At 32.0% G+C, this 72,089-nt stretch overlaps 4 protein-coding genes across 6 annotated transcripts; 2 read left to right on the forward strand and 2 right to left on the reverse strand.

Moving 5' to 3' along the window:
• The first annotated feature begins 11,408 nt into the window (after window positions 1-11,408).
• On the forward strand, window positions 11,409-24,611 carry LOC139485681 (mitochondrial ornithine transporter 1-like). 3 transcript variants are annotated; one of them, XM_071270318.1, is made up of 7 exons: window positions 11,409-11,462; window positions 18,456-18,602; window positions 19,270-19,678; window positions 20,134-20,306; window positions 21,001-21,162; window positions 21,895-22,037; window positions 23,221-24,611. In XM_071270318.1, exons 2-6 carry the CDS (start codon window positions 18,461-18,463, stop codon window positions 22,020-22,022), a joined length of 1,014 nt encoding a protein of 337 aa, XP_071126419.1. In that variant the 5' UTR covers window positions 11,409-11,462; window positions 18,456-18,460; the 3' UTR covers window positions 22,023-22,037; window positions 23,221-24,611. The 3 variants fall into 3 exon arrangements, with proteins under 3 accessions (XP_071126419.1, XP_071126417.1, XP_071126418.1); XM_071270316.1 differs by having other exon boundaries at window positions 11,440-11,556; XM_071270317.1 differs by lacking the exon at window positions 11,409-11,462 and adding an exon at window positions 12,044-12,186.
• Window positions 24,612-31,308: 6,697 nt separating this feature from the next.
• Window positions 31,309-38,430, reverse strand: LOC139485684 (zinc finger protein 615-like). Its single transcript, XM_071270322.1, has 3 exons — window positions 38,268-38,430; window positions 33,533-36,023; window positions 31,309-33,052 (listed from the first exon to the last, which is right to left on the reverse strand). Exon 2 carries the CDS (start codon window positions 36,009-36,011, stop codon window positions 34,449-34,451), a length of 1,563 nt encoding a protein of 520 aa, XP_071126423.1. The 5' UTR covers window positions 36,012-36,023; window positions 38,268-38,430; the 3' UTR covers window positions 31,309-33,052; window positions 33,533-34,448.
• Window positions 38,431-42,425: 3,995 nt separating this feature from the next.
• On the forward strand, window positions 42,426-56,542 carry LOC139485685 (malignant T-cell-amplified sequence 1 homolog). The gene is made up of 5 exons (XM_071270323.1): window positions 42,426-42,519; window positions 46,788-46,940; window positions 47,901-48,001; window positions 52,036-52,237; window positions 53,833-56,542. Exons 1-5 carry the CDS (start codon window positions 42,509-42,511, stop codon window positions 53,912-53,914), a joined length of 549 nt encoding a protein of 182 aa, XP_071126424.1. The 5' UTR covers window positions 42,426-42,508; the 3' UTR covers window positions 53,915-56,542.
• A 5,756-nt stretch (window positions 56,543-62,298) lies between these two features.
• Window positions 62,299-69,201, reverse strand: LOC139485682 (uncharacterized). Its single transcript, XM_071270320.1, has 3 exons — window positions 68,954-69,201; window positions 66,690-66,974; window positions 62,299-66,215 (listed from the first exon to the last, which is right to left on the reverse strand). The coding sequence occupies exons 2-3, from the start codon at window positions 66,969-66,971 to the stop codon at window positions 63,945-63,947; spliced, it is 2,553 nt and encodes an 850-aa protein (XP_071126421.1). The 5' UTR covers window positions 66,972-66,974; window positions 68,954-69,201; the 3' UTR covers window positions 62,299-63,944.
• Between the last annotated feature and the right edge of the window lie 2,888 nt (window positions 69,202-72,089).

The following is a 72,089-nucleotide window of genomic DNA, read 5'->3' on the forward strand; positions in this document are numbered from 1 at the left end:
TGACAAAAATCTATATATCCTGTATATGTATTTTTTTTCAAATTCAGGCCGGTATAACATATTTGGATAATTGGTGTAGCTTGCCATTCACACAGTCTATCACTAATGTGAACATCTCCCCTCAACGTCGTCATTGAAAATTACAAATACAAAATTCGTTCTAATTTTTTAGCAGACAATTTATGATTTACGCATGTAAACATGACGTACCTTTATTTTACCGACTTTACTTTTTATTAAAATCAATATTTGAACTGGGACGGCAAAGTAAACTGCAACATAAACAATGATTTCAATGTATCCGTTAGCTTCAAATAGAAACAGGATAAAGGATATTTAATATGCGTATACTTTTGTATCTGTATAGTAAGATGGTCGACTGCAGGACAAAATTGAGTAAGTCATGGACATTTGCTAATCAAATATTCTACATTTATCTTTCGGCATGCATGTTAATTTTTTGTTTGTATAAAAGACAGTTCACCGTCATAATCCATAGTACGTTTATTACGTCTATACTTTCGCGGACCATCGCACTTTAGCGTGTGTAGGCATCGTACTTTAGCGTAGACCATCGCACTTTAGCGTGACCATCGTACTTTAGCGTTCCCATCGCACTTTAGAGTCCTACATATGTATATATATATACATGTATACTAGAATTATATGATTGAATATATTTCTGTTAATTAATTCATTTTGCCATTTAAAATGAGAATATTTAATATATATGTTTTGCTATTGATGCATTTCTTTAACATAGCATATGAGATCCTTAACGTCTCCGGTATTCTTGAAAAGAACTTCTCCATTAACTTCATACTCTTCGTTTTTACACCTGTGAATTATTTCAAACTCTAAATTCTCAAATATTTTTTGAGATGCATGTGCAGACCCTTCTCCGTGAAAATAAACAGGCGTTGATCCCAATTCTTTAGCGAAATCTAGAGCCGCCTTAAATACAGTAGTTGCTAATCCTTTTCCTCTATGCTGTATATGAGTACAGAGGAAACCAATATTTACACATTTGTTACATTTAAAGCGTTTATATACGTCCATGTCATCCTGTCTATTCCTCATATATTCCATTATCAGAGCATATTTCTTGTTTCCTAGTTTTACTTCTGGCATTCCATCATATTCTTAGGCAAGTCCAACCGATGCTATGATTTCATTTGTTCGGTTATGAACCACGATAACTGATAGATTATAATTCAGAAATTCTAAAAGGTAATTCCTCAAATCCTCATCAAGTTTTAGACCAATAGATTTAGATAACGTTTCGTTAGGGAAAAAATGTTCTCCAAGAAATCCGACTAACTCGTTTGCACGTGCTACAGTTGACAATTCAATGTGCGCGTCTTTTATTTCAATCGATTTGTTGACTCTGTCAAGAACCTGAAAGCAATGAGTTTATGTATAAATATTAAATGACATTTAACATTAATATCACTGTCATCTATTACGCGTTGCAATGCTTGTAAACACATAATCGGTATGAGTGGAAGTTAACGCATAAAGTTCTAGAACATTCTGTGTTTATACGGGACATTAGCTGACAAATTTTTGTTCACTAATTTGATTTAAGTCAAGTTCTCACATTCTTTTTATAACATGCTGAAATGTTTATCCAAACTATTGAAAGTCGGAAAAAAAACTAATTTACAATGCATTGGATCAATAACATGAATCAGCTTTTGTTTGCGTTTGCAGAAACAATCTAATAAACAATCAATGTGACCTCCAAAGACTTCTGATGTCATATAACCCGATATAAACATGAATATAAATATACATAGATACCGAACTCAGTGTGCAATTGGATTTTTTAGGTCTGTTTAATTTCATATTATTAGTTTAAAAAATATATGTTAATCATTGTTTTACCTCAATAAGAATGAGTTTTTGTGGATCTAATCGGTCAATTAAATTGGTTATGAAAAGAAGATGTTTCACTAATTTCACTTTCAATTTTTTCTTATATATCGTTGCTTATGCCCCATTAACGTTTCAAAGTTTCTATGTTTTTGTTCAAAAGCATACAGGCATGTTGACAGTGGCATTGCCTGTCGATTTGGCTCAAATGCTTATATTTCATTTATTACATATTAAACCCATATCCAAATTATAAAAGTATAAGATAAACAATATACACGGCATGGGTTCTAGACGCCATCTTATTTAATTTACCTTTGAGTTGACTTAAGAAGAATGTCGACGGTCATTTAAGCGATATAAACATAAATGTAGATATAAAAAGATAGCGAACTCGCGGTAATCATTGTTTTTATCTATCTCGTAGCTAGTGCCTCTTTAATTCATATTATCCTGCAATTGGGTGTCCTACTATACAGATACAGCCCTACAGATATCGCTATGCTGTATCTGTATACTGTACAGATATCGCTTTAAAGCTCCGCCCACTGCCGGACTGAGTATTGTTTGAACCTGTGTGACCTCAGAATGTGTATTCCAGTTGCATTCCAATGACGATGACAATTGTCGATTTCAAAACTTGAATGTGTATGATTGTGTTACAAAATCAACCATGTCAATTTCAGCATGCATGTTTAGTGAATGTCAAGTCTGAAGCGTAGGACAACTCGTATACTTCTGTTTCAAATTTGACAATGTTTTGTTATTTGTTTTTACTGTTGAAATTAGTTGTTATGTTAAAATAGATAATTATTCACCTTGAGCGATGTATTATTGTTGACCATTTGAGATTCTTTTTTGCGAACCCAGCGTAATGTGTGATTTTGATATTACTACGCGGGCCTCAAGGGATTACAAATCGAAAATAAATGCTTAATATGTTAGTTTTTGTGTCTTTCAAAACACAAACAATATACAGAATTAATTGCAGGATAAAGACAATAACTGTTTAGTGTCTTTAAATATCAGCTGTATTTGTACTCGGCTCGAAACAGGTGTAGTAGCTCGCTAAAAGCTCGCATACACCTTGTTTCCTAGCCTCGTACAAATACAGCTGATATTTAAAGACACTAAACAGTTATTGTCTATATAGTTCACTCACCTATGTGGCAAGCTATCTATATTCTATACTAGTAGTAATCGTGGAATTAATAGAAAATAGCAAAAACAAGTTATTTCTATTTTACTTATGTTCATCTTGACAAATAAAAAATTGAAATTGATAACAAAAACGGGTTTTGGAAAAAATGTCCCAAGTTACTATGCCTGTGACACAGCAGTGTACCTGTTAAATTTGACTCTGATATTTGCACAGGGAAAGTGTTGTACAAACTGATTTATTCAATTTTATCAAAACAAAAACAAAATATCTCTGCAATCTAGATGAATTTACATACTTTTTTTAATGCACCAACTTGGTTATGAATTTCCATATAATAATATACTAATATAGTTGTTCCATGGTCACAGACACCGTTTTATTAATAAAGCATTGGTGTCTTCTTCCAACTTGGATTTTGAAATAGCAGATAGCAATCGGTCTAGATCTTTAATAAATGTTCAAATTTTGAGAGTAGTATGTAATTCATATGTAAGACTATTTATGTTAATATAGAAAACTATTTTTTAATCATATTTACGGGTATATTTAAAAAAAAAAACCAAAAAAGTACATTTTTGTTGAATTCATATTTTTTCAACTTTGCCAAATAAGGGGAAATAACTCAGATATAAATGGAGATAACTCAAATCAAGTGATTTTTTATAATAGAATGTGTTGTGAATTTACCTTTTTTAATACGTAGCTAGAAAACGAGTTAAATTTTACTATTTCTTATCTGAAAGCATATTATAAATAAACTCATCATAGATACCAGGACTAAATTTTGTATATACGCCAGACGTGCGTTTCGTCTACAAAAGACTCATCAGTGACGCTCGAATCCAAAAAAGTAAAAAAGCCAAATAAAGTACGAAGTTGAAGAGCATTGAGGATCAAAATTCCTAAAAGTTTTGCCAAATACACACTAAGGTAATCTATGCCTGAGGTAGAAAAGCCTTAGTATTTCAAAAATTCAAAAATTTGTAAACAGTTCATTTATAAATATAACCATATCAATGATAATTCATGTCAGCACAAAAGTGCTGACTACTGGGCTGGTGATACCCTCGGGGAAATAAATCTCCACCAGCAGTGGCATCGACCCTGTGGTTGTAAATAAACTCATCATAGATAACAGGACTAAATTTTGTATATACCCCAGACGCGCGTTTCGTCTACAAAAGACTCATCAGTGACGCTCGAATCCAAAAAAGTAAAAAGAGCTATCTTGTAATATTTTATCTTAAAATTCTATGGTGTAATTTTCTTTTTATCACACAAAATTGAGTTTTTCATGCATGCATATGAACATATCAATGAACATCATTCCCTAGTAAATCTGTATCTAATGTATATAGTAACACTTTGTTACTTGAAATGGTTTAATTCGAATTATAATGGTCTGTGATGATTTATGCATAAGATATTCGGCGTTTAAATTGAAATATTATTCAGTATGGGGAGGAGGTTGTGTTTTGTTTTTTTGCGTGAACGTCCTGAAACCCCTGAGAAGATCACGTACGCCTGTATATTATTCCAATGGGGATGTGTCAAAGAGAACTAAACAACCCGACCATGAAACAAAACAAAAAATCCGAAGGCTATCAATGGGGTTTCAACAAAGCTATAAAATCCTGCAACCGGAGTCGAAAGCTTCAGCTGCCCCCTAAAAAAATATGTAACTACTTCAGTAAAAATGGAAGTCACATTAAAATTCATTAAATGCTCTGTCAGAAAAGAAATTGATCCGTTAGAAACGTGCATAGTGCAGGGGCGGATCCAGCCATTTTGAAAAGGGTGTTCCCAACCCAGGACAAGGGGGAGGGGGGTTCCAACTATATGTCCCATTTCAAATGCATTGATCGTCCCAAAAAGGGGGTTCCAACCATCAGAACCCTCCCACCCCATCCCCTTGATCCGCCACTGTATTGTCTGTTAAAATCGATTCCCTTATCCAGTAGTAACATTAAGTTTTTTTGCATTGATCGTTGCCAGTTTTTTCAGGGGGAGATTGAAATGACCGTGAATTATAATATTAGTTGAAATGACAGTTATAATATTATTGTCACGCCTATTGTTGTTTTACTTTTGCACGGCCGACACTCGGCTAACCGAGAGATAGTCGGTTAATCTATATTGAGTATGCGGCTATATCGGCGGTTGGTCTGTTAATCGGGTTGGTTATACGTCTGTTAAGAGTAAAACGCACAATTTTAATATTAAATTCTATTTAATATACAGATTTTAGGTACATTATAAGAATCAAATCAAAAAAAGAAAAGTGTCTGACAAAATGATATATATCATAGAACATTTTCCAACTGTAAAAACATTTCATAGTCTGCGCAGTTTTCAGTAAAACTAAAAGGCGTCGCGCAAGTATGTAGTATTTATGCTTATACGCATAGCAATTTTTGTAATGAAAGGCGAAACAAACAATTTTAGATATCATTTAAAGGACACAAAATCGAACTTTGGTTCTAAAATATAAATTGAAATTAGTAAATATTTCATGATTGTAATATAAGTCAGTAATACCACGTTTTAGTGAACATTATGGGAATAAAGTCTGTTAATGGGTTGGACAATTGAAATTGTGTCAGTTAAGAGTTATTTAGCCATGACAATAGTTGTGCTACCTTTATATTTTCCCGTTGAAAAAGTTAAGAATGAGATGCTCTTGAGTAAAAAAAAATGACAATACGCTGCAACAGTATCCTTCTAGTAAGAACATTTTTATTTTGACTTCCTTTGCATTTTATTAAGGAGTGTGTCACTTCAATATATGGATATGGATTGCCTGCTGGAATATGCATGAATCTATTATTAACGTTTTCTTCAGCCTTAATTTTTGTGTCTGTTCAAAGTAGCACGTTCTCAAATCCGCCCGAAAGTGTCTTTCTAATACAACACAGGGTACATATAACGTGTTGTCGTTCTCATATGCACATGATATTTGTCACTGGACTTTAAACTCTAAATCGTCAACATCATTCGATTGGTTCTTTTCTTCTATTACTGAATCATCTGTTGTTTACAAATCAGTCTAAAGAAGTAAATGGAAAGGAGCAAATGCAGCTACATTTGGTTATCTTAAGTTTTAATTCATTTTATTCCGTTTAGTTCCTTTCTACATAAGTGCAGAGGAGAACTGCAGTTGTCCGCTGTAAACTTTTAGCATTTATTACCAATATGAGTACATAGCAATCCGTTACTGTTTCAACACCCAGGGAAGTTTCATGTCTTTATTCTCAAACAGTTATTATTTTTTTCTATCTTTTTTTATTAATGCATCACTTCCTACTGTCCTTATCTATTATTCTATATATTCTGTGTTTCCATCCAGATTCTCGTGTATACAATGAGGGTCCACATTGGGGGTGTTGTTTCTTTCTATATTCTTTAAATTGTCTGTTACTTTTCTCTACATTTTATTTGATCTTACTCATTATTATTTCTTTATTCTTTATATATTCTAGCATCCCAATATATTTTACTTACTGATGTTTAGTTACATTACGACGTTTATCTCTGATTTATATACTGGTTAATACCAATTTAGATACAAATAAGTGTCATTTATGACAACCTAAACTGAATCCACATGATATATGCGACCATTCTTGGATGAAATCAATATGTATAGATTATAACATGCCCTTTTCTATATTAGCCCTGGTATCATCCCGAGACTCCCATATCGGCCTCGAGGCTTTAGCCGAGGGCCGATATGGATCGAGGGATGATACCAGGGCAAATATGGAAAAACATGTTATAATCTTTAAGCTATTTATCACATATTTGTTGCAGAAAAGCGGGAAAAAAAGTTCAATTATAACAATTTAATGAAACAAAACAGGTAAATCTTAAAAATGTATCCGTATCCATAACAAATATGTGATAAGATATAAATAACACATAGCTGAGAGGGTGATAGAGCAGATTGGGTCCCGAGAAAACATTGTCAACCGCGGCGAAGCGAAGCCAAGGTTGACAATGTTTTTTCGAGGGATACCGATCTGCTCTATAACCCTCTCAGCTATGTGATATTTGATTTATTATAATGAATGTCCTATCATCATTTTCTTTAACAGATGAGTTTTATTATAAAGTATTTTCTATGTAGTCACGTACTTGACAGCGTAACGGGTATTTGAAAAATCATCAGAAGTGAAGTAAATAGACAATAGTAGTGCATTGACTTGACATATAAACGATACAAGGATTAAGCCCGAAACGGGAAAAAAGCTCTGCTATCAAGAAAAAAAATATTTTCAATTTTGTTATTGTTATTTATTTTATTTAAATTTTGGGTAAACACCACTTTCAAAAGGCCTCATATCTAGCTGAGAAATATACACCACAATGAACATGATGAAATGTACATCACCAGTTGAAACCCATCGATGGTGAACGAATGCGTTTAATATCAACAATAAGCATAACACACAATGATTTATAGGTTTTAAAGTAAAAATATTAACAAGTGAAATACGTTTTTCCAACAATTGTAAAAGAAATAAGTTTGAGTCGTTCCACGCTTCGTTGTATAGTAAATTAGAACTTTAAGCATTGTCTATAAAATAACTTGATGTAGATTCAATTCATTGTCGTTTAAATGCCGATTTTGATTGGTCTAGCCGAAAGGGTGACATTCCAAAAAAATTGTCACCCGCTCAGCCATGTGATAGAGTAAATTAAAACCTTCGTATTAGGCAATCAAAATATGGCATTTTAACATGATGTATAATAATACTTTAATATTACTCTTTTTTATATCAGTTTTCAATATTCATGGCCTAAATTCATTATTCATGTCAGTGTTTCCGTATATATTATGTTTCATTGCTCATGTGTTGTTTCCGTATATTTTAGCCACTCGTCTTGAGCCTACCCATTTTATCCGATAACACCCCATACAGCAATAAAATTATACTTTTATTGCCATTCGTAACTCTTAACAGACCAATTAACAGACCGGGTTTTATACATCCGACCCATTAACAGACCAGGTTTTAAATAAAGATTGATTTATGTCACCAAAATACAGATTTTTGTGTAGATTTTTCACACAATGATATCAATTTGGTTGACAAACATAATGCCTGTCTTTGTTCGATGTTCAAAATATTGCATGCGTGTAAATTCAACCAACGTGTCTTTTTGTGTACATTTTGTGTGTGTAAAATGTGTATAAATTTATTGATGAGTAACACGCCTTTTCATTTTATAGATCGTACATCGAAGCTAGAAAAATAATAATTACACCACTGGATTCGGTACATTGAATTGTTTTGTTAGACATGAATAATTTATATGATAAACATATATTTAAAAAGTTATACAATGAAACATGCAGAATTTCCAATGATTTCCTCGATAACACCTGATTAACAGACTTTAGCCAACCCGATTAACAGACCCACCGCCGATATAGCCACATACTCAATATAGATTAACCGACCAATCTCTCGGTTAGCCGAGTGTCGGCCGTGTTTTGGAAATTAGTTAATTTGAAAATGTTGGGAATTTAAAGCACAAAACAAAAAAATGGAAAAATAATCGTTTATTTATTTTTTTCTGCCATAAATTTTATTTTCCATGTAACGAATTTGTCCAACGATTTCAGTTTTCGTCTATAAACCCCGCTTAAATCTATTGGTCCACAAAAGGAACCATCGTTAATAATGATAAGAATGAAATTTCTGTTAGTTATTCCATCGTGTTCTTTATGCGTACCATGAATTTCTACTTTTCTTGTAGTGGCATTGGAAAGAACTGCATTGCAACACTTGTAAACCTCGCTTTGATCTGAATTTTCCGACTCCATCTTCTCTGTAACTTTAACAAATTGCCCATTCCGTTTTTTTGCAAACTCTACAAGAATGTACCTTTTTGAATCAACAAGACGTTCTACCTCGAAACAGTTGTATTTCTTTTCACAGTCAAATGTTGGTTCCAATTTGAAAGTTCCACGAGAAAGTCCCACCAAGAAGTCTGGAATTCCTGAAACGGGTTCTTGATATATCTCCTGCAGTCTAATTCTGTTTTGAACTCGCTGTGGTGTTTTGAAGTCTTTAATGATTTTCCTCGATCGTTTAACTATACTGCGAACGGCTGTAATAGTTTTCTGTCTTTCATCAAAACGCCTATCTTCGTCTTCTCGGATAATGGTGGTACTAACTGTTGAAATGGCAGCATTAGGAAGGGATGGATGACGATGACATTGCTCGAGATATTTTAACTTAAAATCTATATAACCAGCACTTATCGTATTATTTGCAATTTCTTCGGTCATCAAAGTTTCTGCTTTCTCGTCTGGAAGGCATCGATGGCGGAAACTCCAACGCCGAACACCATCAAGTATGTACATGTCTTGACTTTCCTTGGATTTGTCACTTGCAACACTATGACTCGACCATGTGCTATGCTCACTTGACCGTTTGGTCCTATCTGTCAGTCTAGTAATGAATGATTTCATCATCATGATCAAACTTTGTTCCTACAAATTCTAAATCTTACTTGAATATTTTCCCGAAATGCTATTGCGTAGCTTGGGTCGGCTTTGTGACGTTGTTTAATCGTTATCTCGTTTGTGCTGTCCTGATAAATATAGTTGAACATTACGTTACGTTATGCGTGTAATTGCAACTTAAAGATGACTAGTAGATACCGTTCATTTTTATTTTTTTTTATTATATTAACTTTTCATTGGTAGTAGCTCAGAGATGCTATTTAATTTAACTGTAAATGCCAAAATGTGAAATATATTTTAAGGTGCTAATATCACTTCTCTTTCCGTGTTCAACTAAAATGCATTTTTACTATTCTAGAGAGTAGAAAACTGTTTATAATTTCTTGATTTTACCGATTTTTATTCCATTTTGTAGAAACTATCAATATTCAAGACGTCACTGTACAATATAATCATAGGTTCGTTATGTCGGCCCAATATATAAGTGCCGGCAGATGTTTAAGCATAAAAATAAGATCACAACAAGTCCTTATTATCCAAATGTGAAAAGAAAGCCCCAAATAAAATAAGCTGGCATCGATGCCTTAAAGGAGCACTAGAGAACACTAGAGCTACGAAATATATAAAAAGTCTAAAATAGGATTTTTTTCGATCATTAATTAGAGCGAAATAATTATTTGCTTTTAGCAACCAGTATGGTTCAATGTTTTCAAAATAAGCTAATAAACATTGATGATGAATTATTTACTTGCAAGTGAATAATTCGACCTCATTGAATTTGTATTTATGTGAACTTCAATTAAACCCCTTAGCTAGAGATGGATAACGCATGAATTGTTCATGTTAAATTATTTTAAGGAAAAGAATATCAACATTGAAAGTTAAACAAAGGTAAATAATTTGATTGAATGATTGGTTCCACAAAAAATCATTCGTATACAGGTAGAAACGACGATAAACGTATATTTCAAATTTATAATATGAAATTAAACAGACCTAGAAAAATATTTTCAGTCAGTGCACGAGTTCGCTTAATCTATTTATATCTATATTTATGTTTACATCGGTGATATGATCATCGGAGGTCAACTCGATAGTTAATTAGATTGCGAATAGACTTATTACACACAAAACAAAGCTACATATTATCGTGTCCATGCTCTGTTTTTTTTAGACATTTAATTGTTTGGATAATTTTTTACATTGTTATAAATGAAATATTGGAATATGAATCAAATAGGTGAACATGAGACAGCAGATCTAGAACTGACAGTTAATCCTTGGTGAAGATCGACATCAGGGGCGGATCCAGCCATTTTAAAAAAGGGGGGTCCTTACCCAGGACAAAAGGAGGGTTTCCAACTACATGTCCCCATTCAAATGCATTGATCGTCCGAAAAAAGGGGGTTCAAACCCCTGGACCCCCTACTGGGCATTCAAATACTAAGTTCCTTTACCTCTCTTGCCTACTGGTTTTACAAAACTATCTAACATCGAAAATTGATGGTCATGAATATTTACTTATGTTCTCAAATTAAAGCGTTTTAACGTCTTTTTTTCCATTTCATAGCAGAAATGAAATAGTGAATAATTTAAACTGCAAAATTTAACGGAATGGAATTTTTAATTTTTTGTCTTGAGTGTAGGAATCAGTAATGAAAACATAATAAGAAAAGGTATCACTGGAAAAATGCATTTCCATAAATCTTTTTTTTTCTTCATATATTCAGGCCTGATTGAACTGTTATGAAAATACTTCGTCTCAAATATTGTTTTTTTTTTTCAATTTGCGATTGCGGCATTCAAACTCCTGTGACATCGCAGTCGGAACCAGAGACATATATTATATCTCTCACGGAACTAATTCAAAACTATATGGAATAAGGTTCTTTTTTTCTTATGACCTTGACTTTGTAGAAAATCAACCAATAAAAGTTTGTATTAGTGGAGGTGTGTACAGTTTCGTCAACAAAACACCACATCGTATCAGATCAATGTATTTAGAATGAACTGACTACAAATTGAAATTGTCATAAATCGAAAAGTATGTACAACAAAGAACACGGGATTTTAAATGTACTTTTTTTACCATTTATAGGGTATAAACTATAGCATTCCTCGTCGAATCATTTCCAAAAAAAGTTGACCCTGATTATCTCAAAGGTTATAAACTCCAGATCCGTTTCATATGTTTGTATGTATCTGTATTTAACAAAACATCAGCATTAAGACATTCTTTCAGAGTCTCTTTATGCTGTCTGAATATTGAGTTTAAAAAAGCACATTACACCTTGTTTTGTGTATGGTTTGACTTCGTTATGTCTAGATTTTTCCGATGTCCTAATGATAGTAATAAAAATACTAGGATAAATGATAAAAGTCATAATTTAAAAACAATATTGGAAGCCTTTAAAAAATGTAAATACATGGATGAACATTTAAAATTACAATAGCTAATTAAGTTTAGTTTAGTAAGATCTAATAAGAACAAATTTGAACTACATATTTATACAACTAAATTTGACCAGTTTGAACTGGAATTGTCAAGCATCAAATTAAACCCTACAAAAGCTACTAAAGCCCATTTCCAGTGCTGAGAAGCACTTTTGCTTTACATACAACTTTATTGACATTGGATAACCATTATTTTGGCTTTTTGTGACTTTCATTGCAAGTAGGTAAAAATATTAACAGCATCTCTGTCATTGTCCATGTTGTCTGTATAGTAATTCATGGGTTTATTTTAATTTATAATTTGTAACTTTATGGTTCAATCAAGGGGCATAATTCATTGTATGATATGTCTCTAGTTTACATGTTAATATGATTCTGGTACAACACATGAAGGGAGTGAAAATCATTTGGAGTAGTTCAAACTTGTAAAATACATGTGTTTAAACAAATTAACTAAATAATTTTGTTACTAAATAAAGTAAAGATATATATAGATACATGTTACTTTTTTTTGTATATACATATACTTTGTTTTAAAAACATTATTAGAATACAAAATTTTCTAATGTACAGTATTTCAAAACATTTTTAAAGTGATGTGCAATTTATTTTCAATAAATTAAAAAATCTCATTTAAATTGCATCTCAAAATCTTAAGAATTTTATAATCAAAAAGGTGAATGAAAGGGAAAAACCCACACTAAAATAAAATGCACCAATTTTTAAGGTGGTTCTTTCTGGGGTACGCACTGAAACACGGACCGGACCGGACTCCGGACCCGGACTTTGGTATGAAACCCGGACCCGGACCCGGACTGGCCGCCGGACCCGGACTGAATGCCGGACCCGGACTGTGGGTTTTTTACCACTTTGATTTTTTTTAAAGATTACTGTCATATAATAAGTTACAGTATATATAAATTAAAAAAAAAGAAATCAACATTCCGAGCGCAAAATTGAACAAAAAACAGTAAAGTGAGTAAGGAAGAGATATATAATAATTCCTTTGTCGTTATTGTTTTATGGAAATTAATAAAATCTTTTTATTATCAATGAAAGCAAATTAAATTCTTTTCATAGGAAGAGTAAAGCGCAATAGTTTGAAACATTCGAGGTTATATTTTTTTGTGTATTGTTTTCTTCTTCTAGACATTAAGGGAAAAATAGAATTCCTACTTTTCTAAATAATTCGCCGGTGTGTTTATATTTCTCTAAGAAACTGTATATATTGTAAATATGTATTTTCTCTATACCTTGTCAAAATGATGGTTTATTGAGAATAAAGATATATATATACAGGCAATTGGCGTTATGTCACTGTGTAATGAAAGTCTCGTGTTTTATTGGGTGTTTGACATTTGCGCCGATTTTTAATAGTTTCGATCTTTCATTTGCGCCGATTGTGCACAGGTAAATTGTAGGTGAATGTCACTTTCTATTCATCAATATAAACCTCTTTCGTTAGCCAATTGTACATTTGTTATGAATTGTCAACTAGTATCATAAGAATTCCTATGATCTCTTATTGTTCTTCCGAATTCTTATGATATCTTATTGTTCCTCCGAACTCTCATGATATCTTATTGTTCCTCCAAATTCCTTTATCTTATTGTTCCTCAGAATTCTTATGACTTTTTATTGTTCCTTCGAATTCTTATGCCTTTTGATTGTTCATCCGAATTCTTATGATCTCTTGATGTTCCTCAGAAGCCTTGCGACTTTTTATTGTTCCTCCGAGTTATTATAATCTCTAAGACTTATACTGTTCCTCCGAATTCATATGACTTTTAATTGTTTCTCTAAATTCTTATGATCTCTAATACTGTTCCTCAGAATGAATTATTGACAAAGGTTTACACTCGCTTTAGGATATTGGTTTATAGAAAGAAAAAGAAAAAAGAAGACACAACCAGGAATTACTTACAAAATACATTACATTAAGACTATTGGTAATTCAGTGTTTAAATAAGGGAACTACCATTTGATTTTTTTTGGGGGGGGGGGGGGGGGGGGGTGACAAATTTTGTCCTGCCTTTTTTTTAATTGTAATCTCTGTCCTGCCTTTTTATTTTCACTCTTTTCGGTCTTGCCCCTTATTTTTCTTAGTTTATCCTAACTTTTTTTACATAAATTGTCATCCTATCTTTTTTTTTTTGCCAAGTTGTTCATCCTGCCTTTTTTTTACTCAAAACTCCTGTCCTTCCTTTTTTTTCAAATTTCATCCTAGTATGAACTTTGATGGAATGCTTTTTTGTACTAGCTGTGATCAGTAACTGCGAGTATTCTCATATATGTAGTTGGTGTCGTTCTGTTGTGTAGCTGTATCAGTTGTATAAATACCCATCCAAGTATAAGTACCAACCCAAGTATACTTTTTTTGTGTAAATCTATTTGTATCCATCTGATGAGTTAATAGTTTGTCAACTGATTTTTATAGTTTGTTCTTATTTTACATCACTGTTCCAGGTTAGGGGAGGGTTGGTGCCTTCAAAAGAGTTAAAACTGGCAACATTAAGTATGTGCTTGTCCCAAGTCAGGAGCCTGCAATTTAGTGGTTGTCGTTTGTTGGTGTGTAATACATTTGTTTATCTTTCATTATTGCTTTCCGGTATGGAATTTGCTCATTTTTGAAGGTCGTACGGTGAACTATTATAGTTGTTAATGTCTGTGTCATTTGGTCTTCTTTGTCAGCTGTCTCATTGGCAATCACATCACATCACATCATTCTTATTCTTATATCAACATCGAAAATAACGCTTCACTTGTCAATAACATGTTATTTTAATTACTCCATTTTTTTCTGCCGTAAAATAATAAAAAAAGATTTATTTGCTCATTTGATTGTCATCACAAAGTCTATTAAAATAATTCAACAATCCAATGTTTCACGCAAAAAGTGTCAAAGACTACACTATCAATCATAATCTAGCATGTATATAAGTTAGATTTAAAGGGGCATTAGCTCCGAGATATAATGAAATAATAAATAAAAATAAAAATGTTCAATATAGTGAAATAATTTTATTTTAGCAGCCATTGTCAAAATAAACTAAGATACATCGCTTATGAATTATTTTTTACCCCAAGATGGTACATTCTCACAACGTTGCAACAACGTCGTACTTACGTAACGTCAGTCATGACCTTCCAGCGACCAATACATAACGTCGCAAGGACGTCATGTGTTTCCTGGGTCACAAGTAAACTGGTGCAAATAATTTCCGAATATTGGCGCAATTGATATATTTGTAAGAAAAAATGGCGCAAATGATACCCTTGAAAAACATTAACTGTCACAAAAGGACTACTGCCAACTATATATAGTCAGTCGTTTTTAAACTGTTTTTTTTCTAAGTTTATGATTCAAATACATGTATGGGATTATAAATAAGATTATTTTTTTTAAATCATTTCATAGTTCAACAGTTTTCCAAATATCATTTTGTTCATAACACTTTTATGTAATACATTTGTTTATAATTCGGTCCTTCCCTAATTTGATTATCAGTATGACTAACGGAATTATTGCCAGAGTTATTGAGCGATTTCCTGTTGGACTTTAAAGCACATATAGTACACAAGTACGCAATGCGTGTTCATGCATCGCGTCACTGCTGCCCATATAAACTACTCTCACGGTATATAGCAATATATGGGGCCGGTTATACAGGTCTGATTCATTTTCATAATTATTATACATGTAATGCATCTTGTTTATTTCTGCCAAAGTTAACTTCCTTCTGAACAGTTTTAATAAAAAAAGGAAAAAATATTTCTAAGAAAATTCACTTTCTCCCTATAATTTATAAAAAAAGTATTTCCATGTTTTTTAAAGTCATTTGTAAACATTCATACTGTATGTATGATTTTTTTTTTTTAAAGTAATTGCACAACTGTAAATTGAAGATACAAAATCATTGCAAGGCTAACTTGCATGCTTGTCTTCTCTTCTAGACTATACAAGAGTAAGAGCAAAATTTGATTGTCTTATCATTATTATAATGTACTGTGTTGCAGTTCTCAAAAAATTATCTTCCTTCTCCTGAATAAAAAAACAAAAGGTGATTCTAAGAAAATTCATAATTTTTACCCAGTCCGGGTCCGGCATTCAGTCCGGGTCAGGCGGCCAGTCCGGGTCCGGGTCCGGGTTTCATACCAAAGTCCGAGTCCGGAGTCCGGTCCGGTCCGGGTTTCAGTACGTACCTCTTTCTGGTTACACTCCAGTTTTATCCACCAACTGTATCTAGCAGCCTTTGGATAGTCAAGAGATGGGGAAGTAACCGGAAGTGGTGTTAAACATCAACCACCTATCAATTAAATTATCATAAATGCAATCACTTTCAGTAACAAAAAAATGGAATTCAAATGGACATTAACTGTGCCCCTCTTACAAAATGTATTGTTGATTTATGAATCCCAACATGTCATACACGTTTATTTAATGTTTTTCATTACACATGTTACATGCATTATGAGAATTGAATGTTGTTTGCAGATCTTTGATTTTTGGGGAAGACGGCTTCAAGCCGTCAATCCCCAATGGGGTTGACCAGAGTGACATTCCCTCACATCATTCATTTTGTTTTTATAGTGTGGAAAACCCCCCAACAAATCTTACTGAGAATGATGAGATGGGGAGACACAAATGATCACAAATGAATAAATTGACTTTAAACACTTTTTTTACACATTTCCCTTCTGTTTCTCTCGAAATTATTGTATATTGAGCTCCCCTTTACACTATTTACGTTTCTTTTACAATCCGGAAAAATCAGTATGCCGAGATATTCTAAATATATCCAACCTACATTATATTTTATAGTGACGTCATTGTTGGAATGCCACACTACGCATAAGCAGGGATATCCTTCACTGGTTATTTAAATCATTCTCAAAGATTGTGCACTTATTAAAAAATAGTATTTGTTAAATTTAAACATAATGATGGTTGCTGTAGATGATTCAAACATCAACATGCAATACTTTAATTTGTAGGTCAGCAACTTTCAAAGTAACCAAAAGTCCGAGGGCCTACATGAGATTGGGGAGAGAAACGATCTTTTCCATTTTTTTCTGTAAAACTCTGTTTTGAGAATCTTCCTCCAATTCAGGAGCACCTCAATTTATGAGCTAATTATCCACTAAAATAAACACTTAAAATGTGACATTTAGTATATGATAAGTAGTCTTCCATTAAACTAAATTTTGTGTACCAACATAATCATTGTAATAGTAACAAAAAAAATTACAAATGTTGCATTTTGTAGTTTAAACCTATGTATTCATGAAATTTTACAAATATTTCAAAATGTAGGATTTGGAAACAAGCTTCACACAGTTTACATCAATCATATTGTTATTTTTATTATGCCCCACCTACGATAGTAGAGGGGCATTATGTTTTCTGGTCTGTGCGTCCGTCCGTTCGTTCGTCTGTCCGTCCGTCTGTCTGTCCCGCTTCAGGTTAAAGTTTTTGGTCGAGGTAGTTTTTGATGAAGTTGAAGTCCAATCGACTTCAAACTTGGTACACATGTTCCCTATGATATGATCTTTCTAATTTTAATGCCAAATTAGAGATTTTACCCCAATTTCACGGTCCACTGAACATAGAAAATGATAGTGCGAGTGGGGCATTCGTGTACTGAGGACACATTCTTGTTAGTACCTGTATCCCTGTGATGAGAGATGTAACTGGGAACTTTATCAATGGAAATTTAAAACTGAATAGATTTTCAGTCCTAACATTCTTAAGAAAAAAATTTAAAATCTTAAGAGTACTGTCACAAAAAGTGGAAAATGGCCCTAGCCTGCAGTTCAGTTGTACACTATTAAGATTTCAAAAATAAGTGTAGTTGTTGTTAAATGACAGAATTCAACTTTCAACTAGTTGAATTTTAGATAATTAACTATCAACTTTAATTGAATGTTTAGATTTAGAAGATGCAGATCTCTTCCATTGGTCTAAATTGAATCCTAAACTAAAGAAACGAAATTTCATTAAACAGCAATTGATTCCAATAGTGTCAACCTTCCACATGTTCTATCTGTTCTTTTTTTTCATTCTTTATATGAAGACTATCAAAAGATACCCCCCCCCCCCCCCCCAAATAAAAATGAAATAGAAACAAGGGCCGTCTTTCCCCTCAGAGCTATTCAGCTCTTTGATTTTCTGTTTGATTTATTCACAACTTTACCATGTTTACTATGCTTGGGAAGATTTAACATGATACATGTATCTAAATGTCTAGATTGTAACTCCAAATTGAACTTTCTGTTTTAAAATCAGACATATGGTGCCTTTATTATTGGTAATCTTTAATTACTGGCAAAAATATGGAAGTTTAATGAAAGCAACTATATACATTTTATTAGGGAAAATTATGAATTCAGTTGACTTGAGTCTAATACAGTTGCATATTTCAAATTAATATAAAAACATCCCAATTGTATTTAATTTACTGTAACAATAAATAATCTATTTACTTTTAGAAGACATGGCTGACCAGCGTCCACATATAGCCATAGTGGATACAGTACCAATAGTAGATATACCTGACCATCATGATCATGATAAACCAAGGTTTAAGAGAAATCCAGCTGCTGATGCCATTATAGATTTTGTTGCTGGATGTAATGGTATGTGTAAAAAAACACAAAACGTTACTAGTGAAGCTGCAGTAAAAGTTTGCCGCATAGCATTTAAATTTGGGTGGAGTTGGTAATGGAGGTCGGAATCCATTGTAATATTAGTCCAGTGACATAACAGTTTTTGTGTTCATCATTGAAGTCTTTCAAGAAATTGTCAAGATAAAGAACAGCAATAATAATCTGTTTTTCTGTTCTGCTTTAAAAAATAGAGAGACATTGTAAATGTTTACTGGTCCATGTGTCCATCTGTCAGCATGTCCCATATCAAGTTTAAGGTACAATATAAAAATAAGAAGATGTGGTATAGCTGACAATGAGACAACTCATCAGAGACCAACTGACATAAAAATTAAACAACAATAGGTCACTTTTCAGCCTTCAACAATAAGCAAAACACTCACTGCATGGTCAGCTAAAAAAGGACAATGTAGTTTTTGGTCACATTAACTTGAAACTTAAAATATGACTGTCACTAGTAAACATTTCTGGAAATGATGTTTCCAGCTAGTACAAATGTAGTAGCTATATTTATATAGAATTTTATGTTGGTTTGTTTTTTTAGGGGTAGGGAGATTAAGAGTCATAACTATCTTTTATATAATCATCATAATATAGATTATAAAATTTATTGTACAATCATTATTTTTAATTTCAGGAGGGATTGCTAATGTCGTAGTGGGACAATCACTAGACACAGTCAAGGTAAAGATGCAGACATTTCCAACTCTATATAAAAATGCTTTTGATTGCTTCTTTCAAACATTTCGAAAAGATGGAATTAGAGGTTTATATGCTGGGACTATGCCAGCGCTCACAGCAAACATTGCAGAAAATTCAGTTTTATTTTGTTTCTATGGAGTTTGCCAAAAGCTTGTTATGTTAAGTGTTGGAAAACACGAAATCAAACATTTAAATCCGCTTGAAAATGCGCTGGCAGGAAGTGGAGCTGCATTTTTTTGCTCGTTTACATTGTGTCCTACAGAACTTATAAAGTGTCGTCTGCAAGCAATGAGGGAAATGGCTACGCAGGGAAAATTGGAAGGTGGATTAGAGAGACTAAAAATGTATGTACATTCTTTTGAAAATTAGATTTTAATTATTCTATTGAAAAAAATCATGGCTGTATTATATAATTATCATATTGATAAATTTCATCTCCATACAAAAAAATCAAAAACCAGTAGTAATGAATCCACAGTAATCAGAATAATTATTATTAATCAATAACATATAAAATTAGTTTTTAAGGGGGAGAGGGGGGTTTTACACAAAAGATGAGGGGTTAGTGTCTCACACTATATGGTTTCCATGATATTATATACCAGTATATACATTCTTATAAACTTTTATATTTTGTAAGTCAATTAAGAATATGTTCCTTAACTTGTTGTTCAATAGTTTGTCAAATTACCTCACCTATAATATTTTAAGTTTATGCAAGTTCTTTATCATTTACTATTAGAAAATTGGACATGATTGACATAGAAAAAATATGGTTTTTTTTTTTCATTTATGTAAGTGGCCCAGTTGGCTTGACAAGGGAGATTCTGCATGCTGAGGGAATCAGAGGAATGTTTAAAGGCCTGACCAGTACCATGGCTAGAGAAATACCAGGCTACTTTTTCTTCTTTGGAGGATATGAGGCAAGCAGACGCTATCTTACACCAAAAGGAAAAACGAAGGATGATATCGGTAATTAGCTGTAGTGTATTTAAACATTTGAAATTGTTATAAAATTAATACAACCATGGAAACATTTGTTTTATCTATGCAAAAAATCATTAAAATTTCATTGATTAGTTTTAAATATCTTATAAATGTTTGAACCAGAGTTCGCGAAATCTTTTTTTCCTTGGTGGTCATTGAAGAAAATCTGCTGGTCCTCACTATCAATTCTATTAAAAAATACTAAAATTGTGTCAGTCCTATGCAATATTTTGGTGGTTAAATCCTAAGGACTGACACTTTTTGAGAACTCTGTTGAACTACCTACTGCTTTCTAAGTACTGTCATTTATGGTACAAATTCCTTCATTTGTTGCATTATTGTGTATCTTTTGTCTTTAAAAAAACAAGTTTGCCCTGATGAACATATTCCTATAGAAATTAAATTTATAAGTTTATGATGAATATACGGTAAATTCAGAAATTATTGCAAAGTTTTAATTATTGCAAAAAATGCAACAGGGTCATTTAAAAATTAAACTCACATTTTGAATTTTTATTATATAATAAAACATGAGTTTTCTCAATATCACAATAATTAAAATGGCATTTTAGTCTTAAATGACAAATTTGCAATAATAAATGCATGCAATAACTTCTGAATTTACAGAATTCAATAAAAAAAATGCTTCCTATAAATTTTAATTGGAACTTATCTTCAGGTACATTGAGGACTATGTTAGCTGGAGGTATAGGGGGTATAGCACTATGGACATCTATATTTCCAACAGACGTTGTCAAATCTAGGATACAGGTTAATAGTACCGTGGGAAAGGCAGCTCCTTCATTTTTCAAGACACTCCTACAGATTCATAGGGAAGAAGGTAATATTGTTTATTAAAAAATAAAGGAAGATATAGGGTAATTGTCAATGAAACAGCAACCTACAACATAATTTATCTTAAGTTAGCATACATATTACCACAGCTCAGAAAAATTTCTTAATGGCATATACCTGAATTTTTTATTAGATGTAACATGAGTAGTTATTTGTCTAATTCGTTTTCAATCAATCAGCAACCTAAACTTTGATTTTACAAGGGAAAATTCATTGAATTACCAATGCTAGCTTGATCTGGGACACCCTTGACCGAGCCCGATGGAGCAAAGGGGGTAAAGTATTTAATAAAATTTGATATGATGGGTTTATTTCTTTTTGTGTGTACCATTTACCAGGTAAAATTGTATTTTCTTTAAAAACTTGAATTTTGTGATTTTGACAAATTCTGCATAAAAGACTGTTTGATAGGAATATTTCCTTGAACCAATGAATTCATGGTTCACCCATACATATGAAATCCATGAAAATATATACTAATACCTTAAGAATGTTAAGAACGATATTGAAACAACAGAAGCTGTTGAAATAAAATGAAACTCGGGGAAAGTCACCAAATTGAAAATAAATCAATAAGGTTTTACATATTGATTTTGAATGCCATAACAGCTTTAGGTCACTCCTAGTTGACTTTCTCAATAGAAATATAACTGGCAAGATAATTGTCATAATATGCATGTTTTTTTTTTTCTATAATAAGCTATATTTTTTATTACAGGTATACGAGCGCTGTATAAAGGATTAGGACCATGTTTACTTAGGACTTTCCCATCATCAGGAGCTTTGTTTTTGGCTGTTGAAGTAACTAAAGATGTTATGTACAATGTTTATGATAATGTTGGATGATGATAATAATTTTAGGTAAGATTTATGTTAAATTTCAAATAATAGAAAATGTCAAGTTAAGGGGGCTCGCGGGTCTAAATCAACTTTTTTTTTCTAATATAGGATTTTGCTATTTTTTTCTATGATTAAACTTTATCTTATACCTAATAGAAATATAAAATAAAAATATGGGGTCACCGTTCATTTAAGCTTACAATCTGCCTCCGAAAGAAGCATACATTTTTGTTAATGTTCCTTTTTTCTGTTGAACTAATAGGAGAAATTTTGGTAATATCGAAATAAAAAAAGAACTAAATTACAGAAATCGCTAAAATTTTACAATTATTTAGTTTATGTACAGCTTGTTTGAAAACAATAATAAAAGATGTAGGTCACCTATGAGTTAAAAAAGATATTTCAATTTAAACGTCAAAAAATCACATTTTTGCACCAAAGGGAGATAATTTGAAGCTTTTTCAATGATATAAACATTTTTAAAGTCATCTGTGGTCAAACCAAATCGATTTGTCTGTGTGATTTTTGTACCATATTATAAAGTAATAGCTATAATAGTGTAATAAATAAAATTTGTAATGAAAAAACAAATGTTTTATTTTTTTTCTGAATTTTTTATACCCGCGAGCCTCCTTAAATGCTTGAATTTTATGCTGAAATTATATTTACATATGAGATACACCTCTACATTAGTATTATATTAGTTTGTTGCAATTTAAGGTGGTATCTAACACCTTGACTAAAATTAATTTTCATCAAATTTTTACAAAATATTTTCTTTGAACAATTGACAAAATTAAAAAAAAAACTTGAACCACACACTTCGGAAAAATTTCATTGGATATATTACAGTTTGGCGAACACTAAATTTGATTATTGAGAAGCTAAATATTTCTTTAGCAATAAAATGTTATTAAAACGTTCAGATGATTATTATTGAGTTATCTCCCTGTAGTGTTATGTACCTCCTTTTAGTTTCATGTTGAGCCATTTTTATTCCTCTGTTAATTTGCAAAAATGACAGTCATTGAAATAACTTATGTTTGCAACATAACTGAATATGTTATTGTCATCAATATAAAAAGAAGATATGATTGCCAATGAGACAACTCTCCACAATAGACTAAATGACGTAGAAATTGACTATTAATATACATGTATAATAATCAAATAAGTAACTAATGCAATTTACCTTTCTTTGCAGTTTGAACCAATTTGCCAAAGATCTGTGATAATATGATGAATCTGATTGTTATTGTGGAGGATGATAGATTGAGGATTTTAAGCCTAGAATCTCAAGATGAAGAAAAATCAAAGAACTTATTTCATTTTGAAGAATAGTTTTAGCAACAGGAAGCATTCATAAAGAAATTGTACTTACTTTTTAATTTATTATTAGTTTTAATAGCTTTATAAATGTATTATTCTTCAGAAATTCACAATTACATGACCTCCAATTCAGGCTATATGTCCTTTACATTAGTGACTAAGCGAGGCGAGGAATATGGGTACATGAAAAAAGATTGTAATTGATGTCAAGCCAATAGAAGCTTTTTACATAGATCCTCATTTTGCTGAATTCCAGAATAACCACTTGAGGCCAGTTTTATACAGAAATTATGGAATTATTTTGGCTCATTCGGACTTATTTGTATTTCATTTTATCTCTTACATTTATTAGATTAATAGATCTTTTAAATTAAATATTTTTGTAATAAAAAATATTGAAAGCAAAATAAAAGGATGTAAATCATCTTTTCACTATCGAAAGTGGAATCTGAAATTTTCATTGTTGGTACACAGCCTTTTAGATTCTGAAATATTAGAATGGTTTAGGATTCTAAATAGCAAAACACTGTCTTTGTATATATCAGAGATTTGGAAGTATTTTTGTTTCTCAAATTTCCTTTGATCTTTTTCTAAGATCTTTTTCCATCTCATCACTCTATGGATGTGGGTATTTCTCATTTCAGAAGTTTGGTGTCTTAGACATACGTCATTGACATTGACTAAGAAAATAGTGCTAAACAGATTACTAATGGTCTTTAAAACATGATGATTTTTCTCTGCTGCATCTTATTTCAGAGCTATCAACCTGGATTTATAGATTATCGTTGATCATCTCAACGAGATTGATTTTCTGTGAGCCGGTACGGCGAAACCGAGAAAAGCAATCGAGTTGAGATGACCAATGATAATCTGTTTATCGCTATTTTACCTATGAAGACGTTGGGGTCAATTTCATGTCAATTTTATTAGCATCACAACATGTCTCCTTAGTTTCTGGCAATAATTTTCCATCTCAGGCGAGTAGCATGATATGAAAAATTATCACAAAAAAAGATCAAAGGAAAAATGCACAAAATAGCGATAATAGATTGTAGCCAAGAAACTCCCTCATGTTTGAGGAACCATTGATAATCTACAAATTAATGTATAATTATTTATGTTAATGATATGTGAATCTTGTGTTTGTTTTTGTATAACTAACATTAAAATCATATTGTTTAAATGTGCAATTTTGAAATGTTACAGTGTACTTGAATGATTTGCCAGTGTGCTGAGCCTGAAAATAAAATTAAAAACATCAAATAAGCAATGGCCTTACTGTGGCTTTTGGATGAAGAACAGCAATAAAAGAATCTCTGTTACTTTACTTTGGGTGTTACCAGGTATAGGGAGATTTTATCATTCATAAATACAAAAAAAAGGATGCAATGTGTTCAGTTCATGTCTGAATGAAGGCTGTATGGTGACCTATAGTTGTTAATTTCTGTGTTATTTAGTCTCTTTTGGAAAGTTGTGTCGTTGGCAAACACATGAAACAAACCACAGCTTCTTATTTTTGTATATATGTGATACTTTGGTTATCTCATTGTAGTGTGTTTTCAAGCTTATTATACTAAAGTTTTGCACTTTTTGAAGGTCTAATGGTGACTTGTCGTTGTTATCTTCCTCATCCTTTGAGATGACATGAATAAAAGATGGGAGAAATACATCAAGGAGACAGCAACTACACAACAAAAAAACCCAAAAGACATATATAGGGTAATATGGTCTGTATTCAATACGTCACAAGAGTGCACACGCTGAAATGTCCCCACTTCTTTGTTAATCATTGCTATTATTTTGATACTCCTAAATATAAAGCTTTACCACAAATATCACATAAATTTGATCCAAGAAAATGAGATTAAGGTCATATAAACCAAACAAGAAATACATCTACACCTTACAATCATTCAATACACTACATTTAGTTGACCTATTGCTTATAGTTTCTAAGAAATCTAAGTATTGACCAATGAACCTTAAAAATGAGTTCAAGGTGAGATGTACAGCTAACAATTCTTCCATACAACAAATATGTTTGACCTATTGCTTATAGTTGAGGATAAACAGACCAAAACACAAAATTTAACACTGAGCAATGAACCGTGAAAATGAGGTCAATGTCAAATAAAACCTGCCAGACTGACATTTACATCAAAATATTTCCATACACCAAATATAGTTGGCCTATGGCATTTATTATTAGAAAAAAGACCAAAACACAAAACTTAACTTTGACCACTGAACCATGAAAAAATAAGGTCTAGGTCAGATGACACCTGCCAGGTGGACATGTACACCTTACAATCATTTCATACACCAAATATAGTAGACTTTTTGCATACAGTATGAGAAAAACAGACCAAAACACAAAAACTTAACTATAACTGCTCAACCATGAAAATGAGGTCAAGGTCAAATGACACCTGCCAGTTAAACATTCACACCTTACAGTTCTTCCATACCCCAAATATACTAGACCTATTGCTTATAGTATCCGAGATATGGACTTGACCACCAAAACTTAACCTTGTTCACTGATCCATAAAATGAGGTAGAGGTCAAGTGAAAAATGTCTGAAGGGCATGTGGACCTTGCAAGGTATGCACATACCAAATATAGTTATCCTATTACTCCTAATAAGAGAGAAATAAACATAACAAAAAATAACTTTTTTTACCAGTAGTCACTGAACCATGAAAATGAGGTAATGAACATTGGACATGTGACTGACCGAAACTTCGTAACATGAGGCATCCATATACAAAGTATGAAGCATCCAGGTCTTCCACCTTCTAAAAATATAAAGCTTTTAAGAAGTTAGCTAATGCCGCCGCCGCATAACTATCCCTATGTCGAGGTCGTAGATTCGACAAAAATTAAGTAAATGCAGTACCCAAACAAACATCAGGGATTTTGACAGTTCCAATATATATTAGTAAAATAAGAAATTGTGCCTGAGAGGCAAAAAACACCAGATCAAATGACCAAGATGTTATCAACTATAAGTCAACAGTGAGCAAAAACCATAGAGAAGAGAAACCAGTAAAAGGTTGGAAAATGTACAATCTAATTTAATCTCCAGAGATTTAATTTTAATTAGACTGGAAAATGTAAAACAATTTCATCATTTTATTTTGTCTGGATCTTATTACTCTGAAAATATTGGAGTGGAATCCAACGCATATTAATATAACTTTCTTTTTTATGCGCGCCCCAACTACAATAGTAGTGGGGCAGTATGTTTTCTGGTCTGTGCGTCAGTCCGTCTGTTCTTTCGTCTGTCGGTCCCGCTTCAGGTTAAAGTTTTTGGTCAAGGTAGTTTATGATGAAGTTGAAGTCCAAAAAACTTTTAAGATAAAGCGAAACCCAACATCCACGGCTTCCCTCTTCATCTTCACACAATTACTACCATAGAACATTGCAAGGTTCATGTTCGGAACCATATCAAAATATATTGGTTTCACTAATGTCCTGCAATAATTATATCACATAATCTATAATTATGTTTATAAAGAGATAGATTCCTTCTGATAAGAAATATCAAGTTTGTATTATATATGCTATTTATAAATTTTATATGTTTGCAATCAATCCTATACACCCATTAATTAAATTTACACATGAGATATCATCAGAAAGTATACAGTTTCTAGACATAACTGTCTTCAAAGGTGAACGCTGGGAAAAAATGCAAATTTTAGTTGTCAAACTATATAGGAAACCATCTGATAATTTCCAATACCTGGAACGAACATCAACCCACCCTACATCCGTATTTAAAGGATTCGTTACTGCAGAAATTATTCGTTTTAGAAGATCTTGCAATAACTTAAAAGACTTCAATAAAGAGGTCCAACTTTTTAAGTCTAAACTTCTTAAAAGAGGACATTACGAAAATGAGATTGACAACATTATAAATAATACAACAAAACGAGAAAGGAAACAAACTTTTAAATACAATTATAAAAATAAGAAAGCGGCTCCTTCACTCGTTTTTGCAACTAGATTTAACCCAGCATTTAAAGGAATCGGAAGAGCTTTAAGGAAGCATTGGCACCTAATAGAACAAAACAGAAATACTAAAACTATATTTCCAAAACCACCGATTATTGCGTACAAAAGACATAAAAATCTAAAAGAATATTTAACGAATTCTAAAATGGAAAATAGTGTGATCATATAAAATCAAATAAAAGATAAAAATATCACACACAATAAAATTACAAAACTGCTAAAATAAAGAGAGAAATAAATAACAAAAAACAGATAAAAACAAAAAAGAGAGAAACGAACTAAAACGTATGAACAGGTGTCATATCCCCATAAGAGAAATCAAATTTGAACTATTCTACATATTACAAAGGAGGATCAAATAGGCTAGGGATACCTGATTGAGGATAAGCCTTAGAGGTCTACATGACCATAACCGAAACACCTTTTTTTAATACAGACACAATAATTATACTACAAATATGCAACTGTGAATTTCTAGAAAAATATGGAAATAAATGCTGAAGAATGTATTCCATAACCGGACATATATATTTATCATACCCTGAGTTTATCAGCTCTTCCATATTCTTAATGTATGCACATAGAAAATTGAATTAAAAACGAAGGATTTTGATAAGATATACTGGATTGGTCCTGGACCAGATTGATTTTAAAAGGATTGATTGTAAACATATAAAATTTATAAATAGCATATATAATACAAACTTGATATTTCTTATCAGAAGGAATCTATCTCTTTATAAACATAATTATAGATTATGTGATATAATTATTGCAGGACATTAGTGAAACCAATATATTTTGATATGGTTCAGAACATGAACCTTGCAATGTTCTATGATAGTAATTGTGTGAAGATGAAGAGGGAAGCTGTGGACGTTGGGTTTCGCTTTATCTTAATTAATTAAAAACTTAGTACACATGTGAGGGCCCTCATGGGGTTTTTGATTATGTGATTACTTGGCCGTTTTTTTAATGATTATTTGATTATTAAGCCAAATATTTCATGATTATTTGATTACCTAGGACTGTATTTTTAGTTTATGATTATTTGATTACTAAAGATAAGCAAATATTTAATGATTATGTGATTATATTGGCAAAAAAATGGTGATTATGTGATTACTAGGACCCCCCCATGAGGGGCCTCACATGTTCCCTATCATATGATCTTTCTAATTTTAATGCCAAATAAGAGATTTTTTCCCAATTTCATGATCCACTGAACATAGAAAATGATAGTCTTAGTAGGGCATCCATTAACTATGAACACATTCTTCTTTTTATGCCCCACCTACGATAGTAGAGGGGCATTATGTTTTCTGGTATGTGCGTCCTTCCGTCCGTCTGTACGTTCGTCTGTTCGTCCATTCGTCCTGCTTCAGGTTAAAGTTTTTGGTCAAGGTAGTTTTTGATGAAGCTGAAGTCCAATCAACTTGAAACTTAGTACGCATGTTCCTTGTGATATGATCTTTCTAATTTTGAAGCCAAATTAGACTTTTGATCCCTATTTCACTGTCCACTGAACATACAAAATGAAAGTGCAAGTTTCAGGTTAAAGTTTTTGGTCAAGGTAGTTTTTGATGAAGCTGAAGTACAATCAATTTGAAACTAAGTACACATGTTTCTTATGATATGATCTTTCTAATTTTATGCCAAATTAGACTTTTGACCCCAATTTCAAGGTCTATTGAACATAGAAAATGAAAGTGCGAGATTCAGGTTAAAGTTTTTAGTCAAGGTAGTTTTTGATGAAGTTAAAGTCAAATCAACTACAAACTTAGTACACATGTTCCCTATTGTATGATCTGTCTTCTTTTAATGCCAAATCATATTTTTTCTCAATTTCACGGTCCATTGAACATGGAAAATGATAATGCGAGTGGGGCATCTGTGTACTTTCCAAGTTGAACCAGACCTACACAAGTATAACTTCACGTAATTATATAACATTTTAATATTTTATCTTTCAATTTTTCATTAATAAATATTGTTTAAACTAAGTATTTTCTTTTACTGGGAATGTTTTTGCTGAAATAGGATACCGATAATCATTAAGAGTCAACAGGCTAATTTGGTTTTAAAATGGGCAATAAAATTTGCGCTTGAATGTCAATTGGAAGTCTAATTTTATTTATCTAAAGTCCTCTTCTGTCTGCAAATCAGACCCGGTTACATTGTCATTTATATGTATGTTCCATCCTGTTGCTCATTGTTGAAGGCCGTACGGTGACCTATAGTTGTTAATGTCGGTGTCATTTTGGTCTTTTGTAGATAGTTGTCTCGTTGGCAATCATACCACATCTTCGTTTTTTATATTTACACTATATATACAATACAAAATATGAATAAAGCAAAAACAAAAATAGTTTTACAATTATATTTTAATAATTTAAATTTGTTGCATATTTACAATTTTTTGTGTATCACAATATAAAACGGCAAGATTCAATCAAATAATGATAATAAACTTATCTAATTCTACACTAACAAAATAGCAAACAACATTTAAAAAATTTACTGAAATTCCATTTCTTGGGACTAGTTCATTTAATACATTAATTTGATACTTACAGCCGATTTCATTGAGTGTGTAGGGAAAGGTAGAGTCCTTGGTTAGCTTGCTTGTTAGCTGAACCATGAAGTAATTATATAAGGTAAGGTATACTACCCTCCTTTTATAGTAGTCTAGTCTTACAGACAGATCGATTTGTTATATGTCGGACTAGTCTACTATCAAAGGACAGTTTACCTAACCTAATAATGACTTCACAGTTCAGCTTACAAGCTAGCTAACCAAGGATTCTACCTTTTCCTACACACTAAATGAAATCATCTGTAAGTGAAATCAAAGTGTAAGCACAATTCTGGACAAAGGAAGACAACTCTAATTTTTAAAGATGACTTTAACTATGACATCATTGATATTCTTAGGACCGATACTATATTCCTGCACCTCGCAAAATTAATGTACTAATTTTCTTGACAAGTATAGCATTATTTTGTGACTTGAATATCTGAGCATATTGATAAATTTCTGGAAATGTTTATGGATAGAATGTCTAGAATGATATGATCAATGCACTATATTTTGTGTATCTCAAAAAATACTCCCTGTGGGAGCCTCCATTTTGTTTGGTCTTTAACTTTAAGTCCATCATTCTTGAATCATGTGAATCATTACACAAGTGACCACATTGATTATCCAACAACCATACTAAGTTTAAAACAGTTGATTTAATTAATCTTCAGAATTTTGAAGTTCACATTAAATTATAAAATATAAAATTATATTTAATGTTTCTCAGCAAGATTATTTTAATTCTTCTTTGTCATGAAGGTATCAGTCCTCCAATTGCAACCAACAAAAAACAATACTTTCTCTTTTGATAAAACAACTTTCAATTTCTAAATGTAGGGGTGGATTTCTTGGCCATTACTAATTGCTTTAACTGAATCACAAATCAAATTTAATAAATACAAAGATAAAAAAACACAAAATGAAACAGCATAGAAAAGTAACCATAAATATGTAATCCTTAAAAAACAACCTATTTTAGGAAAAAAGTAAAATAATCAATTGGATTCATAGAGCATATAAAATCACAAACACACACACACATAATACAAGAAAACTCTTTTATGTTATCATCAAACGTATCTCAACATAAATATACAAAAGTTAATCTCTGGTATCCCAATTACACTAGCTAGACTATTTATTGTTTCTTAAACATTTATATTGAAATTTCCAATTCTTGTAATATTATCATGAGAAACCTGTGGATATCAAATACAAAATAAAAGATCTTTAATATGCCTTCGGTAAAAATTCAAGCAAGGCATGGCTACACTTAACCCCCCCCCCCCCATGTCGAATTTTACAAAAAAAATCTGTAAATACATGTATGTGGGAATAGGAATATAGGCTATTCGAAGCAGATTTTGTTTAATTTGGAAATTTAATGATAGTATATACACTAATTAAATATAAGCTAAAATGATTTAAAGGTAGAAAAAAAACAAATTATTTAAGAATTGTTTGTTTGTTGTTGGCTTACGGTCCAGGGGCATGATTTAAGTAACATATTCAATAAATATTCAAAAATGAAATAAAATGGGGACACATTGGTAGCACTTTTTGATATCTACATGTACAGTATACATTCTTCTTGAAATCAATATTTCTTAAACCTTGTAAAAAATAATGATTTTTTTTTTTACAAAGTTTGAAAAAAATATATATTTTTTATCCTCAAAATACAGGTTCTCATTTTGATTCTTTAGGAAACTTACCTATTGATTTTGCTCTTCAAAATAAAAGTCTCATCACAGTTTGGAAAAAATTCCTAAAGGACGCGTATACGTATATAAAAATAACCAGAAATTTTCCTTAGGTCTCAAGAAGAATCTGATAATTAATAATAAGAAGGTTCACAGTAAGCAATGATCAGACATGAATGTAGTCTCTGAATACAATATTTTCCTATAATAACTGTCCCCGTTTCTCAATGACCTATTGCATTGGTTATCTGAATTCTTTTGTTGTATAACCTCTCAAATTACAAGTAATAAATAATTCTATCAATTAGTTTACAAATAACAAACAAATAAATAATAAACAAATAAATAATTGACAGTCAAAATATTCTCCCTAAACAACACATTGATGGATAGTTCCTGACACAGGAAGTAATACAAATGGACGGTCATACAATACATACTTCATGGTACAAAAATGTACTTAAATCTTTTTCCTACATTTGTACATACATACAATCAATAAAATCTGGATGACCAAGATTTATAAACAAAACCTATACAATCTAGTAAACTCTTCTTTAATTACATCTCTTTGTTTTATATTCATTTATGATTTATTTCATCAAGTTAAGAAAGAACAAGAATCATAATAACATATACATGATATATTCTATATTCTTTTTGAAAAAATACAAATAGTTACTTAGTTTTATTGCAGAAACCATAACTTGAAATATATGCACTTCTTGTGTTTAACAAATGCCCAATGATATTAATTTCTGACAGTTGATATGAGAAATCTATACAAGAGGGTAGGAGAGCCTTTTACCATTAGACGTCAAACGGCCATTTTTTGCTACTGTTAGTGTCAAATTGGTTAAAAAATTACCCTGATTCATCAGAGGTCCCAAATAGTTATTGTTACTGGTTTTTTTGGAAAAAATTTAACAAGATTCGTCAAAATAAGTCAATTTTTTTTTTATCGTCTAAATGAATGTGTGCATTTTTATTGTCATGTTCAAATGTACCAAAAATTACTGTTAACCTCATTTGACCAGAATTTTTAGCGTTATTCGTCATCAATGTCATGAAGATAACTTAATACAACCCTCATACACCATGTACACCATTAGCTACTACATGTATTAGTAGGGTATACAAATATAGCTATAGTGCTGGGATAGTTATAGTTAATTGAATTAGAGTATAAAAGGAAACTAGATTTGAAGTTACCTTAATAATACATTTGTAGTCATTTCCAGTATAGGGACTGTGACAGAAATATTCACTTTAAAGTTAGACTACTCTTATAGTAGAATGAATGTGATAAAAATCATTGGTAGTAAATATTGTATCATTCCTTTAAATTGCAAGAGAGGACGTACTTTGAATTCACAGTGAAGATTTCTGTACAGACCCTTCACCTGAAATGGGCCATTCCAGTTAATTTCTGACAGGTGGGGATGGATGGGGAGATTTTTTTTCATACCTATCAGAAAAAAACATCATGAAAAACTACCTATCAGATCTATAAATGAAGACCTATCAGATGTAGAGTTTCTGTTCATATTGGGTGGATGGGCTTTCATGGGAAAAAATGACCTATCAGAATTTTTTACTGCAAGGATTGTACCCATCAGAATTTAAAATACAATACCAGATAATGCATGATACGAAACTGTCTACATTCCAAAGCACCCCTAAGATCTGAAATAGGTATTTTTTGTAACCCCTAAGATGTTATTATTTTTAATTATTTACTGCTGCAAGACCCTCAGAAATTTTTGCGCATAAGTGTACGTGTCAGATGAAAAAACCCAAAATTTAACCACTAAGATGTATAAATTTTACACCCCTCAGAAAGGACCATCCATCCCCCTTTAGCAGATATTAACTGGAATGACCAAATGACTTAAATGAAGGTAACTCCAAATCTAGTTTCCTTTTTTTGGGTGTAAAATTAGAAAGAAAAATTTGGATCATAATTAAATTTTGGAAAAAGTATAAATGTGAAAATTTGTTACTATACATGAATGACTGGAGATATTAAGTCAATGAAAAACTATATTAAAAGTACATGTACACAATTTAAGAAAACCTGCCCAAAAGTGGAGACAAATCTTTAACATAAATTTTCACTATTTTCTGATAAATAAAAATATATATATCTTTTTGCACTCTTTGATACACAAATGTAAAGAATAATTTTATTAATCATATCTTTCATGTCTTTTAAGACTAATAATAATTTTATAACGATAATCAGGATTATAAAGCAATGACTACACTGTTTAACATTTCTGAGATAGTTATAAAAACAGACAAAGTGGTTAAAATCCAGTTATTTCTAGGACAACTACATAATGATCAATAAAATAAATAATAATAAGTTACAAATAGACAAATATACACATGCATGTATAGAGCAAAAATCATCTAGCAGATACATGTATCTTTCATGCGAAAACGGAAATTTAGTAGTAACTGATTCTGGAAATTCAGAAAATTTTAATACTATTCCAGCAATTTCAAAAGATCAGTGTAGTATATTTCATTATTCTGCAAATATAAGGCCAAAACATATGAAAATTTTGAAAATCCAGAAATAATACACAATCTATTTCTGAAATATTTTAACATCAACACCTTGTAGTATATTAAACCTCATTTTAGAAAAACTATGTCCAAAAATTCTTATTTTAAGCCCACACTACAATGTATTACTGAAATATCAGCTCATTGTAGTAATTTCAGATTTAACAAAACTATATTCGAAAAATTCATACTAAAAGCACAAAGTATTACTGAAATTCATAAACATCAACACATTGTAGTAACTTCATTTTTAACACCATGTGTCTTCCATAGATGTCTACATCTACTGTCCGAGCGAGTAAACACTTTCAAACATATATGGCATCTGTATTGTCCTTCACCTCCCCCGCCACAAATTGTCTTTTCATGTCGTGACCTCGTACATTTCAGAGTGAATCCCTTCCCACAATGCTTGCAAAAATATTTCTTCTCCTTGTCTGTATTTAGAGCTAAAGTATAGGTCGAAAATGGCGATTTCTTTTCTGAGGCAGTTGATGTTGTTTGGAGATCAATCATACTTTGTCTATCTCTAAAGGATGATTCCTGTACACTCAGTTGATCTTTTTTACACTTGTTCATTAAAAGATTGTCTACACTTTTTGTGCCTTTATTTTGAAGAGCTCTAGTCTCTAACAAGCTTCTAGTGAATGGAGGGAAACAGCTAACATTGTCAAGATTTGAAAAGCTGGATGAATCTCTGAACTGTGAATCATTTCCACGGTAACTAAAAGAATCTATATGTTTGTCTTCAGGACTTGACCCACAGTAGCCAGACGTTTTTGATAAATCAATCTGACCGACTGAGGGTCGAACTTGATATCCATCAGTGTCAGGAAAATGGATATCTTTGTTATTTGAGTTTCTGTTTGGGCTTTCATGTATTGAATTATCGGTGTGATGACCTTCGATTGTAATAAGAGATTCTCTACCTTTGTTGTATGATGATTCATTTTCATCATGTGATGGCAATTGAATCCATTTTCGAGATGGTAGTCTATCACTGCCGAGTTCTGCATGTTTATTATTTTTGCCCGAACCAACGTCATCTTGTTTTGAATCGTCAATGCCGTCATCATCAAAATTTTCAACCTTGACAATGACATATCCGTCTTTCACAGATTCACAAAAGTTTGTTTTCTTTCCATTTGGAGACTGATTTTTCCCTATAGTATCATTTTCAGCATGATATGGACTGGATTTGGAGGACTCTTGATCTTTCGACACATTCATTTCTTCATCTGAAGAGTCAGACACAACATCTGGTTCTTCTATAGTGTTTCTTTTGCGTTGAACTACTTTAAACATTTTCCTTTTTGACTTAGAACTGTGCATGTCCCCTTCAAATTGTTTATTATTTAGTGCTGAGACAGATTCCATCTTTGGAAAAACTGAATTTCCTGGGCTTAAAGACAATGAATTTTCAATCCTAACATCTAAGTATGAGCTTTGCATACTATCTCTATCTTCAACGACTTCATCTGACTCATTATTGCGTACAACATACATATGTTGACCATTATTACAATTATTGGGTGACCTCTGAACTTTTGTCACTGCGGCGTCATTACATGAAAGACCTGTGCGAAAATCATTCAGCTGAATTTTCTCATGAATCTTTACAACATGCTGGTCGGGACTATCAGGAAATGATATGCAAATAATTCCATCTACTTCAAGGTTTGGGGCACATGTAGCATAATTTTTTTGGCACAGATTTAAAACAGCTTTCTGTAGTAATGTTCTTACATGCTTTTGTCGTGAAATCCTTTCATAATATGCCTGGTCCATTTTAATTTGTGTCTGGAATAGAAAATAACAAAATGTAACATAGGAATTGTCTCATTGGTAATCATACCACATCTTATTTAGTTATTATAGTAGAACTAATTGTAAAACAAAATATTTTCCTATGAAATATTGTTTCCAAGAAAATATTTCATGACCATGTCTCATGATATATTGTCCTCATTCAGAGGACAAATTTAAATTGTGAAATTTTGTCTGTATGCAGGCAATATTTAACAGATGAATATATATTATGAAATTTTCAGAGGTATTTATATTTTGTGTGTATTGAGAGAATATTTCACAGACAGATATTCATGGACATTGGTTGAGGTAAACTAAAAGTAAGAGAACAGAATCGAAAAGTGACACCACCAAAATTCAAACTTGATCTAGGTTTTGTGATAATAAGCATTGTGTATAAGATTTATAAAAAGCAGTTTATCCTTTTGTAAAGGGACATAACTCTCAGTAAAAGTAACACCACCAAAATTTAAACTTGATCTAGTAATGAGCATTGTGTATAAGTTTCATAACATTTAGTTGAGGCTAACTATAGTTAAAGAAAAGGAAACCAATTTTGTGAGGTATGGAAGGATGTACAGACGGACAACGATTAAACTAAATGCCCTTTCTACTACTGCAGAGGCAAAATTATCAAAAAATTTACATGACTGAATATATTTTAAGAGGACATGTCCTCTCGGTCATGTGTTAATTTCAAGGACTGAAAATATGATGATTAGTTAAAATGAAACGACAAAAAGAAACAATTTGTAAAATAATAATGTCACCCAGCAAAAAATTAAAATTGCCTATGAATACATCATTATTTTTTGGACTAGTGCGACTCCTGATAGATAAATTACATTGTATTATACAAATTCAGATTGGGTACTATAATAGACATATTTATGTAATAGCCACTATGTTCTGTCAGTTCATTTCAGTTATAACTTTGTTCCGGCAGAACTTTTCAACTAGTTATTTCGTTCCGATGAAACTTTCCAACTAGTTGTTCCGGAAAAAAGTAACTAGTTGAAAAGTCGCTTAACAATGTAGCTACATGTAGTTGAATAGTTCTGGCTGAACAGAACAACTAGTTAGCAAAATTTAAGTTATATTTCATGACTCACATAAAACGGAATAAGTTGCATTATCATGCAAATTTAGTATTCATAGTACCCTCAAGAGAGGGAAGAATACCCCCCTCCTCATGTGGGTACTTTTAAAAATATCAATTTCAGATTAATGTATAACAATAAATTAGAACTTATTCATTTATTTTACTTTGCATCAATTCTCCAAATGGAACTTTGTGACTGGTTGATAAGTTCCATTGGAACTTTTGACTAGTTTGTTAGTTATGGTTTTGACTTATTTGCCAAAGAGGAACTTTGTGACTAGTTGATAAGTTCCTTTTGACTTTTGTAATCAGTATCTTGGTTCCCCTTTGAAAGGTTCAAATATAATATGTAGCGATTTTACTTTGCATCAATTCTCAAAATGGAACTATGTGACTGGTTGATAAGTTCCGTTGGAACTTTTGGGCTTGTTTGTTAGTTCCGGTTTTGACTAATTTAGCAAAAAGGAACTTTCTAACTAGTTGATATGATCCATTGGAACTTTTCAACTAGTCACTTTGTTTCGGTTGATGGAACTTTTAAACCAGAGGAAGAACAAAGTAACTAGTTAATAAGTTCCTCCCATTCTTTTCGGCTTGTTATTTCTTTCTGACCGGAATTTTCCAATGTCGGAACAAAAGAGCATTTACATTTACACATGTATGCAAATTTGACTGCCTTTACTTAATATTCATACAAGTTCCCATAAAATTTTACATCACAATTCAAAACATTTAATGTCACACTTAAAAAGTGATTGTTTCTTAAAGTCAGAAGGTTATTCGGGACAAAGTTCAGCTGAATTATTCAATACCAATAGTGTAAATACGTTTATTTGTCAATTAGGCAGCCATTCATCGAAGACCAAAAGACCACTCAGTGACAGTATGTACAATGTCAATGGGACAATGCATCATATCTGTATATAATGTTGTTCTTATCATGATAGTGTTTTTGATAATCCAGATCTATATAAAATGTGTATTTGGCTAACTGAAGAAGCAGAGAGATAGTAAACAGTACATGCAGTAGACTGAGTAGTTAATGAAATTATGTCAAAAAAGTAAAAATAATCAAAATACAAATTTCGGCAGAGTTTCACCTTGAAGGCGATTCTCACGATTGTTGTTCATACCTTTATAAACAGATATGATTTCTTAATTCATTATTTCTGAGTTAATCTTAAAGAACCATAAAAGGCAATTTTTTGTGGGCTAACTTTCTTCTTTGGAAATCAGGAAGTTATTGACGATGATGGCGACATCTTTCGACATTTTTTTCTTCAGAAAACCAAAATCGGAGAAGACCAGAAAAAAATTCGGAATTGATTTATTCGTAACAGGAGTAATCGAGTTTTCTAGTTTTAAATCTCGGTCATTGTCTTGGGTTCTAAAAAATAAATTGTCAAACGATGGTCTTGCATTCAACTGCTTCCAGGCAATGTCTGAGATTACAGGGTCAAATTAAATCAGATTAGGGTATGGAATTAAAGTCCTTTTTAGGAATCTTTTAATTTCTTCCCGTTTAGGAGATGCGGCAGCGCTCCACTTTATAAGCTGCGGATTTAGTTTAAATTATTGTATTCTGGCTAAGAATTTAGTAAATTCTACATTCTACGTATTACAAAATGATTTATTAGATGAATGTAAACAATTTTCGAAGTAACAAGTTCAATCAGAGAGTCAGACATGTATACATATGTGTTTATGTATGTCTCTGCTCTTGTTCGATGAATTAAAAACAATATTCAAAAATAACATTGCTTTAGAATCTTATATTATCAAAGCAAGGATTGTATAATTACTATTCATGAAATCTTTGATCATCACTCTGAGTTATTTGCGGAAGAAAGTAACTTAAATTACATAACAAAATAAAGGATCAGTGAGCATCCAAGTCGAAATTTATCACCACTGTATAAACATGGCACTGGCTACGGTTACATGGAAATGTAACAATAATAAAAATATTATTGTTACATTGTAGACTAATTGCCGGAATGCAAAGTTGGGTAAGGAACTGATTAATTACGAATGTAACAATAATTATTTAGGCTACAGTTACATTGCGTTATTGTTACATGAAAAACAGCAATGTACGCTAGATTCATTAAACTTAAATCTTCTATAGTTTTGTTGCTTAATTCTTTCATATGTACTAAATAATAATTGTTATAATGATAAATAATAAATATCATTATTCAACAAATGGTGTTTAAATAGTTTTACGTATTAATGGTTTTGATGTTCTTAAAGATATACTACTTCAGATAAGTAGTGCCAAAGGCAAAAAATATAGTTCATGATGGTTTGTTGTTGAGAACTCGGGCTCAGAAAAGTGTGCCCTTCTAAGTATTTAACTGCTCGGCTACTTTTATAACTGTCATTATACTTTGAACAATGGACGAAGAGATTCCTATTACCAATTTTGTATTGGATGAAAACATTAAAACTTGGGATGCGTTTGAAACGAAACTGAAACAATATCAAGACACAAACCTACAACTTCATATATACATCAAAAGCAAAGTTTGCTAACTGTGAACTTAAATACAGTGTTTGTACTATGAACTTCTGTATACATGTTACGATGATGTATCCATCCTCAATCTCGTCCATGGAAGACGTAATTTCGTTTCAAAATCAGATGGAGCTCACCCAAACCAAAGGTATTTTCCCCCCCTTTTTTAACAAATATACCTATATAAGAATATTGCTTGGAGTTGTTTCATCAAAAATTTGTCGGACTTGAACATGCTCCAAAACCACTTCAATGACTGGATATGTAGAAACTGTCATTGTAAATAAAAAAAATCAAGAAATTGTATGTAATTATTGTATATATTGTATATGAAATAAATGTCTTTAACTTTTATTATCATTAGTACATATTACTAGCCCTATCGTACATATGGTACATTGCTGTTTTTCATGTAACAATAACGCCATGTAACCGTAGCCTCAATAATTATTGTTACATTCGTAATTAATCGGTTCCTTACCCAACAATACATTCCGGCAATTAGTCTCCAATGTAACAATAATATTTTTATTATTGTTACATTGCCATGTAACCGTAGCCAGTGCCTTGAATGCCTATAAACATACGTCCTCAGAATGGGCTATTCCAGAAATAATCCATCCCCCCCTATGGAAGACATTGGAATTCCAGACTTTTTTTCCTCGATTTTTTCTAAAATTCCAGACAAATTTCCAACCTCCACAAAAAATTTCCAAACTTCTTGTCTATTGGTGCACAAGAAATTCCATGAATTTTCCAAAGGGTAGAGTAATTTCCACACAATGTTTACTGGTAGTCGTTAAGAATTTCCAGAACAGATTTCTTTGCAAATCATTATTTCCAGACATATAAAACACGAGAGTTCTTTGTATGTATATCTCTTAAAAGACTTCAAAATAATGGGGGAGGAAACAAAACTTTGATACAGTGATAGTCTAGTTTAAATTTAGAGAGCAGGAGCATTAGAAATATTGTTTTATTCATTTTATAGGTTGCACTTTGTAAATACAGCTTTTTCACAGACTGTCTCTTTTGGGGGGATATATCATTCATAGATATTTTGTATTGTGTATGTACTGGTTCTAAGATATGATGGGTGGGGTAGGGATACTACGGAATTAAGTATAAATTAGTTTAAAATCTTAGTTCTTGCATGTACATAAATGTACGTCATGTATACTCTGGTAAACCTACAAAAAGTAGTTTTTAGTCAGGAATATGTTCACGCTAAAGTTTTAGACATGCTTCTCTTGGTTATGACTGCATATACATGTACATGTATTACTAAATAAATTCCAGGATTTTTTTGTATATTTAGACAGAAACAGATAATTTCCAGACAAAAAATTCAAAACTGATGTCTTCCATAGGTATTGCTTCTGACCTTTACACTCAAATTTCCAGACATATTGACAGCATCATGAAAAAAAATCCAGTATTTTTAAGTACAATTATGATTTCAAATGCTGGAATTCCGGAAAATTTTGGCAATGGTGAAAAATATTTCCATGGATTTTTTTTTTCACAACTGATGTCTTCCATAGGGGGGATGGTTTTTTCTGGAATAGCCCAATGCGGTATAGAATATGAAAGCAGTTTGACTCATTTTTGCATAGATTGTTCATGAAAACAACATTTTCTAAGCTTTATTCAGAGTCGGTATCAGCATTGCAAGTACAATCAAAAATAATTATATCTATGTGTTATAACTTATACTGTAAAGGGGCATTTCAAATTCATGTTCACCGATTTGACTCAGGCAAATTCTTATATTTGATTTATACATAGTAAATCGTATATCCAAATCATAAATACCTAAAACATTAAAGCAATTTATAATGCATGTGATTGATAATTTGATTCCGCATTTCGCCGTGTGTATTTTAGTTGAGACCCCGTCTATTAAATGAACTTTATATGGAGGTGAACTCAGAATTAGATATAAACAGATAGCGACCTCGTGCAATTAGATTTTCTAGGTCTGTTTGATTTTACTGATACTAAAATTTTAAAACAAAAATGAAATAATAGTTTTTATCGGTATAAGAATAAATTTTAGTGGATATATTCAGTCAATCAAATGGTTTACTCTTGTTTCAATTTCAATGTTACCATTCTTTTCCTTTAAATAACTTAAAACACGCCTATTCTTCTTCTTCCTTGCTAATTATATATATAAGGACTGGATTCTTTAAAAGAATGTTATAAGTCCACTAGACGGAGAATGAGACAGCAATTCTCCTGTAACTATTTACAAATAAAACGTTCCGAATATATACACTATGATTTAAAACTATGTACACCTTGTTCATGCATGTGTGTCCTATCTAGTTAAGGGGTTGAATTAAGGTCACTTAAATCCGGATTCAATGAGGTTGACTCGAATTATCAAATTGCAAAGTAAATAATACATCATAAATGTCCCTTTTATGGAACGATTTGTATAGTGAATACACAGTGTATTCACTATACAAATCGTTCATAAATTTGAACCAAACTGACTTCTATAAGCGAATTATTATTTCACTATTTCACTTTCATTATGATTAAACATTTTATATATATATCTCGTCAGTAGCTTATAATCCTGGTACCTGTTAATCCTAACTAATTATGCTTGAAGTTTTTATCAGACTAAACACAGGCACTTGTTTCAGTCAATGGGTGTAAACTATCCAAACTTTTACGAAAAAATGTTGTACATGCGTGAATAGCAAACCCCATTGACAGAAACAATTCTGAGAAACAATTGCTTGTGGACTAAAATATTAGAACCCGGATTTTCAGCACTATTCCGTCGATCGTTTTATCTTTTGCACCCACCGGAAGTTGCATGTGAAGGAAAATTCTCTCAAAATGTTCAAAAAGTTTGTATTTTCCAGATTCTTTTTAATTACTGACTAACAGATATAAGTATACAAACTAATACGATATCTTGAATAAACAAGAAATGACCTTTCTTAAAAAAAATAAGAAAAGTAACGTCACAATACTCAATAGTCAAAATAAAATATCATCAGCTGCTAGTTCAGTAATTTACCTTGTTACAATATTGGTTGAGATATTTTTGTGACAGATCAGTTGATACAAGCATAGAGGAGAACTTATAATTTCCATAAAGTTGAGAATGGAAATGGGGAATGTGTCAAAGTGACAACAACCCGACCATAGATGATAGAGCAGACAACAGACGAGGGCTAGTAACGGGTCTTCAAAATTATGTAGCAAGAAACTCCCCCACCCTGAAGAAGTCCTTCAGCTGGCCCCAAAACAAATATGTATGCTAGTTCAGTGAAAATGGACATAAACTAAACTCAGAATTATACACAAGAAACTAAAATTAAAAATTATACAAGACTAATGAAGGCCAAAGGCTCCTGACTTGGGACAGGCGCAAAATTGCGGCAGGGTTAAACATGTTTTTTGAGATTTAAACCCTCCCCTATGTAGCCTATGTAGAAATAACAAACTAACAACAATACACACAGTAAAACTCAGTTGAAGAGAAGTCTGAGTCCAAGGTTTAGGGTTTCCGCTGGCGGTTGCCAATTTCGCAATTTGGAAAAAATAATAATTGTGGCGATTTAAATTCATCATTGGCGATAGAATTTGACAAAAGAAATATATTACACGATTTATTTTCAGCCACCTTGTTTATATACATTTTTTCTGGTTTCTCAGATTTTATCTGATCAGACAATATTCTCTTGGAACTCATTTAGATTTTGACAGAAAATCAATAACTAGCTGATTGCATTTTGTGATATCGACAACAACAAAAATTAACAAAGGTGTTGATTGTATTGTTTAACAAAATGATATGGTTAAATGGCGTCCGACACATGTCACAAAATTATCATTTATTAACTACTTTGCGACGCACGTGTTCAAGCAAACTTTTGACATCTCCTCTCCTTCTTTTAATGATAGTCCAGAAACCAAAACTGTTGTTATGACGAAAAACATTTAAAAGCAAGAAAAATCTCAGACTCTGCTTTAAAACTATTCTTTGACTTTGATACAGATAATTGATTTTATAGAGTTCTTGAAAGTCGTTTGTGTGACACGACATGTTTTTACGATATTTTGTTTTTTGCATAGTTTTACGATCTTTTAGGTCTCAACTTTTTCATTTACGATGGTCTAGACTAAAAGAAAACTGCCTTTATGAAGAAATCTTTGCTAAAGATTGGGAACAACCCCTCGAAAGGGAGTAACCCTTCAATGTATACCTACACCTTAAATGAGGGATCAATTCCAAGTGATAAAAGCTTTTGTTTTGTTGTAAAAACCACTTCATAATCATAGACCAAAAAGGGCACCTATTTTTCTTTTGAAGAAACTTTCCCAAAGAACTGTACATTCTTCTCTGTATTTTATGGTCAAAACATGTCCCAAGAATTTTGTTATATTATGGGACTGATTGATATCTTCTTTATTATCAAAAGTAAGTGGCCCCCCGGGCCCTCTATTAGAAAAGTTGTTCAAAATACATGCATAATAAGATAAGTTTGAGAGAACAATCAAAGACAACGATGGGGCAAACTCATCTTATTAAGGGGGGGGTTTAGAAAAAAATGAAAAAAAAATAAACGAAAAATATATGATGTTACTTGGCGAAAAAATAACAAAGTGGTGAAAAATATATTGTTTTGGTGAAAGAGGTGGCGGAAAAAATAATTGACCCAGGGGAAACCCTGCCGATGTCAGAATATGAAACAAAAGAATAAGAAAATATTCCATGCTTGCTTATCCCTGCTTTAATTTGAAGTAAAGGATATGATCACTTTTGTATTTCAAGAGCTTTTCTCAACTATTTGTATTTCACAAGGCTGTTATATATATTGTTAAAGTGTTATCAATATGAGGGTAGGCTATAGCTAGCTAGTCCAAATAAGTGTTATGAATACGAGGATAGGCTAGTCCAAAAATATGAGAAATCCTGTACATGCTGTAAGACTATTTTAATTTATTGCTATGACGACTTTTATCACTGAACTTGTACTTGTTTAGCATGTTTAGGGGCCAGATGAAACACGCCTCTTGGTGCAGGATTTTCTTGCTGTGTCGAAGACCCATTGGTGTCCTTCAGCTGTTTTCTGCTCTTTGGTCGGGTTGTTGTCTCTTTGACACATGCCCCATTTCCATTCTCAATTTTATTTATGCATTGTTATACATGTAAGACATCATTACTGCAAAACTAATTTTAATTTTTCTGTCAACTTTCAGACACAATTTCATCATTAAATGTTCATGTGATGATGAAATGGTACTATATATTTATATGGTACAATGTATCTGGTCTGTTTGCTCACAGTACACTTTGTCACCCTACATGATGGCACTATTTTGCAATTGACAACTGATTTTTATTCAAATTTTAGTTTCATTATGAATTAATAAATGTTTTTTTTCAGATGTATTTATCTCTATTTTGAAATTTCCATAAATGATTTTTTTTTTTTTGTGATTTGATGTTTAATTAATTTTGTTGTATATGGGTAATAATAAACCATAAGTTTAAAAGATGTTTTGGCCACTGGCCTTTTCTAGTGTCTTTATTTTCCTTATATACACATGATACATGTACCATTGATCTGTGTTTGAAAATCATGATTGTTGTTAAACGACCTTTGATGTAAATATAGCTTTGTTAGAGGACACCCATTGAAGACTTGGTTTCTTCTGCCTTTCTTTTTAATTCACATGATTCAAGACTTAGATAAATGAAATTTGCCTTAATTTAATATTTAATTAGTGACAATCTTTTATTCAAGATTCATTTTATTTTAAGGAAACAACTAAAAAATCTAATTCATTGCAATTGCAATACACTAACTTTAATAACACGATTTCAGATATATTCAACACAAAACCAATAAATAGGATGGTAACAAATGTCAATGGGGCAAAAATTAAAAATATGTTTGTTTCCCCTCCACCCATCGAGGTCAAAAACTTATTTCCGATAAAGAAATAGAAATTATTTTTATTCCTGAAAATAATTTGTTTCCATATTAGAAAAGTGCTTGAAAGCAAAAGGATTGATAATCTAAATAAATATACTCAAATTGAGCACAAACAACTGATAAGTCAATATCATTTGACATCCAGTTTAAAAATAAAAAAATAACCTGCTTTCCTGGTCTGTTTACAAAGGGTAGAACCGAGGGAGGGGAAACAGGCATTCTTTTAAATGTAGCCTTGGGGGAGGATGTGAATGTGAGGTAACAGACCAACATTTGCTAAATATATATATGCAAAATCTTACCTATCTGTGCTTGTTGGTGAAAAATATATATATATACTTGTATAAGGCATGTTTTAAAGTACTTTGTAATAGATAAAATTGAGAATGGAAATGGGGAATGTGTCAAAGAGACAACAACCCGACCAAATAAAAAACAACAGCAGAGGGTCACCAACAGGTCTTCAATGTAGCGAAAAATTCCCGCACCCGGAGGCGTCCTTCAGCTGGCCCCTAAACAAATATATACTAGTCCAGTGATAATGAACGCCATACTAATTTCCAAATTGTACACAAGAAACTAAAATTAAAATAATACAAGACTAACAAAGGCCAGAACATTCATACATTGTAATAAGAAATTGGATTCTTTGAAATACTTAGTAACTATCACGACTATGCAAATTTAGCATGTTTAAAATTCAAAGTACCAAAAGTTTAAAAGGGATATTTACACCTATATACTTGTAGATAGACACGCACAATTCTATGGGTTTATAACTAATAGTGAGAGTTTTGAAATTATAAGGAATGCACAATCTTTTTCATATTTAAATTTTATTATATTTGATACTGAATGACACCACCAACCATTGGTGCAAGACCTTAACAGTTAGTTAGTGATGTAAATTAGATGACCTTATAATAAAAGATGCTATTATCAAGAATTAGATTCAAAGTGATTATTGTCTCTTGTACATAAATATACATACATGTATGTAAAAATTATGATCAAGGTCAGTCAGCACATTTATATTACATGTTAACATTTACATAGATTAATAAGAAAGTTATGTTACATTTGTAGTTTTGTACATATTCAATTATGCAGATTATCCGATATCAATACATTATAATTTTTTTATTTTGCTAATTGTATATTTGTAGATTTGATGAGAGAGAAATGGTATCTGGGGTTAACAATCCCAAATCATCAGTACAGAAAGGTATCAGAAATTCAATATTAGAAAACTATCCAGCAATAGAAACATATCTAGATACCATTATACCAAAGAAGGGAGATTTAAAAATTGTCAAATGGTAAGATTTTATACTTGTTCAGAGGGTTAGAATTTAAAGTCGATAGGTTTTAAGGATGCTGTAATATATATTAACTTGAAGAAGGACCACTATTAGAAGTACATCAATCATGAAACTTTTTTCAATAGTTCTGGGTAGACAGTATGGTCCTACATGTATTTTCTTGAGGTTCCAGAAGACTTAACAAATTTGAATAAATATGGAACAGTGTAATTTCTTAGTTTGTAATTATTTATTCAAATAATATCAGAATGAAAGAGGGGCAAGAGATACAAGGAAGACATTCAAACTCATAGATTGAAGTAAACTGACAATGCCATGGCCAAAAAAGAAAAAGACAAACAGTCAATTATAGTACACAAGACAAAACATAGAAAAAATAAGACTAAGCAACACGAACCCCACCAAAAACTGGAGGTGATCCCAGGTGCTCTAGAAGGGTAAGCATATCCTGCTCCATATGTATGTGGCAAGCACCTGTTGTGTGAATGAAATAAAGTTGTCATTTTAAAAATAATGTAATGTGGTATATTATAAGCAAGTCCAAAGGGTAAAAAAGTAAAATCATGAACATATATATATATTGGATAACTAATTAAGATGTCAAATGATTCTTATCTTGACATGTACTAGTCAAACTGAAATAATAATCTTGATCGTTATACAAATTATCATAAATCAATATGCTGGTAAATTTTTTCACTGTTGATGTTTGAGAGGAGGAGTAATTAATTTCCAGACCCAGGGGGGTTCCAGGGGGGAAATGTTTTTAAATAGGGACTTATAGTTGAAAACCCCCTCTTTATCCTTGGTTGGAACAAAGCCTTTTAAAAATGATGTGATCCTGGTTTAGTATGGTATTCATACATTTACTAGCTAACTGTAACAAAATGATCAAAATGCAATTTGTTAAATTTTATTTGCTGTCAGTGAATAAATATTTTTTTTATTTCTTTGTAGTCATGAACATATAGAAATATTAGCGAACTCAAAAGGAGAGCCTGTATTCTTCAGACATAGAGATGGTCCATACATGCCTACACTCAGGTTATTACATAAATGTAAGTTCTGCAGGGAAGAGACGAGATAAGTTGACTAATAATTGTGGTGATTGTCATTTCTTTGATAGGTTTCATTCTTTCTGAATGTATACCAAAAAGTTGGATTTATATCAATAAGACAGTTTAATACCCAACAACACTTAAGTTATCTATAAACTCCATGGAAAAATTACCCAATGTTTAATCATGCAGATTTGTTTCATCTTGAAATTAACTACAAATGCATGATGCCATTGCATTCTTAAAGTTTGATTCAATACATTTGTGTGCACATTTTTTTTACATTTATCCTGCAATTGGGTGTTCTACCATACAGATACAGCCCTACAGATATCGCTATGCTGTATCTGTATACTATACAGATATCTCCTTTAAAAGATTGCATACACCTTGTTTTCTAGCCTCGTACAAATACAGCTGATATTTAAAGACACTTATTAGTATGAAATTACATCCACATGACCAAATTATGAGTATTTTGTATTACTGTTTTGATGATGAATTGTATATATTCAGAGATGCAAACAGTTTTCTTTTCCTGTCAGACAATGGGGCCTACAGGGTACCAAGTTTTGCCAGACCCATCAAATTTCTGCCAGACCCATATTTTCACTCAAAAATCAAATGAAATTATGCTATTGAACAAACGTTAATTTTGATTTTGTTGATATTATTATTATTTTAAAATAACCTGTGATTCATAACAATTGTAGTTTTATCGGCCATGACATATTTCCTGAACTTATCAACTATGCTTAAAAGACCTCCTTCCTAGAGAGCGAATTTCTAAAACAAAAAACATGACGGAAATACGGAGAATTGTTTGGGGCGAGATGGAAAAGGTACAAAAGACTATTACTGAGCGGAAATACTGGTTCACGGAGTTAGAAAATGCGGGGGAACAGGACATTTACTTTTATTAAAGATGATCGCAATTTTATAAACAAAATACTCTGCCGGGGCCGACGGGGATTTCAGTTTTGGCGGACCCAAGCAGACTTAAATATTGCCGGCCATCAGGTCCTGCACAGCTACGAGTTTTGCCGGACCTGCATAAATTCTGCCCCTTAGGTCCGACGGGTCCGACGATTAGTTGCATCACTGTATATTAGAAACAAATTCATGTTAACAAATTTGTAATTAAAAGATTATATAATACATTGATATAAGAAGATGTGGTGTGAGTGCCAATGAGACAACTTTCTCATCCTAGTCACAATTTATTAAAGTAAACCATTATAGGTCAAAGTACAGTCTTGAACATGGAGCCTTAGCTCACACTGAACAGCAAGCTATAAAGGGCCCCAAAAATTACTAGTGTAAAACCATTCAAAATGAGAAAAACAACAGTCCAATCTATATAAAAAAACTAGAAACACTTATGAACCACATCAAAAAACAACAAGTACTGAACCACATATTTCTGACTTAGGACCGATGCAAACAAATGCAGTGGTTAAAACTTTGTACATTTGTGCTGCTTCTTGTTGAATTAAACTAAATGGTAGTTTGTAGTACTTATATATTTACTCAATGTCACTTGAAAATTTGATACTATCACTAAGCAAGCAGGTTATAATTATTTACTGATTTTGGACATTTGGTAGATTGTTGGCTTCCTTATGTCCAGTGTATTTTGATAGTTTTCATATATAATAAATAGAATGTTGCAAAATTATTGTAAGTCTGATCTCTTTCAACCATAAGCTCGTATCAAAGTATGGTTTATAATTTTCTCATTAAAAATCATACACAATGTACAGCTTTTTTAGTGTGGCGTGACCCGGCCAACCAACCAAGATGGCCGCCATGGCTAAAAATAGAACATAGGGGTAAAATGCAGTTTTTGGCTTATAACTCAAAAACCAAAGCATTTAGAGCAAATCTGACATGGGGTAAAATTGTTTATCAGGTCAAGATCTATCTGCCCTCAAATTTTCAGATGAATCCAAAAACCCGTTATTGGGTTGCTGCCCCTGAACTGGTAATTTTAGGTAATTTTTGCTGTTTTTGGCTATTATCTTGAATATTATTATAGATAGAGATAAACTGTAAACAGCAATAATGTTCAGCAAAGTAAGATTTACAAATAAGTCAACATGACCAGAATGGTCAGTTGACCCCTTTGAACCATTTTTCCTAAATCTTAGTAATCTTTTACAAAAATCTTCTCCTCTGAAACTACTTAGCCAAATTAATCCAAACTTGGCCACAATCATCTTTGGGATATCTAGTTTAAAAAATGTGTGGCGTGACCCGGCCAACCAACCAAGATGGCCGCCATGGCTAAAAATAGAACATAGGGGTAAAATGCAGTGTTTGGCTTATAACTCAAAAACCATAGCATTTAGAGCAAATCTGACAGCAGTAAAAGTGTTTATCAGGTCAAGATCTATCTGTCCTGAAATTTTCAGATGAATCGGACAACCTGTTGTTGGGTTGCTGCCCCTGAATTGGTAATTTTAAGGAAATTTTGCTGTTTTTGGTTATTATCTTGAATATTATTATAGATAGAGATAAACTGTAAACAGCAATAATGTTCAGCAAAGTAAGATTTACAAATAAGTCAGCATGACCAAAATGGTCAGTTGACCCCTGAAGGAGTTATTGCCCTGTATAGTCAATTTTTAACCATTTTTTCGTAAATCTTAGTAATCTTTTACAAAAATCTTCTTCTCTGAAACTACTGGGCCAAATTAAACTAAACTTGGCCACAGTCATCATTGGGGTAACTTGTTTAAAAAATGTGTGGCGTGACCTGGCCAATCAACCAAAATGGCTGCCACAGCTAATAATAGAACATAGGGGTAAAATGCAGTTTTTTGGCTTATAACTCAAAAACCGAAGCTTTAAGAGAAAATCTGACAGGGTTTAATTGTTTATCAGGTCAAGATCTATCTGCCCTGATGTTTTCACATGGATCGGATAACCCGTTGTTAGGTTACTGTCCTGAATTGGTAATTTTAAGGAAATTTTGTCGTTTTTTGTTATTATCTTGAATATTATTATAGATAGAGATAAACTGTATACAGCAATAACATTCAGCAAAATAAGATCTACAAATAAGTTTACATGACCAAAATAGTCAATTGACCCCTTAAGGAGTTATTGCCCTTTATAGTTAATTTTTAACATTTTTCATAAATTTTTGTTAATTTTTAGAAAATATTTTCCACTGTAATTACTGGGCCAAGTTCATTATTGATAGAGATGATTGTAGCAACAAGAATGTTCAGTAAAGTAAGATCTACAAACACATCACTATCACCAAAACACAATTATGTCATGAATTTATCCATGTCCATTGTTTAATATGCACAAGACCAAGGTGAGCGACATAGGCTCTTTAGAGCCTCTAGTTTCTTTTTAAAATTTGGCAAGACTATATATTTCTTTTTATTAGTCCCCTACCAGACAAAGGGGACTTTAGGTTTGCACTTTGTCTGTCTGTCTAGGCTTTTTTCTTTTTGCTTGAAGATATTGATTTCATTTTTGGTATGTACTTTTATCATGACAATTTACAGATCAAGTTAGCATTTTGTTCCAGTGGAATGAATTTTTTACTAGTAGCTAGGGAATTATATGTTTTGCACGGCAATACGCACAGAATGCACTGTCAATTTTGTGGAAACCAATTTATCATTCTATTTCAGACCCATTCATATACATTTGTAACCACACATAAATTTCTATTTCAGACCCATTCATATTACCACACATAACTTTCTATTGCAGGCCCATTCATATTACCACACATAACTTTCTATTTCAGACCCATTCATATTACCACACATAACTTTCTATTTCAGACCCATTCATATTACCGCACATTACTTTCTATTTCAGACCCATTCATATTTATACCACACACTACTTTCTATTTCAGACCCTTTCATATTACCACACATTACTTTCTATTTCAGACCCATTCATATTACCACACATAACTTTCTGTTTCAGACCCATTCATATTACCGCACATTACTTTCTATTTTAGACCCTTTCATATTACCACACATTACTTTCTATTTCAGACCCATTCATATTACCACACATGCAGGTAGACAAAGGGGCAATACGTTTTGTATTAAGTGGAGCTAATATTATGTGTCCAGGATTGACATCGCCTGGTGCCAAGATGTCAAATTTAGAAGAGGGACAAGTAGCAACTATTGTGGCAGAAGGCAAAGAACATGCATTAGCTGTTGGAAAATTAGTTATGTCAACACAAGAAATGTAAGATTTTACAATGCTTATAGCTGTACACTTTAAGTTTAGATGAAGACAGCTACTGATTGAAAATACACCTTATCATGTTACAGGGTAGGGTAAATTCTATCTATGCCAAGAGCCTATGCTGTGCAAATTGTTGAGGCCCTATTTTCCGTTTGGAACAAATTTTGTATTATTTATTCCAGTGGAAATAATATTTCAGAATATGTGTTCCATTTGAAATGATCAAGTTGGTATCAAACTTATGACTGATATGTGTCAAATTTATATCAAATGTAGGTATACTAGTTAATGTTAGTTTGTCTTTCTGTCCTACAGTGTATCCCTCAAATTAGGCTGTCCCTAAATAGTTTAGTAGCCTTTTCTCAAGAACTACAAATCAGACCTTCATAAAATTTGGTATCAAGCTTCATGTGAGCATGCTATATATACTGTGTGATGCATTTTCATTATATTCTAGTCTCATGTGGACAGTTGTCTGATTTGCAATCTTACTTCAACTTTATGATCTTCTTTTTTATATTTACACAAATTTACTGTAAATTCAGAAATTATTGCCTGCATTTAATAGTGCGATTTTGTCATTTTAGACTTAAATGCGATTTTAATTTTTACAATTTTGAGAAAAATCCTGTTAAATTTATATAAAATATTTCAAAATGGAGTTTAAATTATTGCGTTAACAACTATGTCACATTTTTTGCAATAATAAAAACCTTAATACAATAATTTCTGAATTTACAGTATGAAAAGTTATCACATTTTTCTCAGAAACTTCAAAACATGCTTTATGAAATATGATGTAATCAAGTTTCATGTGAGCATGCTCTACTGTGAAATATGTTTTATTATTCCACTATGTATACATATTGATAGTTTTAACAATATTTGATTGGTTGAGACTATCCCACATGTCATTAAACAAATCTTCATATTCCCTTCTGAGGATCATATTCCCCTCTGAGGATCATATTCCCCTCTGAAATGTCAGGATAATGTTGTGGGACGTTACGCGCAGTTCAAAAAAAAGTAAAGTTTTGAAGTTCTTTAAAATTTCTTCTTAAAACAGCGGTAGCAAAAATCATTATCATGCTCAAATTTATTTCAGACGACAGAACAAAAAAGACTAATAATTAACTTTTGATCTGTACTGTTTATCAATGTGTATGTCACATTTATTTAACTTATAAAAACAAGCGGATAAGAAAATAACTGCATGCAAAATAATATTTAATGAATTGATAGTATACAAACCTTAGGCAGTGGAATAAAACATTCATTTCCCTTTTCCTCAGGAAATATATGTATAATATCAACCACTTTCTCAGATATAAGAAGATGTGGTATGAGTGTCAATGAGACAACTCTCCATCCAAGTCACAATTTGTAAAAGAAAAACATCAAAGGTCAAAGTACAGCCTTCAACATGGAGTCTTGGCTCACACCTGTTAACTAAACGCAGTTCATAATTATGGCATGTTAATATAAGTGAGCAATAGGTCACAGGTCAATTTGTATGATATTTATCTGATTTTCAAACATATATATTTGTAAATAAATAATCTTTCAACCAAATATATCTTTTTTTGTCATTTCAGATTAGACAAGAATAAAGGCATAGGTGTTGAAAATATACATTACTTAAATGATGGATTATGGAACATGAAAAATGTTAAATAAAAGTGTTTGCATTAAGATCTGAACTATCTATTTATAACAAATTGTTGTATCTGTGATAAATTATTTTATAACGATGCACAAGTTAAATTTGTACATGAATGTTACTGAAATCTTTAACTTCATACATTTTCTTGTAGATGAATGTTACTGAAATCTTGAACTTTATACATTTTCTTCTCAGATCCTAATCAAAACTTGGTTAACTTTACTAATAAAACAAACAAAAATTACAAATGAAAGCAGGATTTTCTGCCGAAATGAAGTTAGATATTTATATTAAAATGTCATGTACCATTATGACACTTAATGTTCGAAATGAATTTGTTATATTTTCATCAATTATTAAATTTTTTTAAGGTTTGTTTTAGTGTATGTTATGTAAGTTAATTTAAGGACTCAATGTAATAGCAATGTAGGTTTTTTTTATTGGTGATTTTGCAATTTTTGTCTATTTGGCAAGAATATTAGAAATCACAACGGATATTAAAACGTTAGAATCAAAGGGAGATAATCAGATTTTTGAAGGATAAGAAGATGATTTTGCTTTATAAATGTTCATATGGTAAATATTGAATTTATAGAAAAAATAAATTTAAAAGAATTTGGGGAATTAAATTTTAGAACAAAAATGTTAACAACTGAATGTGTCTCTAAAAAGTGATTTAATAATCTTTCCCATTTTAAGTTACTATCATGGTTATCATTATTTTACTTTTGTTTTGATATTATTCTTGTTATAGCCGATTGTTTGTTTATTTTCTCTGTTTCTTTACATTTAAGTCTGGTTATTATATTTTGTCCTGTAGATCTGTTATTTATAATATTCAACAATTAGATTTACAGACAAACAATATTACTGGTCAGCATCAGCATTATATGTCATATGAAGCTTGTTTTCAAATTTGTTTACATATATTGTTTGGTGAGACAGCAGAATATTAAGAAACTGCTTTCCCAGACTTTTACAATGATATGAATATGAACTACTTTTAAAGTAAATATACATTCAGATAGAGTTCAAGATGATTTACTTACCATTCAGTTCATTAAACTATAATGAACTGGTCCAAAGCATAATTTCACTGGATAGTCAACAATTATGTGAGTTAAACTCCGTTAATTGTACTGAACATTCAATAAAGAAAATCTAATATTACAGAACTGTTTTTGTCAATAGCTGTGTTTGCAACTCTGCCTTTGGACACATAAGCACTCTGGTCCCCAGTAACATACTATTACCTTAGGACACAAAAGCCTTCCTCATTTTACAAAGAACTAGCTTATGTCCAGGTGGTCTGAGTACACAGTCATTTCGTAGTGCATTTCTATTAGATAATAAATGGAAATAAAAAAAACACCTCCGCTTTCTTAATAATATTTTTACAGTGTTATGTTCTACTTTTGGGACAAATTATATCAAAATTATAGAAATCTTCATCGGCTCTAACTCAAAATATGGAAAATTTTATGTTGAGGGGGTCTTTAAATCTTTTGACAGCTTCCGAAATACTTATTTTAAACCTTTTTCAGCTGGACCAAATCACAACTTTACTTTCAAATTCATGAATCAAATTTTTTCACAGTGTAATTTTATCCCCCTACTTGCTATTTGAGGCATAAAACATGAAGAAACAAATTTGGAAGGGGTATAAAAAAAATTGGCAAGTAACACACTGTCCACACTAGGGACTATATTCATGGACAACGAAAATTAAGGGGCGATAACTGTGTACTCAGACCAGCTGGGACATGTTGAATTGCTCACTGTTTATTGATGTCAAATCACCCAAATAGATTACAAAAACTTAATGGGTAAGATATTAATAATTATACATTCATTATCTAGCATGTGTTAAAATATTTACTATTGGATGCTCACCTGACATTTTTGGGATAAAGATTGCTTTCCTGTAATCAAAACCCTAATAGGACTGGCCGCTTGTTTGCTATACTTTCCAGGCCCCAACATTTTTCTGAGAGCACAAAACATTAAGTGGATTCTGTAATCCTATTCAAGTACATTTTAAGATTTTGATCAATTTCTATTTACTCAGATATTCAAGTAAAAAAATGGTGTGTTTAACCATTGAAATTAAATCAGATCTTATAATCGCAATAAAAAGGTTACTTTTAAATTAGAGTTATCTTTCTTTGTCCAGAATTGTTTAACCATTTCAAAATATTGCCTCCCATCCATGATATAATTCACTGTTGAATTTTAAGTTCTCACTGCAAAACAGATGTAATCTTTGCCCTTTAGTATCCACAATTACTTTGATTGAATAAGCCTTAATAAAAAAATGAAATAGAATTATTCACTAGTACTGGTTAGCACATGTTTAGTTGGGTTTGGTCATCAAAAGAAATATGAAAAAATGTGTTTCCATCAGAATCAAATGATTTTGAAAATTCAATTGAAATTATCTGTTTATCCTAATATGAACCTTAGAATTAGAACTCAGAAATACATTAACACAATCCAACATTTGGCATAATTTAGAAAATTAAGGCCTTTTGGTGCACTTAAAATTTGCTGATATTATAGAAACTGTACTCTGTAGTATTACATAATATTATACAAAATGTGAGGAATTTTCAACTGCATTGTAATTAAAAAAAAATATGCCATTGTGTCTTTTTGATTCATATTTTAGGACTGTCATTAGATTGTGTTTATATTATAGTATTTATGTTGTCTCATCTGCAAAGAAAGTGGTACAATGCCAGCAGAGATTACAATGTGTGTACACTATTTGTAGAAAGCCTTATATATTGTAATGAGTAGACTTGAACACTTCATACTATATGTATGCAGCTACCCCAAGTCCTTATGTAACAAAGTTGACATATGTCCATATTTTTTGACCCAATTTTAATGGTTCAGTGATTGCTTGAAAGAACAAAAATGTCATGTGAAATACTCTCTAATTGTGAGTTATAGGATAACTATATTTGCTATATTGGTTCTTTGCAAGATCAACATATCTGGCAGGTAGGGGTCACCATAACTTAACCTCATTTCATGGATAAGTGACCAAAGTTTAGTTAAAGTGAAGTGGTCAAAACAGATGATACAAGCAGTTTACTTTAATTAATAGGTCAACTATAGTAGATGTGCAGAATTCTTGAAAGGTGTATATGTATGTCTTACAGGGTTCATATAAGAATGGCCTCATTTTCATGGTTCATTGGTCAATGTTTAAGTTTATTGTTGAGCCTGTGACTTTTGTTGCAGAAAGCTTGACATAGGGATAGTGATCCAGCCGCTGTGTTAGCTATAACTTCTTTAAAGCTATATATTTTAGAAGCTGGAAAACCTTGATGCTTTATACTTTGTATATAGATGCCTTATGTTACAAAGTTTCTACCTGTCACATGTCCATTGTCCTTGACCTCATTTTCATGGTTTAGTGACTACTTGAGAAAAAAGATTTTTTGTGATGTTAATTTATCTCTTATTTTGAGTAGTAGGATAACTATATTTAGTATGTGCATACCAAATATACCCTATCTGAGATACTATAAGCAATAGGCCTAGTATGTTTGATGTATGGAAGGTGTACATATCCAACTGGCAGGTGTCATCTGACCTTGACCTCATTTTCATGGTCAAGTGGTTATAGTTAAGTTTTTGTGTTTTGGTCTGTTTTTCTTATACTGTATGCAATAGGTCTACTATATTGGTGTATGGAATGATTGTAAGGTGTACATGTCTAGCTGGCAGCTGTCATCTGACCTTGACCTCATTTTCATGGTTCAGTGGTCAAAGTTAAGTTTTTGGTCTTTTTTTTTTCTAATACTATATGCATCAACTATATTTGGTGTATGGAAATATTTTATGATGTTCATGTCTGTCTCACAGGTTTTATTTGACTATGAACTCGTTTTCACAGTTCATTGCTCAGTGTTAAATTTATGTTTTGGTCTGTTTTTCTTAAAATATAAGAAATAGGTCAACTATATCTGTTGTATGGAAGGATTGTAAGCTTTACATGTCTGCCTAGCATGGTTCATCTGACCTTGACCTAATTTTCATGGTTTATTGGTCAATGTTTGGTTTTCTTGGTTAAGTGTTTCTTAGAAACTAAAATCAATAGGTCATCTGTATTTAGTGTATTGAATGATTGTAAGGTGTACATGTATTTCTAGTTTGGTTTATATGAACTTGACCTCATTTTCTTGGATCATGTTAATTTTATGTTAAAGTTGTAGTTAAGATGTATATATAGGACTATCTACATAATAACAATGGTTAGTAAAGAAGGTGAGACATTTCAGCATGTGGACTCTTGTTTTCATAATTGTGTAATGTCTTTAGGTAGTGAAAATAGCTTAGTTCACAGACATTTAATACACTTAGCTTGTTCCACTTGCTTTTTAAAAGCAGAGAAACAGTTTTCCCTTCTTTTGTGTTGCTTCCATTTTCCAAAAACATCTAAAATTGTGTGATTATGATGATGGATGGCATCCAGTCTCAAATTAAATGCATGTTTAGGACAAGAACATGTTCATGCAATATGGATATGAGCCCAATTTTGTACTATCAATTAAGCTTATTGGTATTTTGAAAGTACTGTTGTCAATTTTGAAATTTACAATCCATTTCAAAATAATAACACTTGTAAAGTCAATTGCAGGATTATGTCTATTAAGTTTGTTTCAATTGATTCATTTAAATTCTTCAGAACTTTTCTATTTTCAGCCAATTAAAAATCGAAAAAAGGCCAAACTAGCCATATTGAATGAAGGAAAGGTTCACAAGTAACTGTACTCTGTATGTACCTTGTAGAGACATCTCTGTCAAGTTTGGTTAAAATTAAGCCATCAAAACCAATAATATTGTTGTTTTTTTTTAACAGAACAAACATCACAAATGAGGCCTCATTTCAAGGACGGTCTACTGGGGGTCCCATTGGGGGTCCTGATCCCAGATCCCGCTTACTGTTTTGTTAGATTCCCATATCCCATTTACCCTATGTATGTAAGCAATTTTTATTTTTTTGTAATTTCCCATGTCCCGCTAGACTTCATTTCCCGTTTTCAGGGCACAATAATTTGACTTTCACGTGTCACGCTTACAAAAAATTGGCAATCCCGCGTCATGCTTAGACCCCAATGAGACTCACTCTACTCAATTGTAATCCCTTGTTTTGTTTAAATTTGCCATGTAGGTAGTAACAACATTAAAAGGATGTTAAATGATTGCAAAAGCTCACTAGGCCATTGAGTTGTATAGGCTAGTTGTGGTGGCCTAGTTTTTTGCTCTTTGGTCGGGTTGTTGTCTCTTTGACACATTCCCAATTTCCATTCTCAATTTTAATATCTATTGTACTGATGTAGTCAGTTTATAAGAAGCACTACAGCCACTAACAATATTAACTTTTATTATGAACATTTAGAACATCTCTTTAACAAAAATTAGTTAACATATACCGTATTTACAACAAAAAAATAAGTATAATCTCAACATATATACAACCAACAAATAAAATATCACTGTAAATATTTATATCTTATAATTATTTACTGAAAGAAAATAAACATCAGAAATGAAAATGTACAATTTAACAAAGATATAATCAAATTAATCAAATCCTGATATATTGTATATAAACTGTTCTAGAAACAAGAGGCTCTCAAGAGCCTGAATCGCTCACCTGAATTTTTTTGGTTTAATCTCTCATCAATGATTATTTTGGCTTTTCAATTTATTTAAATGTTCTTTGAATCGTCCTATTTTCTTCAAAAGCAAAAAAAAATCATTTTCTCCTATGTTCTATTTTAGCCATAGGAGCTATGTTTCTTGACATACAAGGAAATGAAATATAAAATTTATACTAGATACTCTGAAACTCTGAAACTCATTTAGCCTAAGTTTGGCTGAAATTGATACAGCAGTTTCATAAGAGAAGATTTTTTAAAGTAAGTCAACATGATGAACAAATTGTGAAAAAAGTCTTTAAAGGGCAATAACTCCTAAAGAGGTCAATTGACAATTTTGGTCAAATTGACTTATTTGTAGATCTTACTTTGCTGATCATATTTGCTGTTTACAGTTTATCTGTATCTATAATAATATTCAAGATAATGACCAAAAACTGCAAAATTTCCTTAAAATTACCAATTAAGTGGCAGCAACCCAACAATTGGATGTTTGATTCATCTGAAAATTTCAGGGCTGATAGATATTGACCTAATGAACATTTTTACTCCATGTCAGATTTGCTCTTAATGCTTTCGTTTTTGAGATATAAGCCAAAAACTGCATTTGACCCTTATGTTCTATTTTAAGTAACAGCGGCCATGTTTTTTGACGGATCAAAAATCAAAGCACACACTTTGTGCAGGATAATCTAAGGAACAACCATGCTAAGTTTTAACCAAATCCATTCAGTAGTTTCAGAGGAGAAGATTTTTTAAAGTAAGCAAATATGATGAACAAATTGTGAAAAATTGTCATTAAAGGACAATAACCCCTTAAGGGGTCAATTGACAATTTTGGTCATATTAACTTATTTGTAGATCTTACTTTGCTGTTCTTTTTTGCTGTTTACAGTTTATCTTTATCTATAATAATATTCAAGATAATGACCAAAAACTGCAAAATTTCCTTAAAATTACCAATTAAGTGGCAGCAACCCAACAATGGTTTGTTTGATTCATCTGAAAATTTCAGGGTTGATAGATCCTGACCTAATGAACATTTTTACCCCATGTCAGATTTGCTCTAAATGCTTTCGTTTTTGAGATATAAGCCAAAAACTGCATTTGACCCCTATGTTCTATTTTAAGTAACGGCGGCCATGTTTTTTGACGGATCAAAAATCGAAGCGCATATTTTGTGCAGGATATACTAAGGAACAATCATGTTAAGTTTCATTCAAATCCATTCAGTAGTTTCAGAGGAGAAGATGTTTGAAAAATTGTTAACGACGACAGACGACGACGACGGACGCCAAGTGATGAGAAAAGCTCACATGGCCTTTTAGGCCAGGTGAGCTAAAAACAAGAATGTGTCCATAGTACATGGATGCCCCACTCGCACTATCATTTTACATGTTCACTGGACCGTGAAATTGGGGTCAATACTTTAATTTGGCATTAAAATTAGAAAGATCATACCATAGTTAACATGTGTACTAAGTTTCAAGTTGATTGGACTTCAACTTCATCAAAAACTACCTTGACCAAAAACTTTAACCTGAGCTTCACACTATCTTCTTCTTTGTTCAGTGGACCATGAAATTGGGGTCAATACTTTAATTTGACATTGAAGTTAGAAAGATCATATCATAGGGAACATGTGTACTAAGTTTCAAATTGATTGGACTTCAACTTCATCAAAAACTACCTCGACCAAAAACTTTAACCTGAAGCGGGACGAACGAACGGACAAACGAACGGAGGCACAGACCAGAAAACATAATGCCCCTCTACTATCGAAGGTGGGGCATAAAAACAATATTAATTTTTGAGTCGTTTACTTTTAAATATGTTGCATGTTTCATAAATCAATATAATTGTGATGTTGAACTTGTTGAATGCATAAAATGATATAATTGCACAAAGGAGTATGTTCGATAAAGTCCCAAAATGGCCCCCTTTTTTAGCATAAATTTAAAATTCGTATTTATCGACCAATATCACGATAAATTATAGCTAATACATTGACTAGCTAGGATATAACCCATTTTGTTGAAAATTTTACGTTTCTGCGTTTCATTATGACGTCACAAGTTGTACTCATATTGATTTTTCACGAAAATATCAACGAAAATGGTAGAATTTCCATAGATTATTGGACAGGAAACATTGAGCGCATATGTCGACAACAAAGATCTTTTAAAATATTGTTTGTGAAGACATTTCACATGTCATATTTGAATCTTAAGCTTGTCGACGCCTGCGCTCTATGTTTCCTGGTCCTTTATTTGGTTGAAATCTAGCTGATTTTGTCACATTTCACCAAAATCCCTTATCTTGACCTTTTTTGGATGTAAAAATCAACGTGTTAGAATTAAACTTTGACAAAAACAGTTCTGTTTAACTTTCTAACATGTCTTTAGGGCAACTTTAAACATGTATTACCTTGTAACTATGAACTTTATAATTGGGGCCAAATATGGCCCTTACCGAACTTACTCCTTTACATCAGTGTCTTTGCTAGAAGATTTATAATAAAGGAACCTTATGCATACGTTGTTGCCCCATTCATTTAAAATTTGAAACTCTCATCTTCTCTATATACGCACCCATCCTTTAAATTTAATTACCACCAAACTTTCTGTCAAAAACCAATATCTTTCAGGTTAATTAAACATGGACTAAGAGAAACACTGAACATGATCTAGACATATAGTTCACCAAAAATTTATCATTGTTTTCTCTTTTATTCTAGTGATCAGAGAATTCTAAATATATCCACAAAACAATTAACTTATTTAATTTCTGTTGCTGATCTCACATCCCTACTATCACTATGCATTCTTGTCGAAGTGAACAAAATAGATAGAAATTAAGCACCAGAGACTGGAATTGCATATATTTAAAAAAAAAGAAAAAAAAAAAAGTGAAATTGCCAGGGGAGATAACTTATTCAACAATTTGATAAATTAAGGGGGAGATAATTTTCTTAGATAATAATGTAAATTGACCAAGGTATATTTTGTCATGTTTATAAAATCGCAAGAATTAAAAAAGAGTTCATTTTGTTACCTGAAATCATCTAATCTTATTAAAGCCAAATCCAAGTTATCAATTTCCATAGGTAAGATTTTTTTTTATTTTCCTTTTTAAATTGTTACAACTTTTTGACCCACATTTTCCAAACTACAAGTATGGAGAATGAAATATTCTAAATGGATGTACACTTATAATGCTAAACATTTTTTAGGAATTTAACCTTAGAAGAAAAAATGCCTGTCGAATTTGATCTAAAACTTGTCCTAAAATTAATGTCTCTGACAAGCAAAATACACTAATTATTGGTTAATGATGTCATATCTAATATCTTAAAGAGCCTTTTATCATCTTTAAACATTTTTTTGGGGGAAGGCTGGAGTATTAAATAAAAAATAATATCATTAAATTGCATAACATTAAATGCTTACAATTTATGGGATAAACAGCCATTTCTCCTTTATGGCAATACAATAATTGAAATTAAGAAAAAGAAGTGTGCATTTTAAATTGTAATTTTGATCAACTAACAAAAATACAAAATTAATCAACAATAATAATGCACTTTTAGACAAAATGAAAACTTAAAATATGTAATAATGCCTCTTTCACACTTACATTTATCCAAATTGAATATGCTAATCGCGTTAACACACTCTTCTTTTTTAATTCGAATTTGCTAAATCGCATTATCCATTTCGCATTAGAAATGCTTTTACATGTATAACAAACAAAAACATAGCATTCTCAGATCCATGTAAACTAACTTGGACACAGCTCTGCATTTTTTCAGATTGGCAAAACATCACAAATTCACTTAATTCTCTATGAATTAATAGTTTCAAAAAATAAAATAAATATTACAAAAAAAGTTTTAACAAGGTCAACACATAAAAAAACAAGTTCATAGAAGGTCTATATCATTAAAAGTGTATTATGTGTACATGGTGTAAGTAGAAAGAAAAGGTGCATGATTTATAGGGATACCATCTGATAGAAAAAATATTATTTTCATGTTTTAAACATGTTAAAAACAGAAAGGACATTTGATTCAACCAATCATAGCAGGAATTTAACAGTACCTTCCCTTTAGCATAATGCCATTGTAGACTTTTCACCAATCTTTTATGGATAAACTCTTAAATTATTACATAAAACAATATATATTAATACATGATATATCAGTAACTTCTACCATTGGACAACCATTACCCAAAAACCATTATCATTCAGTTTTCAACTGTTATAATTTGATTCCTTTCATTAGTCATGTTTATGTGGTTTTGAAAGTTTTTTTCCACAGTAATTTGTACAGACTGTTACCTACCAGTACCATCAAAAATTTAAGTATTTAATTGTTTTGATTTTGTTCAAATGTTACATACACTGGTGGAGTTTTAGAAGGTTTCTTTTCAATCATTTGGCAAGATACAGTTCCATCACCATTATCAATTTGATTGGCTATTCTATGTCGCCAACGGAGATGTTCATCCTTTGTTTTAGTGTCTGAGAACACACTTATACACAAGGGACATTTTATAAAGTTCTTTTCATTTTGAACACAATATGGTACAATAAATTTTGTAACTAGACCTGTAACCATGGGAGTATCTACAGACGACGCCTCCATATCAAAGTGAGGCTGACTTATTGAACCAACACTTTCAATGGTTAGGCCAGAGTTCTCATTTCTTTCACAGTCCTTTAATGTTTCAAATTCATACGGATTTTGTGCTATTGTTTTAAATTCATCCATTGCCCCTTCCCGCCTCTCTTGAATTTCGTCTTTTTGTTCATCTGGTAAAACAGAATGTACTTCAAATAAATGTTTGTTTCTTGATGTAGTATTAGCAAAATAACCTTTACAAACATCACAAAGAATTAGTTCATTAATACAATTTTGTTCTTCGTGTTTGTCACGGTCTTCACGATCACTGAACCGTAATTGACAGTGATAACAGGCATATCTATAGTGACTTTGATCCACATCCATGTCCTGAACATCTATTATTGCTTCTGTCTTCATGGTTTGATCTGCCATCTTAGCCGTTTTTGTTGTTTGATCTGCCATCTTAGCAGTTTTTGTTGTTGATTTGACGGCAACAGATCTACTCTTCATCTTTCTCTTTGGTGGTTTCCTACGTAGTGACATTGTAAATTCTGTTTCATCTATATCAGCCATTAATTCTTTTCCAGACGGAGTGTAAACATCATCTTCTTTGTCACTATTTTCATTTAGAGAATCCAAGTCTTCCTCTTGACTACTGAAATCTGCCGATTCATCATAAACTACAGTCTTTTTCTTTTTTCTTGGTGGTTGTCTTTTCCCTCTAGCAGATGATTTTTCCTCTAACATTTTCCTCACTATTGTGTCAAATTGAAAACCTGATGGTTTCGATTGTTTTGATTGGCCTCTGCCTTCAGAAGACGACTGGCTGACATCAGAGTGTTGCGACATCTGCATATCTCCGGCTGGACCACTCGGAAAAAGGTCCTGGAATGTTGCAAAAGGAAGACGGTAAAGTAATGAACTATCTGGGTCATCACTCTTTTCAGTAGTTTGTTGAGGAGTTTGGGGTTCTGTTTTTGACTTTGGTGCAGAGGTGGCTGCTGCTTTACGATTTTTTGTATATGTTTCTTCCTTTCCATTTAAAATCTTAGCCAATATAGAATTGGAACTACTTTGAGGTGGTTCATTCTGACTAGACGTAACTTCATTCATGCTGTCTTTGTTATTTTTATCAGTACACCCTCCAAAATCAAGATTAGAGGTATTGGCAGTTCCTCCATAATCTAATTCATTCCATACAGGCTCATTCTTAACATTGATAATAGCGGATTTCTCAATTGCTTGTTCTTTAAAGTTATCTCCCATGTCATGACTGGTTGCCATTTGATCAGTCATTTCCTCTTCTACTGGTTCCTCTTTCACTGACATCATCAGCTCACCAGTGTCATTTACATTATTTTGTTCCACCTTTTCGATACTCTCTTGTTCAGATTGTTGTGTCTGTTTTTGTTTATGAGATGACAATATTTTTAAAAGACTAGATGCAGGCCTCTCACTGTCCATAACTGATGGACTTGGAGCCATGTTCCCATACAAGCTCTCTCTTTGTTGTGGAATTGGATTAACTGATGATAAAGTAGGACTAGCACTTGAAGCACGATTTCTATGATTTTCTTGCAAAGTTTGCACTAAAAACGGAAATCTTGCTGAATTTTCAGGTGTAACACGAGATGGAACTTTTTTTCTACTACTGCTAGAAGATAAAGATGATGACTGTTGTTTTGGGGCACTCTGGTTATTACTTTGAGACCCAGAATTCCAAACAACTACCTTGGGATCAACCTGACTGTTAGTCTTATTATTGTGTAAGTCTGCTCGTGTTTTACGTTGGTTGGTACTTGTTTTTTGATTGGTTAAAGTGTTAACACTTGTAAATAGCTGTCCTTTTTCAGTTAATAAATCATGAATCTTAACTACATGTTGTTCCTTTGAATTTAATACAGAAATGCAGATAAGTCCATCCACTTCTATTGCACTGTTGTAGTTTTCTTTACACAGATTCAGTACTGAATCTCGCAATGTAAAACAAATTCTCTCTTTATCCTCCTCACTCTGAAAAAAAGAAAATTAAAGTGGTGAATTGCAGGATAAAAAGTTGTCTGAAAATACTTGACAAGCATTTGCTTTCTATATTTTATTGTATACATATATGCATGTGACAGTGTGTGTATGTTTTGATAAGTATGACAATATATTGCTATATCATTGCATTTTTTATATTGGATTTGAAATCAACCAAGAGATTATGTTTGAACCTTGTCATGCTTGTTTTGTATATCATATATATACCGACGATAAATAAAGATTAGCGGTAATGTGTCTATTTTATCTGTCTATGAAAGGAATGTTTAATTGTACTTGAAATTCCAGATTTAAGTTAACCAACCTATGATCATTTTTTTCTATTTTTCTCTATCGTTTATTTTTTTTCTATTTTTCTGCAGTTTTACAACAATTTTTTTTTGTCTGTAAGCCCCATCCGGACCCATATGGCTGAAACATCTTATATGATACATTTGTACCTACCATTCTTGGGTCAGACATTTCTTCTTCTCTTGATACACCTATAGAGCCACTTTTGTAATAATGCAGATCATGAACTCTTGCCATATGTTGCTGAAGCTGATTGGTGCGGCTCTGTGGGGCCGCATAGTTGCATTGTGGATGGACACAGTTTATCATTGGTCCATGAACTGTCTGTGTATGTCTTATCAATGTAGCTTGCCTGTTGAAAGTTTTATCACAAATTTCACAGCTAAGAAACTTTACTATATCTGTATTTTCACCACTGTGTTTATGTGAAGTCATTTGCTGAAATAAGATACAATGTATATTAACAATTGAACAATTATATATCAAATAGTTTTAAAACAAAAGGGCAATAACTATAAGTGTTAACTATTATTGTCCATATCATTTATATTTCCAAGGGGTATAGCTATTTTAGAAATAGCCGATCAGCACTGATTATTGAATTTATCTAACTTTTCCAAAACAATGTTTATCAATGTTTATAATATAAATTTCATAAAAATCTAGCAAAAGATGTACATTGTACACAGAGAGCTCATTCAGACAGAATTTCTAAGTTCTATGCAACATGTCACATGGGGACAAAAACTAGAGGCCTGCATCACTCACCAACATTGTAAACAACTCACAATAAAATTTACATGTATAACAGAAATCTGTTTTGTTATCAGTAAGCCTGTTTAGTTTCTCTCTCTATCTTCTTTGGTTTTTTCTCAAACACAAAAGAGGATAAAAAAATACTCAATTAAGGAAGCTACAATTTGATTTGGTTGTGTTCTCCATTTGTTCATTGTTAAAGGTCCTGTAATGACATTGCAGGGTTGCTGTCATTTAAATCACAGAGTTTACATTTACACTTCATATCTATTCATAGTGAATTGTTTACCACTTGAGATTATTGTTGATGCAACAGCAATGAACTGTGACAGTGTACATCATGGTATAAAGGAAAATCAACAACCATAAAATGACTTGTACAAATGTACATGGGGGTCTCATTGGGGGGGGGGGGGGGGTCTGATCCCAGATCCCACTTACTGTTTTGTCAGATTTCTGTATCCCGCTTACACTATGTCATGTATGTACATACAAGCAATACTCATTTTTTTGTAATTTCCCATGTCCGGCTAGACTTCATTTCCTGTTTTCACAGCACAAAATTTTTACTTTCACATATCATGCTTACTAAAAATCTGCAATCCCACAACACGCTTACCCCAATGAGACCCCCTACATGTATTTTATGCTTTTCAATTGGATATCTCACCTATTTCTGTATTTTTTTGCTTATATTTCTTTCTTTCTTATATTTATATGAACATGATGAATGAAATTGTTGTTATGTTGGAATATATAGTAAGTTTTTCCACTATACCCTGGCCTTCTTTACCACAATTGTTACAATACAGATTGGATTTATCAACTAATTTTTTATTGCAAGACAAGTTCCACTAGTGGAGCATGAACTGCTGACCCTTTGCTAGAACCTCAGTCAAACGTTAGATTTTAGTAGGGTTAGTTTTGTCATTATATCATAATGATGTATATTGATATCAAGTTATCAACATTATATCCCCCGGCTTATTAACATTTTTTTCCGTCATGTTTTTTTATTTGCCACCACTTTTGTTACAAGAGAGCATGATTTGCCTTCCAAAATTAATCACTGCACCAGTCCGGGTGTGTCCCCTGAACTGCTGGCATAGCAAACCCTGCCCTACTGACGAAGCTACAGGAGAATCCCTCATATGCAGCTTGTGTATGGCCGTTATATTTACTAGGCAATGGGAAGTACATGTACCCCTTGAAGGGTAGTAAAGTTTGTCTTATATGCTTGACTATTTAATATTGAAATATTTATCATTCATTGACTTTTTGTTGAACTCATATCAATACTGACAATAGGCTGGATCTAAACATTCAATTTCAATAAAACTGTATCAATCACTCAGATATTTACAGCCTGTTTTAAACTAAACATATGTCTGTAAAATTCCTCCCCCTTTTATTTTTCCTCAACTTTCATTTTCATGTCATGAATAATTTTTACTAAATAAACAAGTAGCATTCATGTCATTACGGTTTATTACTTCAAACTGAACATACAATGCACTGAAATTGTATGATTCGATCCCAGACATACATGTCAATCCCATTGTGTCATACGTGACATAATCAAAATCAACAACATGTTTCTATGGAAACGTTTTTATCCATTATTTGTCACCAATTTAAAATGTTGAATTAGACCGTCTTACCTGTTAAAATGCTACTTTAGAATATCACATTGGTTCTCTTGACTTTGGGGAAGTATGGCGATTCTCCGCCGACTGTTGAACCCTGGTGTAAACGACCTTGATCTTATTTCTTGGCTGTGACCTTTGGACGCATGACCCCAACATTTCAACCTTGATACGACCCGTGTCATCTTTGCAACCTATAAAGACAATGCATAAGACTAGCTTATAAAATGCAAATAATTTAGCATGTTAAACTGATGCAATTCGTTACAATAACTTAAAATACTTGCTTTATTTGCAGGAAAACATAAACATTGATAACCGGAAGTTAACATGCTCTAGTCAATACATAATACAAAATCGGTCAAATAAAATAAGTGAAACGAAAAATAAATGTTAAGAGTACAAAAGTACGTTGTTTATAGTTTATGGCAGCACAATAGGTTCTAATATTTCCTGATGCCCTAAAACGATAAAATTCAAAAAGAATTTTAACATTTAATTTTTTTTGTGTGTATTATTTACATTTTCTATAAAGATGTATTTTTTTTTATATTGAAAGGGGCACAAGCTGCAAGTTCATGTTCACCGATTTTACTCGAATTCTCATATGTATAGGTGTCAGACCAATTTCTGATTTTGAAAAGACAGGTACTACCAAAATAACTCCCGGTTTTCTGGAAATCTTAAATTAGTGTACTATGTAGCACATTAATCCTGAATTTTTAATGCAAACTCATAGACAAGTGAATTTTGGTTCAAAATGGTCTAAATATATTTCCCTTTCACCAAAAGTTTCATTTCTGCAAATTTGTTGGTAAGTTTAAGTAAACAATGACATCAAAAGCACTATTTTGTGTCAAAGTAGGACTACTTTTACATACGTTCTAAATTGGAGGGAGTAATTGGTGGTCTGACACCTATAACATTTATCCAAATAATTTTAACTGAAAGTCTTAAAAAAACAATTTACAGGGCATGCATGGTGTCGGTAATATGTAGTTTCGTTTCATGTGTATTTTAGCCTAACTTAATTAACTATCAAGTTGACCTCCGTAAACCTCCCGGCAATGCCAATATAATTAAGGGACATAAACATAAATATAAATAGATTAGGTGAAATCGTGCAATTGGATATTTCTAGGTCTATTTGATTGTATATTGTTTTTTACCTGTATAAGAATGAATTTTTTGTGGATCGAATCTGTCAATCAAATGATTTACCTTTGTTTCACTTTTAATGTTGACATTCTTTTCCTTTAAATAACTGATCACACACAATTCATGCGTTTTCCATCTCTAGCTAAGCGGGTTTAACTGAAGTTCACATGAATACGGATTCAATGAGGTCGAATTTTCAGTTGCAAGTGAATAATTCATCATAAATGTTTCTTATAAAAAAAGATGTGGTATGATTGCCAATGAGACAACTATCCACAAAAGACCAAAATGACACAGACATTAACAACTATAGGTCACCGTACGGCCTTCAACAATGAGCAAAGCCCATACCACATAGTCAGCTATAAAAGGTCCCGATAAGACAATGTAAAACAATTCAAACGAGAAAACTAACAGTTTTATTTATGTAAAAAAAATGAACGAAAACAAAAAACTAGAGGCTCTAAAGAGCCTGTGTCACTCACCTTGGTCTATGTGAATATTAAACAAAGAAGCAGATGGATTCATGACAAAATTGTGTTTTGGTGATGGTGATGTGTTTGTACTTTACTGAACATTCTTGCTGCTTACAGTTATCTCTATCTATAATGAACTTGGCCCAGTAGTTTCAGTGGAAAATGTTAGTAAAAATTTACAAATTTTATAAAATTGTTAAAAATTGACCATTATAAAGGACAATAACTCCTTAGTTGGTCAATTGACCATTTCAGTCATGTTGACTTATTTGTAAATCTTACTTTGCTGTACATTATTGCTGTTTAAAGTTTATCTCTATCTTTAATAATATTCAAGATAATAACCCAAAACAGTAAAATTTCCTTAAAATTACCAATTTAGGGGCAGCAACCCAACAACGGGTTGTCCGATTCATCTGAAAATTTCAGACCAGATAGATTTTGACCTGATAAATAATTTTACCCGTGTCAGATTTGCTCTAAATGCTTTGGTTTTTGAGTTATAAGCCAAAAACTGCATTTTACCCCTATGTTCTATTTTTAGCTATGGTGGCCATCTTGGTTGGTTGGCCAGGTCACGCCACACATTTTTTAAACTAGATACCCCAATGATAATTGTGGCCAAGTTTGGATTAATTTGGCCCAGTAGTTTCAGAGGAGAAGATTTTTGTAAAAGTTAACGACGACGGACGACGACGACGGACGACGGACGACGGACGATGGGCGCCGGACGATGGGCGCCAAGTGATGAGAAAAGCTTACTTGGCCCTTTGGGCCAGGTGAGCTAAAAATATGTAACACATAAACAAACGACAACCACTGAATTACAGGCTCCTGACTTGGGACAGGCACATACATAATGTGGCGGGGTTAAACATTTTAGCGGGATCCCAACCCTCCCCCTAACCTGGGACAGTGGTATAACAGTACAACATAAGAACGAACTATAAAAATCTTAGTTTATTTTGACAAAATTGAACCATACTTGCTGCTAAAAGCGAATTATTATTTCACTATTTTACTTTCATTAATGATTGAACAAAAAATAAAATCATAAAGGGGGAAGGGCATTGACTGTTGGCCTAAGAAGGGACCCGCTCCAGTCATGTTTCAATGTTTCACTACATCAAAAACCAAATTTTTCCCACAAGGGGGTGGGGTAATGTTTTGTTACCTATACCTTTTACAAAAAAAACTCACTTTACAGAAAAAGCCCAAAACCTTAACCGGTGTTTCCTTTAAGCTAAAAAGCAAAATACCAAAAATACTGAACTCGAGGAAAATTCAAAAAGGAAAGTGCCTTATCAAATGACAAAATCAAAACCTCAAACACATCGAACGAATGGATAACCAATCTATATGTTGTGAAAATAAAATAAAATAAAAAATAAGTTACATTTCTACATTTTGAGGAAACTAACGTTTCCCAAAAAGCACCATTTTCAGTTAAGGAACTATTGAACATATCGAGTCCCAGAACGATATATATAGTTATCACACTTTTTTCTGTATCTTCT

Source organism: Mytilus edulis, chromosome 8 (genome assembly GCF_963676685.1).
Source record: "Mytilus edulis chromosome 8, xbMytEdul2.2, whole genome shotgun sequence".
NCBI classification, from domain to species: Eukaryota; Metazoa; Mollusca; class Bivalvia; order Mytilida; family Mytilidae; genus Mytilus; species Mytilus edulis.

Coding starts and splice junctions, on each gene's coding strand:
- LOC139485684 (XM_071270322.1), bottom strand. CDS start 36,011: ATGGACCAGGCATATTATGAAAGGATTTCACGACAAAAGCATGTAAGA.
- LOC139485682 (XM_071270320.1), bottom strand. CDS start 66,971: ATGACTTCACATAAACACAGTGGTGAAAATACAGATATAGTAAAGTTT. Junction 66,216..66,689: donor AAATGTCTGACCCAAGAATG/GTAGGTACAAAT, acceptor TCTTTTTTTCAG/AGTGAGGAGGATAAAGAGAG.
- LOC139485681 (XM_071270318.1), top strand. CDS start 18,461: ATGGCTGACCAGCGTCCACATATAGCCATAGTGGATACAGTACCAATA. Junction 20,307..21,000: donor AAAAACGAAGGATGATATCG/GTAATTAGCTGT, acceptor ACTTATCTTCAG/GTACATTGAGGACTATGTTA. Junction 21,163..21,894: donor ACAGATTCATAGGGAAGAAG/GTAATATTGTTT, acceptor TTTTTATTACAG/GTATACGAGCGCTGTATAAA.
- LOC139485685 (XM_071270323.1), top strand. Junction 46,941..47,900: donor GATTTAAAAATTGTCAAATG/GTAAGATTTTAT, acceptor ATTTCTTTGTAG/TCATGAACATATAGAAATAT. Junction 48,002..52,035: donor ACTCAGGTTATTACATAAAT/GTAAGTTCTGCA, acceptor TTTCTATTTCAG/ACCCATTCATATTACCACAC.